The sequence below is a fragment of the Marmota marmota genome, unplaced genomic scaffold (genome assembly GCF_001458135.2).
Source record: "Marmota marmota marmota unplaced genomic scaffold, marMar, whole genome shotgun sequence".
Taxonomy (NCBI): domain Eukaryota; kingdom Metazoa; phylum Chordata; class Mammalia; order Rodentia; family Sciuridae; genus Marmota; species Marmota marmota.
The window spans coordinates 1,972,996-2,026,894 of NW_025999930.1; the positions used below are offsets into that span (position 1 = coordinate 1,972,996).

Consider the following 53,899-nt stretch of genomic DNA (forward strand, 5'->3'; position numbering starts at 1 on the left):
TTTTTTATGCTGCTCATATTACTTCTTGTTCTGTTTGACTGCTGAGTTACTGTTTACTCCTATAAATTTATTTGATGCTTGGGAGGAAAGATATTAGAAGGGAAGGGAAGAAGTCACTAAAGAGAATGAGAGTAAGCAGGTAGAATTCAAGGAAGGGGAAAAAGAAAATTGAAAAGAAAAGAAAAGACAAAAGAAAAAAAAATAGAAAATAAAAAAAGAAAAAAAAATTTTTTTTAAATAATAAAATAAAAAAAGAAAATTAAAAATTTAAAAAATAATAATAAAATAAAAAATTAAAAAATTAAAAATTTTTTTTAAAAACAACAACAACAAAAAAATGAAAATGGAAAAAAAAAACAAATTAAAAAAAAATTAATAAATGCAGTCTTAGAGTTCGATTAACTTCTCTTCCAGTAGGTGGAGCTGTGCCCACCGGGCCAAGCTTCTCCTCTCAATACGTGGGAACCAATCACTGTGCAGCAGCTCTTCCTCCCAGACTGGGCGGGTCTCCAATCCTGAGTGCCTAGGGCCTTCTCTTGCGTCTAGTCACTTCCCCACTTTTCCTCAAGCCAGGCCCCGCTCACCGGTGACGCTCACCACAATACTGGCTACACGCCAGGTCTGCGGCTCCTGGGAGCCCTGTTTTCATGAACACCTGGGCACACTCTCCCTGTTTGCCTCCCTCAGACACTAAGTTTGTAGAGCTTGGGGCTGAGAACCCCCAGCGAATTTGCTTGCCCTCCGGTAGCCACGCCCCCGGTAGCTGGTGCAAGAGACCTCAGTTGTCAGCACTGGTGGGAGCGGTAGCTGGGAGTTCCACGCTGCGAGTCCCGCGCCACTCCTGATTCCCTCGGTCTGGCTATCGCGCTCACGGGAGAGCTGGGAGGGGCCCTTAAGGTTTTCACCGCTGTGTGGAGAGGGAAGGCTAGGGGATTACACACCTGTCGCGCTGGTTTCAGTGAAGTTATCTCCTCTGCCGCGTTCTGGTGACGTCAGTTCTCTGCCATGGTGGTATCCCATGCAAATGGTGACAGTTCATTCCCTTTGCTGGGTGACCAATGCAACGGGTGGGTCCTGACTGTCTCTCCCAAGCCCCGTTTCAATCCTGTGGCCACTGCCTATGAAGGCTCGGTTGGCTTTTACCTCTGTAAGTTCAGAAAGGCCGACCAGTTGTTTCAGCGGGGTTGTTAGTGCTGAGTCACAGCAGTTTGGCTCAGTTTCCCCACTTATAAAAGGCAGAGGGTGCTGAAGAATTGAGGGACCTGAGTCCCAAACCCGAGATGTCTCAGCGGCTCTTATAGCCTTAAAGACAAATATAGCCATTCACCTAAAAATCTAATCAAAGAACTTTCTATGAAGCAGTGGGAAAGGCATTACTGTCAACTGAGGGGAAAAAAAAAGAGGTCAAAATCTATGTAGTATCATCCCTAAGGTGATCAGATGAGAATAAGTGCTTATAACCAAGTACTAGAGACTGGGTAGCTTATAAACAACAGAAGTTTGTTTCTCACAGTTCTGGAGGCTAGGAGTCTGAGATGAGGGTGCCAGCCTAGTTTGGTTTTGGTGAGAGCCCTCTTATGGTTGCAGACTACCTGCTTCCTGCTGTATCTTCGTGCAGTGGGAAGAGAGCATGAGAGGTCGCTGGGTTCCTTTGATCAGGGCACTGATCCCATTCAAGAGGGTTCTACATTCACAACCTACTTACCTCCAACATCTTCCAATGACATCACCCTGGGAGTTAGGATTCCAACATAGGAATTTTAAGAGACACGAATGTTCCACTGCAGGTATTCTGTGAAAGAGACTTGAATAAGTGATATGGAATCCACTGAAGAAAAGAAATATGTATTAATTTTTCATTGCATTAAACAGTATGTATTGTAACAGAGGCGATGATCATATGTCATATAGGCACTGGAAAAATCTTACCGCATTGTTAAACATTTTCTCATGTTTTTTTTTTATTGGTGCATTATATTTGTACACAATATAACAATACAATTTGGCCAATATCATTCCCTTTCTCTCTCCTCCTCCCTCCCCCTGGTCCCTTTCCTCTACTGTACTGACCCCAATGCTTTTCTTTTCCTGTTTCCATTCTGGCTTCCACATATGGGAGAAGGTGTATGACCCTTGACCTTCTGATTTGGCTTATTTTGCTTTTGATATAGTGCTTTCAAGTTCCATCCATTTTCCTACAAATGACATCATTTAATTATTCTTTATGACTGAATAAACTCAATTGCGTACATATACCACATTTTGTTTATCTATTGATCCATTAATGGATACCTAGGCTTCTTGATCCATTTATCCATTAATGAATACCAAGCTGGTTCCATAGTTTGGCTATTGTGAATTGTGCTGCTATAAACATGGATGTGCAGATACGGGTATAGTATGATGACTTTAATTTTTAGGATAAATACCAAAAAGTGGTATAGAGGGGTCATATGGTGGTTCCATGCCTAGTCTTTTGAGGAAACTCCATGCTGATTTCCTTAGTGGTTGTACTAATTTCCAACCCACTAACAGTGTAAAAGTGTTCCTTTTTCTCAATATCCTCTCCAGCATTTGTTATTGTTTGTATTCTTGATGTCTGCCATTATGACTGGGGTGAGATGAAATCTCAGCATAGTTTTGATTGTGTTTCCCTGCCGCAGTCTGGCTGGGCACAAAATAACCGGATGGTCATGAGCCGCTTGTAGGTTCAAACAGGAACTACTTTATTGCCCGAATGCAACGGGAACTCTCCAGAACTCCCCGGAAACTCCGCGAGAACCAACGGGAACTCAACGGGAACTCCGCGAGAACTCAAAAGTAGCGGGCACCCAAGGTAGCAGGAGCTGCCCCATTGCCGGACAGCAGAGGTCCACATACACAACTGAATACACAGCTTGTTTCAATTCAGCATCATCCAGTTACAGCAATCAGTCATTATCTTAATAATTATACACAGCTTAACTTAATTATCATCATCTTAATGGCTTGCTGGTGTTACTTCTCAACCACTCCTTCTGGCAAAATGCCAGGCACCATCCTGACTTGGCTGTGGCTCTCAACATTTCCCTAATGCTAATGATGTTGAACATTTTTTTTATTTTTCCCATTCAATTTCTCCTTTTGAGAAATGCCCATTTAGTTAATTTGCCCATTTATTAAGTGGGGGTTTTGGTGTTAATTTTTTTTTAGTTCTTTATGTATTTCAGATATTCATCTTCTGTCAGATGAGTAGCTAGCAAAGATATTTTTCCATTTTGTAGGTTCTTTCTTCACATTCTTGTTTCCTTTGCTATGCAGAGTTTTTTTTTTTTAATTTGATGCCATCTGATTTATTAACACTTGGCATTATTTTCTGAGCTTTGGGGTCAAATTGAGAAAGTCATTTCCTGTACCTATATTTTAGAGTGTTGACCATACATGTTCTTCTAGGAGTTTCATAGTTTCTGGACTAATTTTGAGGTCTTTGATGCATTTTGAGTTGATTTTTGAGCAGGGTGAGAGATAAGGGTCTAGTCTCATTCTTCTACCTACAGATGACCATTTTCCAGAACCATTTGTTAAAGAGACTATCTTTTCTTCCATGTATGTTTGTGGCACCTTTATCAAGGATCACATGACTACAGATGTGTGGGTTTGCCTTCTATTCTGTACCATTGGTCTATGTGTCTGCTTTTATGCCAGTACCATGCAGTTTTTGTTACTATAACCTGCACTATAATTTAGAGCCATGTATTATGATGCCTTCAACATTTCTTTTTTGGTTTTTAGAATTGCTTTGGCTATTCTTGGTCTTTTCTTCTTCCAAATTAATTTTAGGACTGTTTTTTTCCATATCTGTGAAGAGTACCATTGGTATTTTGTCAGGGATTGGGGTGGATCTGCACATTGCTTTTGATAGTGTGACATTTTGACAATGTTAATTCTGCCTGTCCATAAATGTGGTAGTTCTTTCCATCTTCTGAGGTGTTCTTCAATTTCTTTCTTCAATGTTCTGAAGTTTTCATCATAGGGGTCTTTCACCTCTTTGTTAGACTTATTCCTAGGTATTTTTTGAGGTTATTATGAATGGTATTATTTTCATGCTTTCTTTCTCAGCAGATCAGTACTTGGTACATAGAAAAGTTATTCATTTTTGTGTGTTGTTTTTTGTAACTTCCTATTTAGCTGAATTTGTTCACTAGCTCTAACAATCTTTTGGAAGAGTTTTTTGGATCTTCTAGTATAGGATCATTTGCAAACGGTAATAATTAGAGTTCTTCTTTTCCTACTTTTTACACTTTTGTTTCCTTATTTTGCCTAATTCTGCTCTGACTAGAATTTCTAGTATTATACTGAATATGAGTTATGAGAGTGGACAACCTTGTCTTGTTCCACATTTTAAAGAAAATGCTTTCAATTTTTCCCCGTTCACTATGACGTTGGCTTTTTTCTTTTTTTAATGTAAGGCCTCCTTTATGATGTTATGTTGGTTCACTCTATTCCTAGTTTTGCCAAATAAACATTTTTAATGGTGCACATATATGATGAATGAAGAGTGGCAGTAGACTTTCATAGTTAAGGCTATTCCATTGTTTCTGCTACTTGTATTTTTAGGAAGAATTTCAAATGTTTTGAGTACAGTTGTAAAGATCAGTGTGAAAAGATCTCAGAAAACTCCCTCAAAAGTTCATCTTCAAGTTAAATCATCAGATAGAAGCAGGTTTTCAAGCAGAAACCCTCTTCATTAACACTGACTTGAAGACCAAAGAGGAACCAGCAATTTACTGGGCCCTTATGCTTTAACAAAGATAATCTACAATGTTAGTCTTTCGGACATAGACTCATAGTTTACTGTTGAGTTAATAACTTTTATGATTTATTCATCTATTATTCATGACATATTTTTTTTTTAAAATCATAGAAATCTAAATACAAACACTTTAGAACTTGGATTACACCTTGGAAAGGTGTTCACATACAAATTAGAAAGGATCAAAGACAGAAGCAGCACACAACTCATTTCACAGGGTGCCAAGGGGAACCTTCCCCTAGAGAGTGAGAAAGAACCATCAAATGAGTGAAATAACGTTGTTAAATTAGTAATGCCTGTGACTCAATTGTGACAAATGTCTTACACACTCAATATTGTACAGATTATGAACTCAGAATTGATGGGATAACACTTTGCAAATATTACATAAGTTTTTTTAATCCCTCTCCTTAGTAAATCATGTTCCCTAGCAATAACTTTACATCTATTGTCTTAAAGAAGCAGGGCATCACCAGGTTTGGAGGCACATGCCTGTAATCCCAGCAATTTAGGAGGCTGGGGCAGGAGGATCATGATTTCAAAGTCCCAGAAACTTAGCAAGGCCCTAAGCAATTTAGCAAGACCCTTATAAAACATAAAAATGGATGTGGCTCAGTGGCTAAGCATCCTTTGGTTAAAATAAAATTAGAAGAATAAAAGAAGAAGGAAAGAAGAAGCAAGGCATTGCTAACACTGACTTCAAATTAAAAAGAACAAGAGGCCTGGTAATTCCCCATCAGACTGGAAGAGGAAGCTCTTCTTGGTCATGGCAGATTATAAGAAAGAGCATATGGAAGCAGAAAGGGTAGCTTCTCCATGAGAGCTGGAGTCCCCAAAGTCAAGGCACGTTAGATACACTACACAGAGGACAGGCCAAGAAGAGATGAGGACATCCATTTAGCCCCTACTTCAGTTTGTGCGGGAGATCCACACAATCGTTGTGTTTCTCCCTTCTCAGGTATGTGGTATGAATGTGATTCTTGTCCACTGGGGACAGAGTTATGTGATTTATTTTGCCTAATGTGTTGGGAGTAGAAGTGAGATTTAGTTACCAGTAGGAGCCCACCTAGAACTCTCTTTTCTGTCTGGCACAGAATTTTCCATATGCCTTACAAGAGAATTAGGGAAAGAATCAGTGAAAATATGTCAATATCATCTTCAAAACATTAAATACGAAGAAATAAAATAATTTTTAAAGAGGGAACAGGACACTCAAGAACTGTGGGGCAATTACAAACAATATAACATTAACATAATGGGAATACAAAAAAGAGAAGGAAAAAATTATATGAATTTTTCAAAATTAACAACAGGCACAAGCCTTCAGATCCAGAAGACTAAAAAACACCTATCAGGATATATGACAGAGAATTTACACCTAAGCCTGTGTGTGTGTGTGTGTGTGTGTGTGTGTGTGTGTGAGAGAGAGAGAGAGAGAGAGAGAGAGAGAGAGAGAGAGAGAGATAGAATATGAATTTTGGAAAAAGCCAGTGGCACAGGGGTTACATTCAGGAAACAGAATAAGAATTAGATCAAAATTGTTATTCAGAAATTGTGGAAAGAAGAAAAGAGTGGACTGTATACTGAAAGAATAAAACACTATCCTAGAATTCTGCATCCAATGAACAAGTCTCTGCCCACAAATTTGATAACCTAGATGAAATAGCCCAATATATTGGAAGTCACAATTTCTCAAAACTCACACTTATAAGAAATAGACTACCAGAGCAGTTAAAGAAATTGATTCAATAACTAATAACTTCCCTTTGAAAAGCTCTAAGTCCATAAAGTTTTGGTGGGAATTCTATCAAACATTCAAAATAGAAATAATAGCACTTCACTATGATCTGTCCTATTAAACAGAGTGGAGAGGACAATTGATTTCTAAGTCATTCACAAGCCAGAAATTCACCAAGTCTAAAACTAGACACAGATATTACAGGGCAGAGAAACCATAGACCAATTCTTTACATGACTGTGTGTTCAGAAACCTTCAACACAGTGTTAGCAAGTAGAACCCAACAATATATGCATGGACTGAATTATACACTATCACCCAGTGGGGTTTGCAAATTGAGCATCCAAGATTATTTAAACATTGAAAATCAATCAACATAATGTATCACATCTACTGGCCAAAGGAGAAAAATCAATGATCATATCAATAGATGCAGAAAATGAATTTGAAAAAATCCAAAATTCATTTAAGAACTTCTCAGCAAAAGGAATAAAGGGGGCTTCTTCAACTTGAGAAAGAGCATCTATAGAAAACTAAAACCTAACACCATACCCGAATGCCGAAAAACCATATTTTTGTTCTAAGATAGAAAAACATCAAAGAGTATCCCCTCCCAACACTACTATTCAACATCATACTGAAAACCATAGCTAATGGAATAAATTAAGAAAATAAAATTAAAAAGTACAGATTAGGAAGGAAGAAATAAAACTACTTTTGTTTGCAGATGACATGGTTGTGTATGTAGAAAACTCCAAAGAATCTGTAACAGAGATGGGGCCTTCCTGGAAACTGAGGCAACCTGAAGACCCCCTCTTCAAACCCTAATTCTTGCAATCAAATCAGAAAAATTTGTCACAAGTAACAGGAATGAGTTTATTGAAAAGATAGGAAAAGGGAAGGGGAGACACTCAAGGGAGAGAGAGTCCTCTCAGAGTGGATAGGGACAATGTGACTCTCCTGCACTCCAGTTTCATTGGGGATCACAGAGAAATATCCAGATAGTCCCACCCAGATCCACTTCCTGATTTTTGACAGACAACAAGATGACATAATACTTTTTAAGTACCCATCGCCATAGCAACTCTAGGTCTGCTTTGCCCATAGTGACCAGTTCTAATTAACTTCTTTTTTTAAAATATTTTTTTAGATGTTGATGGACCTTTATTTTATTCATTTATTTATATGTGGTGCTGAGAATCGAACCCAGGGCCTCACATATGCTAGGCAAGTGCTCCACCACTGAGCCACAACTCCAGCCCTCTAATTAACTTCTTCACCACAAGTTCTTATAGATTTTATGGTTAGGAAAATTATTCTTATTTCTCTGAGTTTTGGAATCAGGTCACAAAAGTCTCCTTGGTTCCCCAGGAGAACATTATCTTGGGCTTGTATTTCTCCTGCAGTTAACAGATCGTTTATTGAGGGATGTGACATATCCTGTCCACCTAGGCCAGGCAGGGCTGCAAGTAAATTTCTTCTTGGAAAGAAAGCATGTGAGGATCAGCAAAGTGGACCCACTTCATAGAATTATTCTGATAACCTCATGTTACCACCATTTCCATCTGTCTGTTCCCTAACAAACTGACAAAAACAAATTAAAAACACCTATAACTAATAAGTGACTGTAAGCCAAGTTGCAGGATGCAAAGTTATCATGAAAAAGTCAGTCACATTTCTACAAATCATCAATAAGTAATTGGAGGCTGAAATGAAACACACACACCATTTTACAGTAGCACCCAAACCATGAAATACATAGGTATGGATCTAACAAAATACATACAAGATGTACATGAGGAAAATTGGAAAACTCAGAAGGAATAATATTATCTAAACAAATGGAGACATATTTCATGTTAATGGATGGAAAGATTCAATATTGTGAAGATGCTAATTCCTACCAACTCCATTAATAGATTCAAAATAATTGCAAACAAAATCTCATGAAGTTATTTTGCACATACTGGCAACCTAATTCTAAAGTTTATGTGGAAATGCGTGTGTCCCAGAATAGCCATCTCAATATCAATGAAGAACAAGTCAGAAGATTGACACTATCTGGTTTTAAGAACTGCTGTAAAGCTACAGCGATGAAGACAACTAGTGTTAGTGAATGACCAATGCGGGAGAGCAGAGAGCCCCCAATAGCCCATGGACCCATATAAATATCACTGACTGATTTTTGGCAAAGGAACAATGTGAACATAAAGCTATAAAACATCTAGGTGATAAATGGGAGGAAAACCTAGATGCCCCTAAGTCTAGTAATTAGTTTTTAGATAATACTACAAGCATGATCCAGAAAAATAACAAGTTTATCAGTTGACTCCACTGCTGTGACAGCTGAACCTGAGGTACCAGTGAAGAGTCATGGGGGATTAAGAAAAACATACACACAGATATGAAGATTAAAGGCTGGGATCAGGTGGGACACTGCTCTCTGATGAATAAATAGTGAAGAGTTGGCCCAGCAAGTTTATTTATATAGGGTCTCAGAATCAAGAAGTAAAGGACTACAGAGGCATTCTTCTTAGTGCACTAGAAAGTTACAGAGCTAGAAACATTTTTCTAGCTATTTTACTGTTGCAATGCTTGGAGCTTCCTGCAGCACTCAGGAAGCCCACTGTCTAAAGTTACTGTTAAGTGGGCAGGCTCAGAAGTAGCTGCACTAGTGAAACATTGTAGTTGTCTTGTTATGCTCAGAATTTCTCTCTCTCAGGGAGCTATGTGCCTAAGATCAAGATGGAGATTAATAAGATTCTTGCCACAGAACCTCTTCTGGCAGGGTGCACCAGAGCAACTGGTCATTCTGTGCCCTTGCACAGAAACATTCCATGGCAGCAGGTGCGCCACAGCCATGAAGCAATCAGGGAACTGCAGTCTCAGTCATTGCATTCCAAACTCCATGAAAATTTTAAAAATCTCTCTATGAAAGACTGTCAAGAGAATGAAAAGACAAGCTTCAGATCAAAAATACTTGCAAACCATTCATATGACAAAATAATTTTATTTCTTTTTTTTTCAAAATTAAAATGGCTTTAATATTCCAACATGTATAGATCAATCATTCACTGTTTCATTGCAGTTTCCCAAATCATTTTAGATTATAATTTTCAGAAAGGATTTCAACAACTAGTGGGCTAATCCCATCACATTGGTATATGAATTGCCTTTCGTCTAATTATTTTTAATCTTTGCTACATTTTGGCAGCACTGAAGAATTGAACCCAGGTCTTTAGGCATGCTAGGCAATCACTGTAACACTGAGCTATATCCCCAGTCCCCCCAGTTATTTAAAAATTTTCTAGATATTTAAAAATACAGTATAATTTCACAACGAATTATATTTCCCCCATCACAAAGAATTAACCCTCTCCTCTAGTAATTTCCTTTATGTGAGAAGGTAGAACATATAATAATAAGTCTAAAAAGGACCTAAAGAAGCAAGAGTTCATAAACCCCTTTTATCCCTAACCACATGAAGCCTATATTTATTTAGAATTACTGCTGTAGTTAATGTACTTATTTCTGTCACTTTCCTTTTCACATTGGTGGGGATCAAACCCAGGGCTTCCCTCTGTGACTTTCTTAATGTGTAGAAACCAAAGTGGGAAAAAATATTTAATAAAAACGCCCAGGGGGCTGGGGATGTGGCTCAAGCGGTAGCGCGCTTGTCTGGCATGTGTGCGGCCTGGGTTCGATCCTCAGCACCACATACCAACAAAGATGTTGTGTCTGCCGATAACTAAAAAAATAAATAAATATTTTTTAAAAACCCAGGTAATTTTTTTAAATCTACAAGTTAAAATAAACAAAAGGTAAATTTTACGTGCATATGAAAAATATCTGTATTACCATGCATCCCTTGATTTTTTGTCTGTTGATCTTAAAAATGGTTTGAGATTCTCAATGACTATTTAATAAAACCATGAATTCATAAAGAATACCAGAAAAATAATATAAATTTACTGATGCATATGAATTGGGATTTATATTTACTATCTTGCACAAATAGGAAAACTTCTAATTAACTTTCTACAAAGTCATTATGAAATCTTTACACAAATCAGTTGATTTTATGTATAAAAGGTTAGAAACATGATGGTAGCTATGTAGAAAGTATGTACCTGTACACTCCACAGAACATTTTAAGTAAAGGTATCTTTGAAATGTTTCTGCTATCTCACAGTATTAGTACCACACTCTAATGAGTACAGAACAGAACTTATATCCAGAGCTTTTGCTCAGGATATTATAAAATCATGTTCAAAATGCTATATACACTTTGCCTTGGATTATTTTTTTTTTTAAAAATCCACTTAGTGGCTTCTTAAGTCACTGGACTGATTTTTAAAAATACTTTAAAAAAGATATTTAAAGATATGGCTCATTTAGTAAACAATCCAATTGACAAATGGGCAAAAGATACGAACAGAAATTTCACAGAACAGGATACAAAGATGGCAAAAAATCACATAAAAAGATATTCAACCGCATTTCAAATTAGGGAACTGCAAATTAAAACCTTAATGAAATATCACTATATACCTATGAGGATAGCTGAATTTTAAAAAGTGACAATTACAAATGCTAGTAAGAATGTGGAGACACTGGATCACTCACATGTTATGGGTGAGAATATAAAATGGTACAGTCATACTGGAAAAGTTTGGTGTCTCTCATAAAGATTCTGCAGTGCTGGGAATTGAGCCCAGGACCTTGTACATGCTAGGAAAGCATTCTACCACTGAGCTATACCCTCAGCCCAAGAATTAGTTAGGGTGGGGTCCCTCTAACATTTTTCCTCTATACAGTATAAATATCTATCTAGACGTAGCCATTTTAATAACAAATTTATAGTAAAGGAGGTACAACAGTAGAAAAAGAACAGAATTTCAGAAACATTTGATTCTGCAGGCTCATGTCTCTGTCCTTTCTATACCCAAGATCATTCTTGAATTCTTCTTGGGCCAAGGATTCTATGGGAATATAGTGACAGTATAGCCTGTGATTTAGATGCTGGCACCAAAATATTTATGGTTACGAGGCTCCAAAACTTAAAAAACCCACAATTCTGGGTTACCTACTTTATTTTTGGGGGTAACCCATTTTGAGGGGGTATTGGGGATTGAATTTAGGAGCACTAAACTCCTGAGCCACATCCCCAGCCCTACTTTGTACTCTATTTATTTAGAGATAGGGTCTTATGACTTGCTTAGCATCTCATCCTTGCTGAGGCTGGCTTTGAACTCATGATTCTCCTGCCTCAGCCTCTCTAGCCACTGGGATTACAGGTATGCACCACCCTGCCCACCAGTTTAGAGTTACCCATTTTTGACTACTGTGAACCAGATGGCCTGGTTTTGAGAATTTGAGATGATGATTCTGGAATCGGGTAGGTCTTAAAGATCCAAGGTATGTTTGGGGTTTTTAACTCTTCTTTGAAAAAACATGATTTAAATTTCCCAAAGGGATTCAGACTCCTTCCGGGTATATTCAAGCATTCTTTAGGCTATCTCTAGGATGAATCTAGAATCACTAGAATCACTTAAATCTGAAGGACCCTGGAGCACAGCTTTCTCTCACCTTAAAGAATTATAAAATTCCTGACAGCCTCCTGGGCTGTACTATTTTAAAGACTAGTTCCCAGTGTGTCTTGCAGAAAGGGCTATGTCTGAAGTTCCTTTCCTATAGCGCTTAAGTGTTTGGCAATGTTATGATTTAATCTCTGTTAGTCATCTGCAGTCAAACATATAAACCCTGTGACTAGAAAGGCTTCAATTATACCTTTAAAAGTTAATAGAGCTGAGAGAGCAGCTGAGTGGTAGGGTATTGCTTAGCACCCATGAGGCCCTGGGGTCAATAACCAACACACCCCCCCCAAAAAAAAGAGTAAATATAATTGTATTTATGGGTGTACATCTATATAAAAATACATTTGCAAATACACGGACATATGAAGTATTTTTAAATAAACAATACAAGGATTCTAGCTCTTATAACAAAGTTATCAATTCAACAGAGACATATTTTACTTTTAACAAATATAAACGGTTCCATATCAACAAAAGTATGTAACATCAAAGATAAAATATGTATACAATCAAAGTTGCACTTTAAAACAAAGCAAAAATTCATCCCACAAACAAGAAGGCACAGTGTTAAGCTCTGGAGAAAGAAACAGATTTGGCTCCTGCTTTCAGGGAGCTTCCAGTCTGGAGGTTTCCACAGAAGGCAGAAAAAGAGAGTGGTCATCTCTTGCTCGGAGATGAAAGGGAGGCAAAAAAGCAGATCAAGTAGCAGATGGTCTGTAGAATACATTAATTCTAAACTGAAGTCCTAGACCTACTGATTAAGACGACAAAGGCTGCAAAGGTTGCGGTAGCGATGAGCGGGTAAAAATATTAGACAATTACCAGCTGGAGATGAAGCTCCGGGTAGAGTCCTTGCCTAGCAGGATGGAGGCCCTGGGTTTGATCCCCCAGTACCACCAAAAAATTTTTTTAAAGGACAATCATTATATTGTGAGGGTCCCCTAAGCGTCAGAACAGGAGTATGATACTCTATTCCTGAGACTTCAGTTTTCTTCTCCTAGCCCACATTGGTGGTTCTCAACGGGGGTGATTTTGCCTCCCACGGTGGCAGTGTTTGGAGACATTTTTTGGCCATAACAACTATGAGGAGGATGATGGAAGCGACAGGGTGGAGGTTGGGGATACTCTTCTGATGCACAGCACTGTACCCCAGAACAAAGACTATCCAGTCCAAAGTGTTAATGCTGAGAGTGCAAGCCCAGGTCATGGGTGGATAAAAAGGATTTAAAACTCAGTAATTCTATAGTATAAAAGCAATTAGAACCACTTTAACATGGACTGTACAGGAACATTCTCCTCCTTAAGAACTTGGAACACTCTCCTCCTTAAGAACTTAAGAGACTGCTTAAGAACTAAAACTATCTGATAGATCCATAATGGGAAAATAAAACATGCTGAGGAACATTAGCACATTTAATTCTTTTCAAATATTAGCATAAAAATGGAAAGTAAACTTGACAGATGGAAAAAGTGATTTTTTCCCACTCAACTGACTTTCATTATCAATTGTTTTTATAACCACAAAAGCAAATATCACCTTATTACTGAATTTGGTTAAATATGACAAAAGATTTACTAAATCATGTCACTAAAAACAGCCAGAAACACTACAAATAAAAGATTAGTTTCTAGATTCTCAGAAGAAAAAAAAAATTAGCAACTGCTCTTCAAGGAGTAGTTCAATTCTAATAAGAGATATTCAAAATTATTTTCCTATATTATCTAAAAGGTATTTCTCCTTTGTTTTGTAATTGAATGTTGAGAAAGAAGAATGTGCAGAAGAAATGAAACAAATTTTTAGGAATAATATTACAATTCAGTATATTCTAATCCAAAAGACAGAATCATTTCCATGAAATCACACCCACTAAGAAGCAGAAGCCAAAAGAAATATTAACACAACAAGAGCAGTTTTCATGTAATTTTGGTAGAGAAGCCTTTAATTGGCCACTAAACTTTGTAAAAAGGATATAAAAAGAGAACAAAAATAAGATATTATCTACATAAAGAGCTATGACTTGTTACAGTAAACCAAACCATCCTTTTTAAAAAATATTGTTTTTGTTCTTTTAGTTGTAGTTGGACACAATATCTTTGTTTTATTTTTATGTGGGGCTGAGGATTGAACATGGCACCCCGCACGTGCTAGGCGAGCGCTCTACCACTGAGCCACAACCCCAGCCCCACACCATCTTTGTTTAACAAAAAAATATCCAAATCTTCATGGAGCTAATGATACCTTGTATTTACTACAATGCCTCCATCAGGTAACATTTAGTCATTGAAAGAGATACTTGAAGGTCATGGAAATGGAATCTGCAGAAATGCACTTTAACTGTTGGTCTATCAACTGGATTCTCAAATGGAGAAAAATGGCATCAATAAGAAGATTCCCCGAACAGTTCCTCCCCCACTTTCATTATTACACAATAGCCAATTCTACCATGCAGGACTTGTATGTGATAAATCTTGATAAAAAGGGAAATTCATTCATTCATTCTTGCAAATTCAAATCCCCAAATGCAGGCAGGGACAAATAACATAAAAACGGTTTGGGGGCTGGTCAGCTGCCTTACGACAATTTCATACTCAGCCTGGGGTTTCTCCTTTACATTGATTCTAGCAATGAAATCTGACAGTGGGAGTAATGAATGAAGTCGGCTCCTCTCTGTGGATCTCCAGCTCTGTGGCCAGAAGGGCAACTGTGACTGTGAATGCACTCCTGTCAATTCTACGTGCCACTGCATGTAGCTCAGAGAGATGAGTAGGCTGGACAAACATTAGAATGAGACACCAACAAGTGAAATACCGCCATGAAGGCAAGTCTTAAATTGCCAATAAACTAGGGCACCTTTTTAAAACTAAAATCTATCAATTAGGCACTTAATAAAACCAAAAGACACTTATGTAAGCATCTCAATAACTAAGAGAGATAAAGAACAGGAGAAGAAAGGCAAGATGTATTTTAACTGCCTGCATTTTGTAAAAAAATAGAATGTTATACTTCACCCAGAATTTTTGAAAGAAATGTTATTTGAGAAAGAAACTAAAAGATATTTTTCTGTTCCTTAAAAATCATTATATATTTCAGTCCATTAACTAAAATTAGTTTTCCAGTGCTTTTCCACATATAAAGAATGCTTAGATTTTGGCTGGACAAGGGAAAATTAAGGCAGTATCTTTACGCCCAAAAAAGGAAAAAATTGACTCAATAATAAGCTTTTCTGAGAAGGGCACATTGAGCTCATATTTGGATATGACATTGAAAAATTATGGCTTTACATTTGAATTTTTATTATTTTAAACTTCCATATTTTCTCAGTTACTCTTTCTTTTTAGCTTTATGGATTTCAAATATCCCACTTAATTTTCTCTTTCTTTCTTTTTGTTGGTACTGGGGATTGAACCCAGGGGTGCTCTGCTATTGAGCTACATCCCAGCCCTTTTCATTTTGAGATAGGGTCTCTCTAAATTGCTGAGGCTGGCCTTGATCCTTCTGCCTCAGCCTCCCAAATAGACAGGATTACAAGTATGCTCCACTATGCCTGGTTTGGCCCACTTAGTTGTAAAGAATTAAAGAAATATTTTTCCAATAATTTGGAGCAAAATGTGAATGGTGTTTCACCTAGAATTATTAGCTCTCGGATGCTAAACAATTATGTTCCATGTACCACTGACCCAGTTTAAAAAAGAGGAGGGCTCATAACTGTCAAAATCCAGTTGGAAATGGCTGATGTCCTGTGGAATTTGCTAGAAAATTGAAGACGAAGTTTTGAGGTATTGCTGCCGCCTTATAATTTTACCAAGATTAAAAAAAAAGTTAGTGTTTTTTAGTTAGTTTTGTTTTTGTTTTTTAAGAGCAACACTTTTTCTCCCAGGTTGCGAAGCTCATTTTGAATCTTTCTGTGGTCCCTGTTGTACCAGTCCTCCCTGAGCACTGTAATCTGCAGGTGGCATCCACCAGCCGGCTACAGTCTTGACTGTTTCATTTAGTGTTATGTCTTGTTATACCAATTCATGGAGCGTTTCACTGCTTTGACCCAGTTTTCCATATTCATTTCATATTCTTGACATTTCTTCTGCGGCTTGAAAATCATTTCACTTTGCCTCAATTTCTTTAGTTCCTCCTTGTCAGTCCAAAACCCAACAGCAAGGCCAGCAAGAGAAGCAGCACCCAAACAGGACATGTCAAAGTGGGCTGGTCTGTCTATATTCTCATTAATCAGGTCTGAAGTCATCTGCATGACAAAACCGTTCTTACAAACTCCTCCATCTGCCCGGACGTTTGTAACAGGAATATGGATCTCTTTCTGCATCATCTCATATAATTGTTTGTTTCTGAAAGCTATTGACTCCAGTATTGCTCGGACAAGATGGTGTTTATTGGTAGAAGGCTTCAAACCCATAAAAGAAGCACATGCACAGGGGTCATTTAATGGAGCTTGTAATCCACTAAAAGATGGAACAAAATAAACTCCTTCAGAATCTTCCAAACTTTTGGCCATTTTTTCAGTCTCAGCAGCATCTGTGAAAAGATCTAACTGCTGAGCCCATTTTATGGCACTTCCAGTGTCTCCTGCATTGCCTTCAGCTAAGCATACAACTTCTTGTCCAATTTTCCACCCGATCAATGGATAAAAGCCTCCAACAGTATGTTGAGGGTCGTTTCCAGTATTAATATCCAAAAAAGTCCCAGTTCCCATGGTTAATTTTACATCTCCTGTCTGGAAGCAGCACTCTCCGAACATGGCTGATTGATGGTCGCCGACCAAGGCAACTATTGGTATAGGCACACCAAATATCTCTTCATCCACTGATCCAAAATTGTGGCTGGTGTCCTTCACGGGAGGCAGGAGAGAGAGTGGTACGGAAATCATGGAGGTAATGAGCCTGCTCCAACACATCTCATATGGATCAAAAAGTCCAGTTGTACTGGCATTTGAAAAATCCGTGGCATACTGAGAAACTTTTGTGAGCTTGTATAGCAACCAGGTATCAATAGTCCCAAAGCAACAATTTTCTTCTTCAACTGCCTTCTGTACCTCTGTCAGGTTCTGTAAAATCCAGGCCAATCGCAAAGAAGCCTGCTGGGTGGCGAAGGTGAACCGACTGGCTGCTAGGAGTCGCTTACTTCTAGTGAAGAAGTGCAGCACTCAGCAGGAACTGTGCAGGAACTTCATTACAAGAGAATTATTCCAGGATTTTACAAGTTCAATTGCTCTTAGGTCTTGCCAACTAATAAAGTTGTGAAAATGATTTCCTGTTTTCCTGTTCCACGTAATGAAAGTTGCTCTCTGTGTGGATATACCAAGACCAACAATCTGGTTCATCTGTGCTCCTGCAGCTTTGATAGCATCTTTTATTACAGCAACAAATTGAGTCCAGAGAATGTCAGGATCAATTTCAACCCAGCCAACTCGAGGATAAAGATTTTCTACCTTCTGCGCGCTGGAGCCGCAGACCCGCGCCGTCCGGTCATAGACGTGGCAGCGGATCATAGAGCTGCCCACGTCCAGCACCAGCACGAAGCCCCAGCACGAAGCGAGTGCGCGACGCCTCCAGCGCGCTCTGCTCTGGGCGCAGCTGCTCCAGGCTAGTGGGCAGCCCCGACATCGCGACGCTGCTCGCCGCTCGGCCGCAGCCGCTTCCACAGCGGGCGGGCTGAATAATTTTATTTCTAATACAAAAATAACTCTTAAAATTCAATCATAGGACAATAAAAAGTGAGTGAAAAAGTTGAACAGACACCTTGCCCAAGAAGACATGCTTATAGCAAATAAGCATATTAAAAGAAGCCTGGAATCATGTTATGAGAGAATTGCAAATTATGAGTCTTACAGGAACACATCACTACATACCTATTAAAATGTCCAAAATCTGAAACACTGACAACATTAAATGCTAGTAAGCATGTGGAGCAATTGCTGGTGAGAATATAAAATGAAAGATACTTCTGAAGACAGCCTGGCAGATTTTTAAACAATAAACCTAAATGTAGTTTCACTACACAGTCTAGTAATTGTGTTCCTTAATAATTACCTAGCAGGTTTGAAAAACTAGGTCCACACAAAAGCCTGCGTACAAAAGTTTATAGCAGTTTTATTCATAACTGCAAACACTTGGAAGCATCAAAGATGTCTTTATATATGTAAGTGGATAAACTGTGGTATATCCATACTCTGGAATGTATTATCCAGAGATTTTTTTAAATGAGATATCAAGCTGTGGAAAGATATGGAAAATGATTATTCACATGTCTGTTTTAAGGAAGCTAGTATGAAAAGGCAACATACTGTGTGATTCCAACTGTCCAACTAAATAACATTCAGCCAAAGGAAAATATATGGGAGGGTGAATTGGTAGAGCATAGAGGATTTTTAGGGATGTGAAATAATTTTGGATGATTACTATAATGACCCGAAGGCCCCATTGATTCTGAGACCCTATATAAATAACTTTAATGAATGTTACGTTATTGTATCGGTGGAAGTCATGCTGCACCCCATTTTGCATTTGAAAAAACCCAAAGAACTATAGGAAACGAAGAGTGAATTTCACTAATCGTACAAAACATCCTATTCTATACAAGATGTTAATAGTAGGGGAACCTGAGTGTAGGCTGACGAGAGTGAGTATGTGGGGACTTTGGCTTTCTGCTTGATTTTTCTGTATATGGAAAGCTGCTCTAAAAAAAGCTTATTAATTAAAAAAAACTATTATTGTATCACATGTCCCTAAGGGTTTTTTTGTTTTTGTTTTTGTTTTTAATGTCATAATGCACACGTTAAGTTTCAAGGAAGATTTCCTCATGGAAATGCAAGGTTGAGGAAATGATCATTTTCTTATTTTGGGTTGCATGTGTTTTCACGCATGACTGGGTAAGTTTGATCAGCTAGCTTCCCTCCGCCCACCTTCCAGATAAACACTGCTAGTAGGTGTACTATTTCATAGTTCTCTTTACAAGATATATTTGAATGTACCTTTATTTCTCTTGGCAGTTTTGAGTTTAAAGGCATACTTCCATACGGATAGGATGGTCTTCTCACTTTCCTACCCCCAATTTCCCCCTCTCCAGGTCTTTTCCTATGTACGTCATAAACAGTCAAATACCGAGAACAGTTGAAAATGGTAAAAGAGCATTGCACATACAGATTTAACAATTCTGAATCTTTAACAATTAACATGCAGCATTTAACAATTCTGCCGTAATTGCTTTCTGTTTCGTTGCATCATTTTAAAGTAATACTTTAATCTTCAAACACACAACTGTACAATTTCTCAATATCATCACACCAAGTAACGGTAATTTTTCTTAGTACTTTTAATGTCCAGCCATATTCATGCCCCCGGCTGTTAACATCTGTTTGCAGCTGTTTTTTCCTCCCAAAGAGCATCCAATTGGGAACCCCGCATTGCAGCTTGTTAGGCCCATATTCTGGAAACACCTAGGCTGCAAACCTCAGGCCAAACTCTCCCTCAGGTCTAAGGAAGCCGAGCGAAATCGCGCCCGGGGCGCAGAGGCTCATGGGAAGTGTAGTTTCTGACGTCACGGGCTTCCCGCGCTGCACTCTGGGAACGGCGGTCGGAGCTCCGTCTGCACTCGCGCAGGCCCCGCCCGGCACGGGATGCTGCCTCAGACGCTCGGCTTCTGTGCGAGAGCAGACGCTGTGTCCCCGGGTGAGAGCGCCGGCGACGGCTCCGCGCGGCGTGGGGCCCTCGGGACAGGTGGGCGTGTGCGGGGGACCGAGCGCGCAGGTCCCCGCGCGGCCGGGGTCTGCGGTGCGGAGAGGGGGATGCGCGGTGGTAGCCTTGGTGACCGGCGGGAGGCTGTGACCGCCAGCTCCACTCCCCTTAGCTGCCTGTAGGACGTTTTGTCAAATTCGAGTCACAAGCACCGAGCAAGTGTAGTCCTGAGCAGGAGACGCTTGTTTTCTTGGTTTGGCATTTATTGCACCTTCGGGACGTGTTTATTAAACAAGCCATTTTAAAACATGGAAGGTATTCATGGGGGTGGGTGCCCCAGGACACCTTAAGTAGGTGAGAGAGGACCCACCCCTCCAACACAGTTTTACCCCCTGTCACTGGCTCTTCTTTACATCCTACCTGCCTGAAACCTTCAGAGGACTTAGGTGGAGCGGCTGTTCCCAAGTCTCCAAGGATGATGACTGTGATAGACTGTGGAGAGAATCTCACCATGTGCGAAACAGATCCTGGGATTTGTGGGATCTCCACAGAGCGCTTGGGTCAGAAGGGTCTCAGCTCCTGAACCTCTTTGCACGTTTCAGGCTATCTGTGCCCTCAAAGGCAGATGGATGTTGCCGTGCAGTGCTGTCCAGTAGAAAGATAATGCAAAACATGCACGAAATTTGGAAGTTTTCAGTGACTACAGGAAAAAAAAAATCATCAGACAAAGCCAATTTCACTGATGTATTTCATTTAACTCAGTACATCCAATATATTATTTTGGCTTGGGACATGAGCCAAATTTAAGGTGTTCAGTAATTGCATGTGGATAAGGCTACAATAAAGGATAGCATACTTCTAGTGAATTCCAGAAGAATCAGGTTTAGGGTGTTAGGTGAGGGTTCAAATTTGCTCCTCAGGTCTGGTCCTGGAACCATGGAGCAAAGCAGCTTTTATAAGCAGGGAAGAGGGAGTCCTAGTGACTACTGCCACTAACAAGAAGAGCTAGTTTGATCGAGATTCCTCCCAGAGCTTCAGAGCAAACACAGAAGATTCTAGAAAGGAGAAGGTACTGCTTTGCTCTGTTAGAGGCAGTTCTTGATTCCCTACACAGCATGAGTCAGACTTGGTGAAGCCACCACTTCCAGTGGCATCACAGGCTTTGTGATCATGGATGCTGTGAACTAGTTTTCAACTTGGTGTTGAAAGGAATGGATGGCCACCAGGCTGCAAAGCAAAAGGCACTTCCTGGAGGGCTGGTGAGGGCTTGATATCTGGGGGAGACAACCAACTGTCAAAATCTTCAACATCCCATTTCCTTCATTCTCCCCTCAGCCTTTCCAGATCCTGAGCTGTCTCATACCATGCCTGTCATCTCATGTGGCATGTAGAGTTATGTGATGCTCCCTCTTTCCTGAACATAGAGAATAACAAAATGATAGTAGAGGAAGTTTTCTATATTGGAAGCTCAAAAATCCTGAGTCTTAAAGTTACCCAGGGCAGAACCAGGAGCCAAGCAGAGTGCTGTTCACTTACACAGATGAGTGCCATAGCAACTTATCAAAAGGTCTTTCTTTAAAAAGTCAACAACCAATTTAGAATTGAAAGTTTAAAAATATATTGCATAAAACATCCCATCTTTATTTCGGAATTTTCTGTGTGTATTCTAACTTTGGAAAGACAGTAAGAATTTAATAAGCCAGCCCATATAGTTTTTGTGACACTAGTTTTAATGAAGATAGAGTTTCATTTCTTATGTGGTTGAGCTTTGTTAGCCAATCCTGTTCTTTTATTTTAACTTTTTTGATATATCAACAAAAAACGATTTTCACCTTGGTGACATATAATCATATCGAGATGCACGTGTTTAGTTCTTGCTGCCTCTATGTAGTCTTTCTTGTCCCTTTTAAGAGTCAAAGGGCTATTCCTCATCAGGAACCTTTTTATACAGCTGATATGATGAGATTTTTACAGTTTTAAGGCAAACTACGTCTCTGATGACCCCTGTTTCTCTTATCCCCAGCTGAATCTTCAGTTTCCTCCACTCTTCCAGGAGCTGCAGAAAATGAACACATATCCGGTGAGTTTGGTTTGTAATAACCAGTTTGTTTTACAATTGATTTTATAAAGGTTTCTGTGTCTGTACATTAACGTGGAAAAAGTAGAAAGACTTTCATAGAAGGTACGGAAATATTGATCAACAGTAGAGTCAAAAGTAGCACATGGATAGACACAGGTCCTTAAATATTGTAAATTTACCAAGCCAAGTTACAGTTTATTTCTGAGGTTTTTTTTTTTTTTTTGGTGGGGGGCCTTCCGGCAATAGCCAGAAAACCTGCTAGACAAATTCTAAAAGAGCTGCAATACTTCTCTGAGGTTTCTGATAGTCATGGCAGAGTGTCAGACAGATAATACTTAAAGATTTACATTGATGAGAAATCTAAAGCAGACTGCTTCCTTGTGGAAGGTTCAAGTTGGTGATTTAGTTAATAACTTGCTAAAAACATAGAAGATTGCCTGTGATCTCAGGGCCCTGTGGGTTGTAATACATCCAGTGGCCCTCCTCCGTTCCTTACTTAACTTTTGTGCAACACTTGCCTCTACTTCTCACTCTGTCCTGGAAAGTTTCTCTGCACTGTCCTGTCCTTTCCCTGCCAGTGTCTTCAGGGAGTCATCGTCTCTTGTCCTTTCACGTGGCTCATCTCTGTACTCCATCCCTGACCCTTTGGTCTTCTTTGTTGTCTCTGATGACTTCATCCTCTCTTATTTTTCAGCTTTGTTGAGATTTAGTTCATGTATTATACTGCTCACCCAATTAAATGCAGAATTTAGGAATTTTTCACTGTGTTCTCAGGTTCATGAAGGAATCACCACAATTAGTTTTAGAACATTTTCATTGCCTTCAAACCCCTAACTCTCACTGTGTTCTTTCCAAGTCCCAAGCAACTTTAATCTACTTTCTGTCTGGACCACACCCTTTTTATTTCTCATAGGGCAGTTTTGCCTTTGATGAATTTTCTTAGTTTTTGTTTCTCTGGGGAGGTTTTGGTTGCCTGTTGATGATTCTTGGTTGACAGTTTTTTTCTTTGAGTACTTTGAATATGTCATTCCATTAACTTCTGTCTTCATGGTTTCTCATTAGAAATCACCTTTAATATGACTAGTCATTTCTCTCTTGCTGATTTTAAAATTATCTCTTTGTTACTGCCCATAGTGACCTAGGCAGGTAATCCCAGCTACTCAGGAGGCTGAGGCAGGTTCAGTGCCAACCTGGGCAACTTAGTGAGAATTTGTTTCAAAATAAAAATAAACAGGGTTGGGGATGGGGCTCAGTGGTAGAATGTCCCTGGTTCAGTCCCCAGTACCAAAAAAAAAAAAAAAAAAATGATTGTCTGTCTTTGGCTTTTTAACACTTTGATTATCAAGGGTCCAGCTGTGGCCTCTTGTGGTGAGCCGTTCTATTTAGACCGTGGCCGCCATTAGAAGATGGCGCCGGCTTCCACTGTGGCCTGTGACAAACAACTCCTAATATGGAGAATTGGCACGCAATCCCTTCCCATCCTATGAGAAAGGTCCACGTGGCAGCTTAAGATTGGTATGCGGGAGGCTTTATTAGGCTGTGCTTGGGCGCTCGGCGGGGGGTCACTAGAAGATGATACATGAATCAAGGCCTGAATAAACTGCTGAAAGAAGAATCCTGTGTCGTGTTTTCCCTTGCTGGCGAGGGGTCGTGACAGCCTCTTACTCCAAGTTTATCCTATTTGAAGTTTTTTGAGCTGCTTCAGGGTGTAGACTAATCATGAATTTTGGGACTTCATTGCTATTATTTTTTTCAATTTCTTTTCAGGCCCACTCTTCTTTCTGTCTGGCACTCTCATCCTGCCTGAGAACAAGCTTGATGCTGTCCCACAGCTCATTTTCTGTCATTATTTCTTTGTTTCCCTCATTGCATACATGTCTCTTAAGAGTATGTGCTCCCCCCCACACTTGCTCACATCTACTGTTGAACAAATTTTTATATGAATTTTTTTTCAGTTATTGTACTTTTCAACTGTAGAGTTTCTATTTGATTCCTTTTTATAACATTTATCACTTTGTTCGTATACTTTATTGGGTGAAATGTGATTTTCATGTTTTATTTTGGTCCTTAGACATCATCTTTCACTGGGTCTTTGACCAGATTTAAAATAGCTGATTTGAAGTCATTGTCTGGTTAATCCAGTATCTGTTTCCTCAGGAGTTATTCCTATTTATTGCACTTTTCCCCTTCCACATGGATATTACTTTCTTTTTAATTTTTATCTTTTGTAATTTTTTTGTTGAAAACTGGATATTTTAAATAAAACACTGTGGCAACTGTAGAAATCAAGAATTCCTCCCCTCCACAGGAGTGAGGGTTGAAATTTATTTATTCAGTGACTTTAACAACTAGTTCTGAAGAGCCTGTGTTTTTGTTGTGAGTGGCAGGCAGCTGAAGTCTCTGCAGAAATTTCTTTAATTCCTGAAATCAGTATGTCTTCCGGGTTTTGCCAAAGGGTTCTGCTCCTTTAGGAGCATCAGGCCATTTCCACCTCTGCACCAGCCTTCATGCTCTGCTTACTGTAGACTTCCAGGTCATGCAGAGACGGTAGCCTTGGGCCTTCTCCTGTCTGTCCTAAGCATGCTCACAATCCCGACCGGCTGCTCAGCTCTATGTTGGCAGCCTTCTAGAGTCTCAGGAATCTAAGGGAACTTTTCAAGACTTTTGTGCACATGTCATTCTTCTTTTTTTCTTTTTTAGTTTTTTGAAAACTGAAACTGACGTTCCCACTGTTTCTCACCATTCCAGGGCACTGCTAAGTTAAACAATTGCTTTAAATGCCTTTGACTAAGGCCTTTGAGGATAAGGCTTTTTTTTTTTTTTTTTTTTTTTTTAACTAGCTGAGCTTTGCAAGTGTGTTCTGCAGGGAACTATCAGACAGGTCAAATGATGAGTGAGTGTCTGGGAGTGAGGCTTTGAATGTGAACCCAGATCTGCCTCCTCCTAGTTGCCAGACTGCTATTTTTCACTGTATTTCAGACCATTGGTTCTCAGTTGAAGCTACTGCAGAATTGAGGGGAAAGACATGGAGATGGACAAGTTAAAATGTCCCAAGATCACAGTTCTTAGTATGATGCTGCTGTTTTTCTTTTATAACAGCTCTTCAGATTGCTGTGAATTTTGGATTAGCTTACAGAGGTCTGAAAAAGTTGATTCTTCACTTTTTACTAGATTTTTATTGCTTTTGTGAAGAGAGAATATTCTTGGATCTTTACTATTTCACTCTTAACACTTGTTAGCTTGAATTTGAAGTTTTTTGTTGTGGGAAATTTCCCTTTTCTTGGCTTCTAAGATACCCTCTCCTAATTCTGTTATTAGTTTGCAGGAAACTCTTCTGGCTTTGTGACCTGTATATTTTCTACCAGCCTTTTTAATAACCCTGGTTCTTTAGCTGTTATTTTTGTATTTTTTCTTCCTTAATCCCTATGTGCTCTGGGAGCTGTCTGATGATAGCACTTAAATTGTTAGTAACTCTAAAAATACCACCTTCAAGTTAGCTATCTGTTCTCTGCCCTAAAATCAAGTGCATACTTATTTAAGAGACCTTTCTGTCTTTATGTTCTATGGACCCTTAGTAGCTGCATGGACAGATCCGTTTCACTACAACTTCTAATGCATTTTTTACTTTTGTTTCTCCAATACCAAGTTTTTTGCACCACCATATCAATTTTTGGCACTATTTTTTTTAATAAAATAAAAAAATTTAAAAGCTGGTTAAGCATCTGGACCGGGTAGCTACATGAGAACGTTGTTAACCACATGGTGATTTTTTTCCTCCTGTGTGATCTATTCCTATTATCACATTACTATTATTTTAGTATAGGTAGTGTTCCAACTCTGGTTCCAACTCCTTTGTAAACTGTTCTTTGCTCTTCGGGTGCTCTAGATTTATATATCTTTCTACTTGAGTTCTGTCAGGTGCAAGGTCTACAGAGCATATATGGATCTCTTTGTTGGCTTCCATTAGTTATATGATGCTGTCCAAGGAAAATGTGAACATCCTAGAGAATACCTAGGGTGACCCATTGGGATGTGAATGAATAATTGTAGAATGTCTATCTACATTGGCTTTTTTTTTGGTCTTTGAAAATCTGTAATTCATTTACGTATATAAATGAATTACAGTACACTAAAAGCTTATCTAACTAATTGAGTAATACCAAAGTTTACAACAAAATTAGGTCCAGGGTAGGCCTTTTGTAAAACCATTCAGTTTTGAGCTCCAGAACAGATAGAAAAAGTAGTTCTCAAAGGCATTTTTTTTTTTCTGTTATCTAATTCTGAGCCCTTGAACAAAATGTTTGACACAGGGATCAGTGTCATTCGAGGATGTGACTGTGGAACTCTCCCCGGAGGAGTGGCGGCACATGGGCCCTGCTCAGAGGACTCTGTACAGAGAGGTGATGCTGGAGAACTACAGCCACCTGGTCTCCGTGGGTGAGCAGACCTGACCATGTGACTCCCTCTAGAATATATTTCCTTTTTGTTTTCTAATTATCAAAACACGTGGACTCTATCGAGATGAACATTGGTAATCAAGCTTTGGATTAAGAGGTCTAAAGTAATTGAAACCTGTAGCAAAACAGAAATAGTACACTTCAGTTGAGCACATTTACTTGAGCACCTTTACTTGCCTGTTTTTTTTTTAACCCATTTTTTGCAAACCCAAAAGACTGAGGATCTGGTACATAAGCACCCTCAATTATTCTATTTATAGGGTATTGCATTACCAAGCCCAAGGTGATATTCAAATTGGAGCAAGGAGAAGAACCGTGGTCTTCAGAGGACAGATTCCTAAGCCACAAGTACCCAGGTGAGTGAGCACTATCAGAGAATTGGGGTCCTTAAACCCGGAGTGCGATACTAATCCAGCTGTCTGTCACTGTAACAAATGTCTCAGAAAAATAACTTATAAAGAGAAGACTGTAAAGAAATAACATAAAGGTTGGCCTAATTTAGATGGAGCATAAAAGAATGGTAAAGTTGTTAAGTCAATAAGAATAAAATAATGTAGGTTTCATCTCCCCTTGTTATTCAGATTTGGCGTTAGCAAGTTAAAGTACATTGAATTAAAAGAAGCCCCTTGGGGTTGGGTATTTAGCTCAGTGGCAGACCTTTGCCTAGCACTCCCAAGGCTGTGCGTTTGGTCTTTGGACTTGAAAAAGAAAGGAAACCTCTCTTGCTCAAAAACATGGGTTAAAAAAAGTTTTAAGAATCTGAATGATTATACCAAATAAAATAATATCAGTATTCAAAAAATCACCAAATAGTGGAGTCCTAAGAAACTAAAACTCATTAGAATTAGGACATCATAATATATGTCATCTGATTAAACAGTAGTACTACTGTAGGAGATATAAATAGCATTGTACTCAAGTGAACCATAAATTATGGATGCCGAATGCAAAGATTATTCCCATGAAATAATCATAAGAAAATGAAAATGTAATATTATTCTAACTCATTAGAATCGCCACAAATATTCTCTGAACATAGTATGATAAATCTAGAAATTAATAAAATGAATAAACAAAAGTGCTACACGAAAACTAAAAAAATTATCTTTATTAATCAATGTATATAAAAGGAAATCCAAAATTGCATACTTTTGAATATATGTGGTTGTATATTAGGAACCTTCAACTATAGCTAAATTAGTTAACAGGAGTAAGTTTGCTTAATAAATTAAGCAAAAAGAGTAACAAAAATACACTAATGAAAGCAGAAGAATTTAAAAGTAAAATCAGAAATTAATAAACTATAAAACCAAGGAATGGACAATTTCTTAGAATAAAAAACAACAGAATGGGTCAAACTTTAGGTAACCCTAATAAAGATAAAGAGAAGAAATACCTACGTGATAAACTCAAGTGGGGATATATATGTATAGATTTAATGCCATAGTAGACAAGATCCCATTCATAAATAAGAATGATACAGGAGGGCTTGGTCTACCAGATATGGAGACTTAGGCAAAGCTCTGAGCAGTGGAGTACTTGGGTCAGGAGTTAGATCATCTAATAAATTAGAGAAACAGGGTGGAAAGCTCAAGCAAACACGTGCTTTAAGACAGTTGGTCTCAAGTGGCACTCTAGGACATTGGGGATAGGATCTTGAAATAACTTAAAAGTAACACAGAAAAATGGATCCAAATGACTTAAATAGCTGGTTATCAAATTAAATTAGAAATGTCCTACAAGACTATATACAATAGGTTCATGACTCTTCTTAGGAAAGGATTGAGGAAAAGTAGAGTAAGCATTTTCCTTCCTACTGTACCCCGAGTTCAGACGTATGTATTTATGTGAAAACACACACACACACACACACACACACACACACAGAAATCCTGCAAAGTGGAGAGAAGGATGATGAACTAGGGGCCTTGGCACCTGATGAAATGGAAGACAGTTAGTGTCAGCAGATGCCTGAGGGATGCCTGATCTCCCACCTCTGCTTGGTGTTAATGTGGAGGCTGTCTCCCTAACCCAGGGTGCCAGTGGAGATCGGCCAGGAGTCTGGACGTCTGTTCCCACTTGGCAGGTAATGATGTTGCCACCTGTTTCTCCTATTGGTATGGTTTCAAAAGTGGCTGGCTAAAACTGAGCATTAATCTTGATAAGGTCCAATTATTAATTTTATCTTATGGATCATGGTTTGTTTTTTCTGTCTATAACCTTCAGAACTTAAAAGTAACACAGATTTATTCTTGCTCTCTTTTAGAAATTTTAAAGTTTAACTTTCTACACTTAGATTATGATCCATTGATTATTAACTTACATAGAAAATATGAGTTGTATGTCACGTTTTAAACTTTTAAAATAGGGAGTCCAGTTATTCTAGTTCTATTTGTTGAAAAGGCTGTTTTTCCATCAAATTGTGTCTTTGCATTACTTAGAAATAAAAATGGGCTGGGGATGTAGCTCAGTTGGTAGAGTGCTTGCCTTGCATGCACAAGGCCCTGGTTCAATCCCCAGCACCACAAGAAAACAAACAGAAATATCAGTGAATGTATACTTGTGAGTGTGTTTCTGGAGTTTCTGTTCTATTTTATTCATCTACATATCTGTCCTATGCCAGCATTGTATTATCTTGATTACTGTATAGAAGACCAGAGAAGCATTCAGTGGTAGAGTGTTTGCCTACCCTGGCTTAGATCCCAAGCACCACACACACATGAAAGAAGTTTTTGAAATCAGGTAGTTTTCTAATTTTCATCTTCTCTATGAATTTAAAATGATCTCCTTTCCTTATTAAAAGAAAAAGAGAAAGGAAGACAAGCATGCTGGCATTTCAACTGGAATTGTGTTGAATCTCTATATTTACTTGAAGAGAATTACCAGTGTCTCTCCTCATTTATTTAGGATTTCCTTCTTCAGTGTTTTGCAGCTTTCACGTTATCAATATCAAGATTTTAAAAAATAGTTTTGATGACATGCTAAATAATATTGTTGCTGTAATTTCAAATTCCAACCCATTAATTATTGTTTGTTTATAGGCATAGGATTGTATACAGGCCTTGTATTTTGATTTTGCTAAAATTCTTATTAGTTCAGAGAACTTGTTTGTAGATTATTTTGTTTGTGTGGATTTTTTTTTAATAGAACTACTCCACATCTTTTTGTTTTTATTCTTGTCATATTGCACTAGCTGATAATTCTAGTACAGTCTTGAGTAAAGGTGGTGAGTATGGATGCCACTCTTATTTTTCCCAATTTTAGAAATCATTCAGTCTCTTACTCTGAAGCCTGATGTTATAGACTTTTTGTTTATTTCCTTTATTTATGTATCATGCTACATGTATGTATTATGTAGTTTATTACATATGTGTATATATAGTATAATATGTAAACTGCATATTTTATATATATATTCTGCATTTGTGTGTATAATTATTTAGGTTAGGTTATCTTTCTTCTTAAGTGAATTTAGAAGTTTGTTTTTTTCTAAGGAATTTGCTTATTATTTGTGTGAATTGTTTGTGGGCATAGAGTTTGCAGTGGACTGAATATTTGTTCCCTTTCCTCCAGTCATATGTTGAAACTCTGATCCTGATGTCTCCATTTAGAGGTGCAACTTTTGGAAGGTAGTTAAGTCATGCAGGTGGAGCTTCCATGAAGAGTTTAGAGTGCTCTTACAAGAAGAGTCCAGGCAACTAGTACCTCTTTGCACTGTGTGAATAAATAACAGGAAGTCAGTGGTCTAGTGCATGAGAGTGCTGACAGAACATGACCAGGCTAGCACTCTTTTTGGACTTCCAGCTTCCAGAACTGTGATAAATATTTGTTGTTTAAGTCACCCAGTTTATGGCGATTTGTAATAGTAACCTGAACTAATATAAGAGTTTTTGCTAACCTTCCTTTATGATCTCTTCAATGTCTGTTGTGTCAGTAAGCACACCTCCCTCTTGTTTTTCTGATGTTGATAATTTGTGTCTTTTGATTTTCCTATTAATTTTAATCAAAATTAAAAATTGAAAAGATTTAAAATCTTTTCAAAGAACTAAGTTTGGTTTGATTAACCTTCTGTGTTGTTTTCTTTTTTCAATTGCAATATCTTCTCTAATCTTTGCTATTTTCTTCCTTCTTTGTTCTTTGGATTTAATTTCCTCTTTTTATTTAGTTTCTTAGAGGAGATGCTTAGGTAACTGACTGTCGATCTTTCTTTTCTAATGTGAAACATTTTAAGCCATGAGTTTACTTCTGAGCACTGCTTTAGCTGCAGCCCACAAATTCCTGTGTTTTGTTTGTGTTTCTATTCACTTCAGAAATGTTTTCTGTAAGCTTACACTTTCACTCCTGAGTTATTCAAAAGTGCCTAGTTTACAAATATTTTTATTTCTCCGTATACCTTTGTTTACTGATTCCTAGTATAATTTCTCTGGAGGTTGAAATCATCCTTGTATAATTTCCATTCTTTTATATTTGTGAAGGTTTTTCTTTTATCCTAGGATGTTTCATGTCATTTGAGAAGAATGTGAATCCAGCTGTTATTGAACGTATTGTGTCATCAGGTCTTGAAGGTGTGGTTATCTAAGTGCAACCTCATCTTCCTATCTGTGGGGTCACGCTTACCATGTACTTCTTCCTCTTGTTTCTGTGCTTTAAGTTTTCTTTGTTCTTTCTTTCCTCTATCTTTTGTGAATTGCCACTGGTGCCCTAAAACAAAATATTTGTTGTTCTTGAGATTCTTTGTTTTATAAATTAGTAAGAATATGGCTGCAGGTGGGGTTTGTCAGTGGCTGCTATCACCATCTCCCAGCATATTCCCCAAATGGAACTTTCTTTGTATCCTTCATCATCTTTCCTATAAACTCGTCATTTGGCTCACGAAGGGAAATACAAAACCGCCTGTCTTCTGTGTCTCTGGCCCTGGAAGATTCGCTTCCTGCTCAGCCTCTGTGGAACTGTAGTTTTGTTTGGCTTGAGTAGGTGGAGTTTGTCCAAAAAAGTTTCTATTTCATTAGACCTTTGAGACCATTGACTAGAATGAATAGACTTTTCTTAGAGCATATTTTTGTCTGTATCTTTGTTATCTTCATATCATTGGCTTCTTCAGTGTACAGTGTAGTACATCTAAGAAGTAGGAAAAAAAGCCTTGGAATTCTCCATTGTGTCATTTTCTTAAGTTCTGAGGTCCACTTTCTTTACATTTTTTGAAGCATTTTCACATGTAGTTACTTTTCTTTTGTTGGATTTTCAGTTGTCAGAAGGAAGAACCTTGGAGGAATGAGGCTATTCTGTTTGGGCTCTCACTGAAAGTAATACGTACTTTTAAAAAAAACCAACATCCATGGATGAGGGAGGAGAATGGCTGTCTCTCTGTGTGTGAATTGATCTTGGATGCATGACTAGAAACATCAGAATAAAATATGTAACACAAAATAGTTAAAGTTCCTTTACATAAGAAATGTAAGATTTATGTTTCCAATTTTTTCTCATTTTAGGTTATTACAAAGTAGACGTCCACATCAAGGGAAATCAAGACAAACAAGGGAAGCCTCTATGGCAAGTAATATTCATTGGTGATAAAACACTGAGTAAAGAAGGACAGAAAGTTCTAGAAAAACCATTTAATTTGGGCATAGCTTCAGGTTTTTCAGGAAAAATAACCTATAAACATGATTCATGTCAAGTGAATTTTCCAGTTATTTCTGAGTTAATTATTAGTGAAGGAGACTATTCAAGAGAGAAGGCTGATTACATGACTGTATGTGAAAATTTGCAGCTTTCTAGTAAACACAGGGACACTCATACTGGAGAGAAATCTCATGAATATAATAAAAATGTGAAAACTGTTAGTGTTAAGAAAGGTAAGGATCAGAGATTTCAAACATTGGAGCAATTGTTTGAATGCAGTGAGTTTGGGAAAATTTTGTATGAAAAAACTGTCTGCCTTACAGTTGAGAGTTCTCCAACAGAAGAGCAGTGCTGTCAGGATGATGAGCTTGGGAAAAACTGTGATAGGACAACTCTGTTTAGCCACACGAGAGCTGACCCAAGGGAGAAGTGCTCTGATGTTAGTGACTGTGGGGAATTCTGCTGCGAATCCACCATCGAGGAGTATAGTAAAGTTCACCTGGCTGTAACACACCAGGAATGTGATAAAAATGGTATTAATTCATGTAGGAAGTTACCCCTAATTCAAGCTCAGAGACCTGTTACAGGACAGAGTGTTCTTGAAAGCAATCCATGTGAAGAAAACTTGAGCCAAAGTCCGGCCCACATAGTACATCAGGAGAAGCCAATTGGAGATAACTTCTGTGAATGTCCTGAATGTACTAATACCTTCTTCTGGAAATTAGGCCTTATCACACATCAGCAAACTCAAGAGAAACCCTGCCAGTCAGGTCTGTACGGGAAACGCAGGGAATCCTTTTTCCAGAAAGCACACCCCATTCAGGATCAGAAGACTCACTCAGGGGAGAACCCTTACAAATGTGAGGAATGTGGGAAATTCTTTTGTTCACATTCACACCCTAGTCAGCATCCTGGAACTCATATGGCGTCCAAACTCTGTGAATGCAATAAATGTGGGAACACTTTCTGTGAGAAGTCAAACCTCAGTGAACATCTGAGGCTTCACACAAAGGAGAAACCTTATGGTAACAACGACTGCAGGAAATGTCACACACCACCCCCCATGGGACAGCAGAGAACAGACACAGAGATGAAGATCTGCCACAGCCGTGAGTATGTGAAAACCTCCGTGATGGGACATCTCAAGGAATATCAGAAAGTTCACCCGGGTGGGAAACCCTATGAATGTGCTGACTGTGGGAAAACGTTCTCCAAAACGTCACATCTGACAGCACATCAGAGAACTCACAGGGGTGAAAGACCCTATGAATGCATTGAATGTGGGAAGACTTTCTCTCACAAGACACATCTCAGTGCACATCAGAGAACTCACACTGGGGAAAAACCCTATGAATGTAGCCAGTGTGGGAAAGCTTTTGCTGACACTTCAACCCTCAGGGCACATCAGAGAATTCACACAGGCGAGAAGCCCTATGCGTGTCATGTGTGTGGGAGATCTTTTGCCCATGTTTCTGTTCTCAGAGCCCATGAGAGAATTCACACAGGGGAGAAGCCCTACGGGTGTAATGAATGTGGCAGATCCTTTACCTATAACTCAGCCTTCAGAGCCCATCAGAGAATTCACACGGGGGAGAAGCCCTATGGGTGTAATGACTGTGAGAAAACCTTTGCCCATAATTCAGCCCTCAGAGTGCATCAGAGGACTCACACAGGGGAGAAACCCTACGAATGCAGTGACTGTGAGAAAACTTTTGCCCACAATTCAGCCCTCAGAGCACATCAGAAAATCCACACAGGGGAGAAACTCTATGAATGTAATGAGTGTGGGAAAACCTTTTCTCAGAAAACACACCTCAGCACACATCAAAGAATTCACACAGGGGAGAAACCCTATGAGTGTAGTGAATGTGGAAAAACTTTCTCCCAGAAATCGTACCTCAGTGGACATGAGAGGACCCACACAGGGGAAAAGCCCTATGGGTGTAACGTATGCGGGAAACGTTTTGTCTACAAGGCAGCCCTCATCGTGCACCAGAGAATTCACAGAGGGGAGAAGCCCTATGAGTGCAGCGAATGTGGGAAAACCTTCTCTCAAAGGACACACCTCTGCGCCCACCAGAGAACGCACACGGGGGAGAAGCCCTACGGGTGCAGTCAGTGTGGGAAAACGTTTGCTGATAGTTCAGCCCTCCGAGCGCATCACAGGACTCACACAGGGGAGAAACCCTACGAGTGTACTGAGTGTGGGAAGGCTTTCTCCAAGACGTCACACCTCAGAGCACACCTGAGGACGCGCATGGGGGAGAAGCCGTACGAGTGTCACCAGTGTGGGAAAAGCTTTTCCGAGAAGTCATATGTTAGTGCCCACCAGAGGGTGCACACGGGGGAGAAGCCCTACGAGTGCAGCGACTGTGGGAAGGCTTTTGCCCAGAACTCAACTCTCAGGGTGCACCAGAGGGTTCACACAGGTGTGAGACCCTACGAGTGTGGTGAGTGTGGGAAAGCGTTCTCCCAGAAATCTCACCTTGGTGCACACCAGAGAATTCACACAGGGGAGAAGCCCTACGAGTGCAATGAATGTGGGAAGGCTTTTGCCCAGAATTCAACTCTCAGGGTGCACCAGAGGATTCACACAGGGGACAAACCCTATGAATGTGATGAGTGTGGAAAAACTTTTGTCCGTAAGGCAGCTCTTAGGGTCCATCGCACCAGGATGCACACCAGAGCAAAAGCCCCAGTGTGGAATGAGTTTGGAAAGCCCTCAGGGAACTCCTGCCTTACTGCATGACGCACAGTAAGGTATAGCTTGATGAGATTTCCCTATAGTGTTGGTCCAGGTGGGGCTGGCCAGGGAATGTGACACCAGATATCACATTTAAGCCCAGTCCTTTAAAAATCACCTTGCATTCTCCCTGGTCCATGGTTAGTGGGGTGGAGACGACTGCCACAGCAAACCTGAGTGCCGCGTTGGGACGTGGCAGACAGGGAAAGGAAACAAGAGTGCCTGGGACAACTCTCCACTTCCAGGTCTTCAGTACTTGACTTTCCTGTTTTTTTTTTTTTTTTTAAACAAAGATTAGTGTGTTATGTTAGGCTCTTACAGGTTTGGTCTGTTGTTAAATGCACATCGTTGGGCCTACTCTCTTGTTAGCGTGGAGTGAAACCCTATGAACATATTAAATGTCAGAAGACCTATACAAATTCAACTTATTGCATATCAGAGCTGTCTCAGGACAATACTGTCATCAACATCTTAATAACCAGAAGCCTTTATTAAGAGCCAGAGAAATCTCAGGGGGAAAAAAAGCCTTTACCACAAAGAGAACTGCATTAAACATCAAATAACTTGGTTAAAATTTTATATTTTGAGTAAGTAGCATTTTTCAACAAATATTGAAAGTTTGTTTTCAGATAATTTATTCTGAGTTTCAGAACTGAGGTTAACATCCTTACCTAGAACTGAGACATCAAAACCTGCGTTTTTTGTGTAATATTAAAAATTTTATAGAAAATATATAAGATAGTATTTACCTATAGACTAAGCCACTGTAGACTGTTGAGTTTTGAAAGTGTAAGAATAACTTGAATTCTGTGGACAGTACTAATAAATGTTTGAATTGTCTCTGAGCTATGTGGAACACCCGTGAGTCGACATGCAAACAGATGATTCATCAGTGCTGGTGAGTTCTGGTAGGAGCCAGCCACACTTGCTCTGCACATGGCTACTTCCATTGTCAGAATGAGTGACTGTTCTTCTCTTGGTTTCCTTAAACTTGGTGCTTTTGATTTTTGGCCTTCCTGCTAATCTGGCCCTGCATTGCTAAGGCCCATGACATTCTTGGACATTTTTCTATGTTTTTGTCTATCTAACATTGTGTATGTGTAGGTGGTAGCAGTACTTGTGTTGTTGTTACACTTTTGAGTGATTTTAAGACAAATATCCTTAGCCCTCTTGTGCACATATAACCTGAGTATCCTCTTAATTTAATTTTTAAACATAATGGCTTCTCACACTGTACACTTCTGTAAATCAGAGCTGTTTTGGACCAGCTAGGACAGCACGTTTTAGAATTGCAATGGAAAGGGCTACTTCATGCCAGAAGCACAGCACGGGTACTGAGCAGCAGACTCATTTGGGGGAAAATATGTAATGTAATATAGTCTTGGCCAATAAAACATTTGGTTAATCTGTGATATTTCAGGCTTATGGTTTGTTTAGCATGAAGAAGAAAGTGGAATCATTTTGAAAACCTGGAAAAATAAAAAAATTCTCTTAACCCTGGTCAAGTTTCTTTTTGTAAGTTTGATCAGGTAGATTGAACATGAGGACAGTAAGTCAGTTTCTCTTGGAAAAATTTCTCTAGTCCTTATTGCTTGTTTATATTGGGTAAAAGGATAGTGTGAGGGAAAATGATGGTATATCTTTAACCTTGATTGGAAATAGGTATTTCTTTGATACTGGCTTGTTTTCAGTTAATTTAGTGGCATCACTGCCAAAGACAAGAGGCAAGAATAAAAACCCACCATTGGATAAGAGTTGTGTCATGGTACCATCACTGATGGCATACATCATTAACCCTGGCAGGAGGTGTCAGCAGCTGAGGGAATAGTTTTGTTCTTCCTTAGTCTCTGACACCTGGATGCAACTTGTGCTTACTGAACAGTGCCAAGAAGGAAATGAGAGCCAAAAAGCATCTCTTCCTACATGTTTGATTTTTCAGAAAAGCACAGACGAAAAGAAAATTGTCCCAGAGCCCTTTTTAAAATACATTTTGGAATAGCTTAGATGTACAGAATATCTAGTTATAGCCCAGATATGCTCCTCATCCAGTTTCCCCTGTTAACATCATATATTACTATAGTATGTTTGTATAACAAAGTCACACTGATACATTTATATAAGTAAATTTTTTTTCAGCTTTTCACTATTTTTTCCCTAATACCTTTTCTATCCCCTGATCCCTTCCACGATGCCATCCTGTATTTAACTGTTGCGTCTCTAATCTCTACTGCTCTGGGACATTTCTCTGACCTCTCATATATTTTTGATTACCTTGGCAATTTTTAAGGAGTACTTGCCAGGTATTTTGTAGAATAATCCCTCAATTTGGGTCTGAGATTTTCTTGTCATGGTTATACTGGTGTCAGCAGGCTTTTGGTAAGAAGCCTACAGAGGTAAATGTCATTCTCAGCAAGACCATATGCTGTCAACATGAAGGGTCACGGTGCTAACCAACCTTGACCACCTGTTTGGGGTAGCGTGTGCCAGGTTTTTCTGTGTAAAGTTAACTTTTCCTTGCACTTAAAAGGTTTTGTCACACAACAAGCTACTGTGTCTGCAAATGGGAGGTTGTATATATAAGCAGTTGTATCCACTTTACAAATGGATTGTGGTGATATGACCCTCATTCACTATTTAGAATTCTCTGATGGCCATAGAAGTGGTGTTGCACAAAGAGCCTAACCTCATAGAAGCCTATTTTGCCCATTTTGTTCCTTATTATCAGTACATAGCACTGATAAGCTGGCATCTAACCCTTCTCTTCATGGAGAAATGCAGCATTGGGTTAGGACTTCTGGAATCTGAGCATGTAACACTGGAATGTGAAGGATCCCTAGCAGGTCCGTCCTCACAGGATAGTGGGCTCTTGGGCTTAGGACTCCACTAGTTGAAAACCACTGGCGAAGCCTGTTTAGTACAGTAAGGGACAGCTAGAAACCATATTAAGAGCTAGATATGATGTGGGTGCCTAAAGAAGGTAAGGATCACCAGGGCTACTTCTCAGTCCCAGACAGTACCCTCATCACTTCCTTAATGCCCGCCACAGGAGCTCCCCAAAGAAGCACATCAACTTCTCTTTCTGCTGCTGCTCTTGGCTCTATCTTTTGACTTGAGTTTACCAACCAGAAAAGTTCCCCTGTGTTAGCTCTCAGAAAGGATTTGTTGGCAAGCACCGTACTTGCTGCTTGGTATAAATACTTATAAATTGTTAGTCTAATAAATTTTCTGTAAAATAAGACGATATCCCTCTTACAAGTATCTGATTTTAATTTTGGCAACAATATTAATGCTGATAGCTTAAAAATTGTAGCACCCAAAATTTAGATAATTGCCTCAAGCTGACCCATTTTATTATCTATAGTTTTGCTTTTTGGTGTTTATTGGAATATGAACGAATCCTTGCCTTTGTCTTTGCTCCCTGGGATTTATTTTATCTAGATAATTTTACTTAGTATTTTTGCTTTGTGAGAGGAAGACCCTCTTCTTCTATACCTCTTAATCCTTGTGCTCTTTGAGCAATGAAAGAAAGTTTGCATTTGCTGAGCCAATCAACTGAGAGGATTACATAACTCAAATAACAGGAGATGTATGTAATATGATCAACTATGATAATTAACAAATCTGTGACCATGGTAGAAGTAAGTCAGACATGAAAGAAAGATGGGATATCAGAAGCCAAATGCCTATATATGGATTTTCAAAACCAATGAGTTTTATGTACTAATAAAAGCATTTAAAAGAAATATGATAGCACTAGACAGAATGTTAAATTTAGACTATATAGGCATAGGCAAATGATAGTCATGAAATATGAAGGATATAAGAGAAAATGGCCACCCTCCCACAAAAAAAAAGTTTGATGACTATGGAAGAATTTAGAGATGTGAAAGAGGTACTAGTAAAGCAAGAACACATGGGCACACATTACTGCACACACAGAATGCACATCATTGTTAGACAAAAATGTAGACCAAAGTTTAATATAAACCCTTAGAAAAGCAACATCTCCATGGGAGAGAACTATTCTGATGGGAGTACATGTGAGAAACTGTTGATTTAGCATATGCTCTCAAAACAGGAGGCACATAGATATCATAGAAGATAATAAATCATCGGTTTGGGAAGAATATAATTACACCTTTATTAAAATTAACTGGAAAAGACTTTACTGCTAGGCTACTCTGAAAACCAGAGGTCACTGGAGACTAAAGTGCAGGTGGACCCAAGAGAAATAGAAACCAAGAAGCACACAGAAGGCTATTAACTGAGAAAATAAGGGAAGGAAAAAAGACAACTGAATATGAAAAGTAACAAAATAATATGTGCCTTATGGACGGATAACTCAAGAGAGAGGAATAGGCTGCACATGAGAAACGGCCACAAGGCCCAAAGCTACAGAATGCCATGTTACAAAAGGAGGTGGTGTACACTGTCTCAGCCCAGTTAATCCAAGGTCAGTTGCTAAGGAAGGCTCACAGGACCCAAAATGACATGCTTACATGCATAATTCCTGTCCATTTATCTTTCCTAATTCTTCCACCGGTTCAGATCTATTGTTGACTCTCAAATGAATTTTTCATTCTGTATTGTTTCAACTCCAGAATTCCCAGTTGTTTCACTTTTATGATTTCTCTGTGTTGATATTCTCATATGAGATACTGTCATTTTCCCCTCTATCTCTGTAAGCATGATTACCTCAAGTTTCCTAAGCATGTTTACAATAGCTGCTTTGTAATCTTTGTCTGCTAAGCCCCCATCCTGTGTTTGGGTAGCACTTCATTTTTTTTTGTATGTCTTACTTTTTGTCGTTATTGTTGGAAACTGGATGTTTTTGTCAGTTTAATTTTTTATTTGTTCTTTTTAGGTATACATGACAGTAGAGTGTATTTTGACATATTATACATACATGGAATATAACTTATTCTAATTAGTATCCCATTCTTGTGGTTATATATGGTGTGGAGTTACACTGGTTGTATATTCTACATGAACACAGGAAAGTTAGGTCCCATTCAGTCTACTGTCTTTCCTATTTCTCTCCCCGCTCCCTTCCCTTCATTGGAAACTGGATATTTTAATGATATAATTTAGCAACTCTGCATACTGATTCCTCCACCCACGGGGCTAGTTTCGTTGTTCCCTTGATAGTAGAGATTATTTTGGTTAACTACTATTAGCCCCACATTTGTCTCTGATGTCACTCCTTGGAGAGCATAGCTTTTGGCATATGCAGAGTCACCCTGGGAAGGCAGTAATTGTAGCCTTAGGCTGTGTCTCCTCCTGATCTTTCTGTTACTCTTTCTGCCTCTGTGGGTTATACGCAGCTACTAGCTTCCCCTGATTTCCTGCTGATTGCTCGACTGTGTTTGACAGTGGCTCTGAGTATTAATTGCTCCGTACTTCAATCCAATTAAGTTGTCTGTTTTTCTTGAGGCCAGTCTATCAAGTTTGTTCTGACTCTAGGAGAGCTCTGCCTGGTTGGCTCTTTTCTTGGTCCACTTTGGTAGACCTGATGGCCTATATTTTAGTTTTTTGCTTTCATGAATCTACAAGGCTTTTCATAACTGCCTACCAACAAAATCTCCTTTTTTTTTTTTTTTTTGGTACTGGAAATAGAACCCAGGAATGCTTACCCACTAAGCCACATCCCCAGACCTTTTTTATATTTTATCTAGAGACAGGGTCTTGCTAAGTTGCTTAGGGCCTTACTAAGTGCTGAGGTTGGCTTTGAACTCACGATCCTCCTGCCTCTGCCTCCAAGCTCCTGGGGTATAGGTGTGTGCCACCCAGCTGCATTGTTTTTAAGAGTCTCCTGGGCTTGAATTTTCCTGAACTCTATTCCAAATAATGTCAAAACTCTTGGAGAAATCACAGAACTCTCAGTTTCTATGGTCTGTGCCCTAGAGCTGGGGGTGGAGGCAGTGGCCCACTTCTCTCAAACTGACCCTTCTGCTTTATGTGGAAGGTACTGGGTAAAGGTCATAGCCTTTGGTCTTCTCAGCTTAGTTCTGCCCATGAGCAAACTGGAGCAAGGTCCTAGGATCCTCAGCCTACCAGGTTTGGGAAGAGGCTTTGTCCTTTGAGTTGTAGATAGAGGAAGCCCCTGACCTCTTGGCTACACCTACCTGGACCTTCACTACTTCTATACCAAGGACATGGGATCGTGTGCTCTGCTGGTAACCTGGCCCTTCAAAGGAAATACCATAACTCTTAAGTGAAAGATGAAGGTGGAGGGACTCCAAGTGTCAGAAACTTACCCTGATCTTATTAATATTAGTAGATCTTGAAGAAATCCAAGAAGTCTGTTTTCTTTATACACTTAAGACAATTTCTGGAGACTTTATAAAAAAGGTTTTATAAATTGGGTATGGCAATGCACACCTATACTCCCAGCTACTCAGGAGACAGAGGCAGGAGGATCTCAAGTTCAAGCTAACCTGGGCAATTTGGTGAGATTCTGTCTGAAAATAAAAAGGGCTGGGGATGTGGCTCAGTGATAGAGTACCCCTGAGTTCAATCCCTAGTTACAAAAATAAATTAATAAAAAGAGTTTTATAAAGCTATTTTAAACCAATTATGACTGTTTCATTGAAGAATACTTAAAAATATCTAGATTCCAAAATTCAAAATGTCTGATATCCAGTGAAAAATCACCAGGAATCCCAAGAAAGATAAAAATGTGATTCAGGAAGATAAGAGTCAATCACTATCGAAGGCTCATAAATAACACAGATGATAGTATACCAGGACATTAAAAAATATTGTAGGACTTTTTGTTTTAGCTCCAATACGTAAAGACTTTAGGAGTTGTCACTTCTTTATTTCAATAAGAAAAGCTAGAATAATGAAAATTGAAGTTTTAAAAATTTTTGCCAAAGAACTGAGGTCACAGGTACACTGTCACTTCAAAACCTAGAGGATCAGGCACTTACAAAGATACACTGCTGAGATCTGCTTGCCTGGAGCAGGGGCTACAAGAGCCAGGAGCTGGTAGAGACACTGACTGGTAATCCTGGTGAATCACTGGAGGCTTCTTAGAGCAGGAAAAACTTCTGACTTTCAAGGGCCCCAGTTTGGGGTGACCTTCCTACTTTTATATGTTTTACTTCCAGGAACTCCAACAGGTTCCTATGGTGGATATTGAGAAGGATCCCTTATGAATCTAGTAGGATAGGGGAAGAGGAACCATTATAGAAAAATCATGTCAGAACTTTAATGAAATAGATTGGGAATTCAATAGCCTGGAGGGGTGGAGACAAGGAAAACTGTGTCCTTGGAGAAGGGTCAGAAATACTTGTAATACTCATGGTGTTGGGAAATAGGCTCATTACAAGACTGAATTTCACTGGAAGATGGTAGAGCACCCTCCTGTCCTAGATAATACTAGTACCCCAACAGGTTCCCATCTAATAATGAAATGAGCTCAAAGAGTTATAAGGAACAAACTCTGAGGAGGAGTAATTAAGAGAGCCAAAGTCAAGGGGAGACATAAATATGGACACCAGAGGAATTTTCAGGCTTTGGTACTTATAAAGCAAATATTAAACACAGCTTCACTCCTAGCTGCAAATTCCCACATTACAAGCCTTTCAGTTTCTACTACCCAAGACCTGTCTGTCTTTCAACAAAATTATAAGGCATACCATATGTGTTAGTCCCTTACCGATTGGGATAAATACTTAGAAAGATCAACTTAAAAGGAGGAAAGGTTTATCTTGACTCATGGATGTAGAGACTTCAGTCCATGGATAGTTGGCTCCCCCCGTGGACCTGCAGTGAGGCAGAACGTCATGGCAAGGAGTGCAAGGTGCTGTACAGCTGCTCACCTGGTGGCCAGGAAGCAGAGGAGGGGGCCGGAGTCCCATGTCCCCTTCAAGACATGCCCCCACTAACCCAGCTCCCTTCCATGAGGCCCCACTCCCAAAGATTCCTCTTCCCTACAGTGCTGTAGGATGGGAACCAAGCCTTTAACACACGGGCCTTTGGGGCATTCCAGATCCCAACTACAGCTGCAAAAGAAAAGAAGAAGAAAAAAAGTCCCAAGAGACTAAGGGATCATCAAAAGCTGACTCAGGTAAGACCAAGATATTGGAATGTCCAGACAGAAAATAACTGATAAGCATTCATACCAAGATACATAAAAGCTCATACAATTCGACAACAAAACAACACAATTTTAAAAATAGGCAAAGGATTTAAATAGACATACCAAAAATCCATAAGAACATTTAGAAAGATGTTCCACATCACCAATCATCAGTGAAATGCAAATCAAACTCACTGTGAGATACCACTTCAAACCCTCTAAGACAGCTATGATGAACAGGAAAGAATGTTAAAATCAGCAGAGCAGCTGCTGTGGATGATAGCATGTGGTTTCTCAAAAATTATACATAGAATACCATAATCCAGCAATTCTACCTTTAGGTAAATACCCCAAGAATTACAACCGGAGACTCTCTGATGGGTGTACATCAATACTCAAAGCAGCATTATTCACAGTATCCAATAATAGGAACAAGTACATGTCCATTAGTGGATGAATGAGTAAACAAAATGTGATGCGCGCGTGCGCGCACACACACACACACACACACACACACACACTGGAATATCATTCAACTATAAAAAATTATTTTCATGCTAGGGCTGTCATATTGACATACCAAAGACCAATTGGCTACAATAGAAATTTGTAAATAGACTGAGGCTGGAAGTTCAAACTTGTAAGTATTATCAGGGTTTATCAATGTCTGTCTTCTCCCTCTATCTTACATTGTCTTTCCTCTGTGACTATGTCCTCATTTACTCTGATAAATACAATGCCTGTCTTTGGTATACAGCCCACTTTATAACTTTATTTTATCTTTTTACCTCTTTAAATCTCTTTCTCCAATATATAGTCACATTCTGAGGTGCAGAAGTCAAGATGTAAACATAAGAATTTGAGGAAACATTCGTGTCCGTAACAAGCTAACAAATGTCCCTCCCCAACTCTGACTCCTTAGTTCCTAGATGATTGGTGGCTGTCTTTTCCCTGTCCTCACTTGGTCCTTTCCTGTGTAAGTCTATGTCCTGATATCCTCTTCTTATAAGAACACCTGCCCTGTTGGCTTCAGGCCAGCCCATATGACCTTATTTTACTTTGATCATCTCTTTAATAGCTTTATCTCAAAATAAAGTCACATTCTGAGGTAAGGGGGGCAGGACTATAACACATGAATTTAAAGAGTGTCCAATTCAGCCCACATGATGAATTAACATTAAGTATGTTAAGTGTTGCCTTATGAAATAGGTCAGACATAAGAGGACAGATGGTGTAGGATTCCACTTACATGAGCCACACCAAGACAGGAAGTTGGAAAGTGCAAAACACCGAAATCAAGATTTTTCGTATCAGAGACTGGACTTTTATCTCTTATAAGCTTGATTTAGTGAGATTCTGTCTCAAAATAGAAAATAAAAAGGGCTCGGGATGTAGCTCAGTGGTAGAGCACCCTGGGTTCAACTCTCAGTAGTGAAAAAACAAATTAATACTAATTCTTCAAAACACTTTCAGAAAAATAGAAGAAAACACTTCCCAATTCATTCCATAGGCTAGGATCATTGTCATATGAAAACTATACAAAAGCATCAAAAGGAAACCAGAACAAAATCCCCCTGGAATGTAGACAAAGAAATCTTCAACATCAAACCAGCAAATGGAATACAACAACATGTGAGTAGGGTCACACACTATGACAGATTGGGATTGTGCCACAAAACATGGCGAGACATCTCAAAACCCATTAAGTCCATACTTCCACATTTCCTCCCGTCCCTGTGTGTTTCTGTGTGTTTTATGGTAAGAACACTTAATGGGGATATGCTTATTACCTTGTTGTGGTGTGGTACCATGGGTCCGTGCCCAAATTTATTAAACCAAAGATATTAAACATACAGTTTTCTGCCTGTCAATCATATCTCAAAAAGCAGTAAATTAGTATATCATGCCATATGGAAAAGTCAAGATGTGATAATTACATCAATACAGACAATAGCATTTGATGAAATCCATACTATGATAAAAACTCTAAGTGAACTAAGAATTGAGGAGAATTCCCACAACTTGAGAGAGGACATCTACAGAAACCCTACTATAAACACCATGGTGGGGCAAGAATGTTTTCCCCTAAAGTTTAGGATCCACACAAAATATTCACTTTTACCACTTCAATTCCACATTGTACCAAAGTATTTTGCTAACAAAACCATGCAGAGAAAAATGAAGAAAAGACTTCAGATTGCAGAGGAAGGGAACAGCAAAATTGTCTTGTAATGCCCAACACGTAATCCTGTGTAATAAAGAAAATCTTGAGGAATCCACTAAATACCTACTCAAAGTAATAAAAGACCTCAGTTAAATCACAGGATATAAGATTAAGATAAAAATATGAATCTTATTTCTGTATGTTAGCATTCTAAAAACATACTTAAGAAAACAATACCATTCTAAAAAGCATCAAAGAGAAAAAATAAAAAAGAAATTTAGAAAATAAGCTATTCTAAACTTATAATGAAAATTACAAAATATAATAATAAAAAAGACAACACAGCTTAAAATGTGGTAATGATTTTAACTGACATTTTGTCATTGCCAAAACATGTACAAATTGCCAATTTGTAAAAATGTGTTTAATCTTAGTCCCAAGAAAAATGCGAGTCAAAACATTGAGATACCACTTCACAATGAGGAGAGTGACTCTACTTCAACATATAAGAACAAATAATTGCTGGTGGGACAAATGTGGAAATGTGATACACAGCTAGTACATGGGAGGATAAAATAGTGTGGCCACTCTGAAGGGCAATTTGGCTGTTTCTCAAAATGCTTTAAATAGAATTACCATGTGAGCCCAGCAATTCCACTCCCAGTGATGTTCTCAAAAGTTATCAAAACCCGTGTCCACAGGTGGGGTCACTGCTGCACTAGTCATGACCAACAAATGTGAAAACAACCCATGTTAATAAGAAAAAGGAGGAACAACATGTAGCATTTCATTTCTTACTGGAATATTATTCAGCAATCAAAATGAGTTAGGTGATTGGACATCATGCAACATCAGGAATGAAACTCAAAAACGCTGAGAGAAAGTGACCAGAAGAAAAGACCACATACATGATTCCAAAAGCAAATGTCCAGGGATGGTATAGATCAATGGTAGACAAGGGCTGGAAGGACTGCAAATACCATGAAGTATTTTGTGATTAAGAGAAATGTCCTTAAATTAGCCTATGATGATGATCACATAACACTGCAAATATACTATGAAGTATGGAATGTGCACATAAAATGTGCTTGAGGAGGCTCAGCAGGTTGGGTCCCGAGCTGGAAATGTCAGAGAGGAGCCTAAAGTCCAACAAATCCAACCCTGGCATCCAGGGCACACCAGCAGTGCACCACTACCACCCCAGGGCACAGCCCTCCCAGCTGCCCAGCTCCACGCTCCCTGCTCCCCCTGCTGGTCCCACAGGGCTGGGTCTGCTGCCTGCTCTGTCCCCTTTCTTCTCCTTTGGCTTGGTCAGAGGGCAGGCATGGCCTGGATCTCTGGAGCTGTGGAATCACTGGGCAGCAGTGGGTAAGGGCCTGGATAGCTTCTGCCAGCTTCTATCTAGGGCAGGATCTGGCACAGTGTCTGGGCCTTGGGGTTCAGCAGGACACACTGTGTGGCTTGATGCCCTGGGGGCTGCCAGGTGCACTCTCTCCACCGGAAAACCTACATGCCCCAAATTGGAATTAAACCCTTATTTGACACCGTACATAAACAAACAAACAAACAAAAAACTCAAAATGGGTTAAAAACGTGTTCATAAGAATTGTAACCACAAAACTCCTAAAAAATACATAAGGGAGAATCCCATGGCACGGGTTTCAACAATGATTGTTTTGGATGTGGCCCCCAAAGCACAGGAAACAAAAACAAACTCATACCACAATAAACTAACACGTTTCTGTACAGCAAAGGGGAAAAAATTCAATGAAATGAAAAGGCAAAGCTGGGAATGAGAAACTGTTAGCTGATAAGGGAGTAATATCCGAAATATTTAAGGAGCACATACTGTTCAATAGAAAAAAAGCAAATTACCTGATTTAAAAATAGGCAAAAGGGCTGGAGACATAGTTTAGTGGTGGAGCAATTACCTAGCAGCTCAAGGCTCTGGGTTCCATCCCTAGAACATTAAAAAAAAAAAAAAAAGGCAAGGACCCATGCAGATATTATTGCCAGTGGCCAAGCTGTAGAGGAAAAGATGCTGAATATTTTTAATTATTAAGGAAATGCAAATCAAGGCCATGGTGATCTGTCACCTCATACATGTTGGGATGTCTGTTATCAGGTTCCTAGTGAAGTCTGGTGGGAAATGTGGTTTGGAGCCTGGGAATGCATGCACAGGTTGAAGTGCACCTAAAGCCTATTGAAATTCCTAAGCCCGGCTCATCCCTGCAAGCAGCCAATAAAACTAGATCCTTTCTTTGTTCCAGTGAGCCAGACTGACACTTTCTTGTGGGAACTGTGTTTCCCTTCCCAAGTGGAGAGTCCAGTAAAGGCTTTGACTGTATATTTGTGCTCATGTGCCTCAGTTTTGTTTCAGTCTTCATGCAGAGTTTCCAATGCCTGGCATCAACCCCACGCCCAGAAGCAGGACACCTTCCTGCTCTTTCACTCATGGGCCAACAGAAATCAAAAGGCTCCTGACCAGGTAGGCTCATGATCACCTGATTCTCTGAAAACACAAAGTGGCTCCCTATGTCCAGAGGAGATACATCTGGAACCCTTGGGACAGTTAATGGCTTGTGGAGCCATGCTTTCTCCCTGCCAGGCCTGAGACTCTTGTCTCCACCTACAGAGGCCAAAGTGGCCAGGAAGTTACTATAAGAGGAAACCTGAAAAACCAGCTCCCTTTTCCAGGAAAGCATACATCATCCTGACTCTTGTCTTCTAGCAGGGGACAGTGCAGACCTATAGTCACCGACTCATGGTGATATACTCACAGAGTTTGAGGACAAGACTCGGCAGGGATGGGATGTTGAAGGATGATGGGGAAGCAGGGAACAGGGAAAGGAAAACCAGGAAAGGAACAGGATGAGGAAAACCAGCTTCAGCCCCTCAGACACAGGCTGAGCCGCCCTTCCTGCCCTGTTACCCTGTGCTCCTTACTTCTTTGTTCTGGGATTCCGGTGGGTGCTCTGGATGCTGCTATTTGGGAGAGCAGAACCCAGTCTGCAAGAAGGAAGGAATAGGGCCTGGGAAGACAAAACGGCAGGCGTGGCCTGAGCAGCCCATTCACAGGCTCTATTCAAATTAGGTCTTCTGGAAAGCTTGTTCTGACTGGATGAGAAGGAAACCTGTAGGCTGGCCCTGATTGTAAAGTTTCCTAGTCACCAACCAACCAGAAACAAAAGGCAAAGCACCCTTCTACCAAAAGTACCTTTAATAGATTTCTACTGGAAGCACATACATCCTTATAAGTAAATTCTGGTGGATTTTCAATTTTTTTTTCCTAAACCATGATTCAGCACAATGCATATAAATGCAAGAAGGCTGAAAAATACCCAACACTGAAGCCAAGTCAGGCTTAGGAGATGCTATGAACTCAAAAGATTACTCTAAGTCATTTTGTTTTATGGTGGCCTATTTTCTCCTATCCATCAGTATCTTTTTTCCCCCCTCTTTCCATTCTCCCTGTCTCCCCACTCCCTGTCCTCTCTCTCTTCTTTCTTTGGTACACTAAGACTGAGCCACAGATTGAACAGAACATGGGGTGCTGGTGGGATCAATAAGCACCTCCCCCTGTCCATGGGCTCTGTGGGTAGAGAAAACACCCCTCCCCCAGGACAGCATTGGTCACAGCAACAAACACACTGCAAATATTTAAACCTGGTTTTATTCAGGTTCTGTAACCAAAGATATAGTCACCTATTGACATTCTGGGGCTCCAGGTTAAATATTAGACTTAAAATATGGGGGTATTTCAAGAAAAGTCTTTGAAAGTTGTTGGATCCTAAAGTTTTTGCACATAGAAAAATCTGGAAGCGGGCTAGGATTGTGGCTCAGTGGTAGAGTGCTCGCCTTGCATGTGTGAGGCCCTGGGATGGATTATCAGCACCACATAAAAATAAATAAATAAATAAATAAAATAAAGGTATTGTGTCCATCTACAACTAAAATCTGGAAATTTTTTCTACAATGTGCAAGATTTATGTGTACTTTATTATTTTATTTATTTTAAACATGGTATTTTTATTATTTTTCTCTTCCTCAGTTAGAGGCATTACAACTCCTATAAACTTAATGGTGTGCTATCTTATATTTACTTTGAAGTTCCACCAGAATAATCGGAGTTCACATTTGAGAATGAGCTGCAAAATAATGGGAATTGCAGGTGGCTTGTGGTGATAGCATGTGATGGAATTTATCTAATTATTCCTGCATCATTAATATTTTATATTTTCATAACATTTAAATTAAGAATTTAAAGAGTTTTATGGAAACCTTTATGTCTGATATTAGTCACGTTGTGCAATGAACAAAAGGCAAACCTCACACGTGATAGTAGTGAATTCACAGGTTCAGGATCATGGGGTGTGGCGCCTGCTTGGGAATGAGTGAGGACAGGGCAGCTGTGGAGTTGGTGACAGACCAGCACCTGTGAGAATTTAAACTGGTGATAGAGAAGCAACTGCCAGCACAGACATCAATGCCCTCAGCAACAGAGGCAATTCTGTTTCATCCTGAGTGGTGTCTGTCAGGGACATCGTAACCCCAGGAGGGCACCACTGCAAGCTCCCTGCAGCCTGTGGGTCAGAGTTTCATATGGTCACTTGGTCACTTACTTTACTCTGTGGCCTGGGGACCAGACAGGAGATTCCTGTCCACAAATGCCCTGCACAAACTTCTGTTTTGTTTTGCAAATGGGACCAGACTTTCAAGATGCATCTGTGTCCTGGCCTCTTTCCCCGACTTTATCATTCACTGAAAGGGACAAGTGATAGGTTTTGTTTTGCAGAGTCTGTGACTTGGGTTTCTGAAAGCCAGAAATAATGCTACTCCTCATTTGCCACGTTTATTTTTGGTCTTTATTTTTTATAATTCACAAAACATAATTATACCATGTTGTAATTCCAAGATTTTTTTCGAGTATTTGCAGAGCTATGTAATCATGATCACAATCTATCTTTAAGAGATTTCCATCCCTCAACCCATTGGAATTCTCCCCCTAAACCAGCTCTAGACGTTCATTAATCATAATTTTCTGCCTCTACAGACAGTTTCTAAAAATTTCTTAGAGCAGAATCATAAGTTCCATGTTCTCAGGGCTCTGGTTTCTTTAGTGTTTAGCTCATACATTGTATGTTAAGTTGACCTTATATTCTCAATGGGTCACTGTTTTTCAAATAATAGCTTTTCCAGTTTATATGGGGAAAGGGCAAGGGTGATGAGGGGTGACACAGTGTGATGAGGGGGGTGAAGGAGGGTGTCTGGAGTGACCTGATGGGGGGAGGTGACCTTGTGGGGTCAGGCTGGCCATCACCAGGAGGCCATGCAGGGAGGTGGGCCCATGGGAGTCAGGCCAGCTGGGGACTGTGGCAGCAGGGGCCTCTGTGTGCCCACAGAGAGACCCCTCTGCCCTGCTCAGACCAGCTCCCCGGAGTTCTTGGCAGGACCAGCTTGGAACATACAAAACTAATGCCACAAACACCCTCACAAGACTGTCAGAAGGAAACAGAGTGTCTCTTGAGAACACTCCTCCCAGTGAATCCAGGGAGCACTGGATCCCAGCTCACCTGTGGTCCCATGTCACCACCTGTGCCCAGCAGTCCTGGCAAGAGGCCTGTTGGGGACTGGCTTTTCTGATGGACAGACCTGAGACCCCTCCAGGACCCCACTCCATTAAATAGACCAAGCCACCCCCACTTAGACCTCCTGCCCTCCTCTCCTGGGGCTGAGTCCCCACCTCCAGCAACCACACCCCCAACTGTCCCTTTTCACCTCTGCTTGTGCAAGGGGCCTGTCCTCATGGATGACAACGGATGTTCCCATGGGGCTGAGCTTGTTCCCCTAGGAATGTTCCTCCCATGACCTGTTCCCAGGGGCAGCTCAGCCCATCTCCAGGCCCTTGGGGAGCCAGAGAGGATGACTCACTCCTGGGCCTCCTGTGGCTGATGTCAGCCAGCCAGGGTGACAGCAAGGACCTGATGCCAGCCCCCGCGGTGGCTCCCATACTGAGCTCACTTGTTCTCAGGGGTACTCAGAGCTGGGTCTTCAGAGGGAGGAGGGAAGCTCTGGCCTCCAGAAGGTTGCAGGGAGCAGTGACAAGGACCCCTTGACTCTCTTGTTACCTTCTCACTGCTCCTGTGTGTATTCAAGTTCTCAAGCAGTTCACTTACTTGTCTGTGCAGCTGAGCGCCTGACATTTTTTGCTGGAAAATGAGAAACGATGGAGTTAGCAAGCTGCCCACTCGATAACGGTTCTTCCAGGTCATGATGTGACTAACAGGAAGAAGCCTGAGACCCTCTGAGTGAGTGCTGGTGGACTGTTTTTTGATCACAAGAGACACTGTCCTCAGGCCACAGAACCAATCTGGCTTCAGCATTAAGGTAGGGTCCTGGCATGAAGAGCCCAGTGACCCCCCAGACAGGTGAGCAGTTGTAGGAATGGTAAGTTGGTAAAACAACTCTTGGGACAAAGTTCTGGGTTAGGTTCCACAGAAACCATAGCTCCTCCTGGTGACCACATGTGGCTCCCAATGACCACTATCTGATCCCATAGCTGGGTCCTGTCTGCCTCACAAACCACACACCCAGCTGCCCCTCCACACGCTGGCCTCCCGGATAGCGGAGTCAGGCTATTTCCTTCCCTCCAGAGCCCTGATGTGGGGCACTCCTCCCCAGGAAGGCAGTGAGGACAGAGATTGTGCAAGGCTGGGAGCTCTGGCCCTCTCCAAGCAGCCTGGCCAATCCTCATCTGCTTTCATCAGTTTTTGCATCACTGTGACCAAAACACCTGACAAGAGCCACTTAGAGAAGTTTACTTGGGACTCAGGGTTTCAGAGGTCTCAGTCTGCAGCCAGCTGGCTCCATGGCTCTGGGCCTAAGGTGTGGCAGAGCATCATGGTGGAGGGGCCGGTAGACCCAGGTTGCTCAGCCTGAGAGACCACAAGGGCTCATATCAGAAACGCTGAGCAGGCAAACATCTGCCTTGTCCACTGTTACACTGGGCAGCGGATCCCTGCTGGAGAGATGCCATCAGGCAGTGAGTGGTGACAACAGCTCCTCCTGTCCTCAGGACACACCTGTGGCTATAGTTCTAGCATGTGGAGATGAACACTTCCCACTACAGTGGCCATAACACGTGACATTTGGCTCTCCACCTCAGTGTCCAGCCTCTGACTCGGCGTCTCTCATCTGCTCTCTGCCCACAGTGTTGATCCCAGGAGGGATTAGAATCTCTGCAGGACTCTGAAAGGGTCAGGAGGACTGGCCGAGGACCCTCACATGTTCCAAGTGAATTATTGCTTCAGGCCCCACCCCACCTGGGTCTTCATTCCCTGGTCTATTTCATCCATATGCACCTCAGGGTCACCTGCAGTGCCCCCTCTCCCAGTCTGCCCCCCTCCCCCATCCTGTGACACCTGTGGGGGCAGACTCCAGATGGGATTCTCCTTGCCTGGCCCCAAATCCGCCCCCAGCAACAAGTGAGTGTCCAGCCCACCTTCAGCTTCAAACTCTGCTGCTCCAGGGCATATCCTTGAGGTTCCCAGACTGGGTCCCTACCAGTCTTTTCACCCTGTCACCACAGCCCTCCCTGACCCTTCCAACATGTCCCCTCCTGTCCTGTTTTTATTCAATAAACTGAGTAGAATTAGTGCTATTTCTTTAGATTTTTCAGTAGAAGTTGCCATTGAAAACATCTGGGACCAGAGATTCCTTTTTTGGTTGGATGTAACCACAGATCCCATTTCTGTAATGGTTATAGATTCCCATTCCAATTTTCGGTTTTATCTTGAGTTTTTCAAGTTTGCAGGTCTAGGGTCCCTCTGTCCCCTTTCCTTTTCCTTTGTCTTGATTGGAAAACACCCAGTGTCTAGACCACACTGTGACCCAGCCAGCTGCGAGTTTTCTGTGCAAGCCAGGACCCAAGCAGGAGCCTTGAACAGTCAGATACTGATGAAGTTGGTTAGAGTTTGCCCCAAACACTGCCAGGTCAACAGAGGGGACTAGCCCCAGCTAGGGGCAACCCTCACAGGGCTCCAGAGCACTCCTCCTCATTCAGGTTGTACCCTGCAGAAGGGCTCCCTTCTTGATGTCTTCCCCCCACATGCTACAATTCTCTGTGCATAAGATCCCCTAATAATCCAAGAAACACCCCGTTGACCCTTTGGGGAGACTTTCCCTGAAGGTACAGTTGGACAGAACAGTGGTGTTTTAAGGAATCAGTCCATTTCACCTAAGCTGTCAAATTTATGTGTGTGGGTTTATTTGTAATGTTCTCTCCCAATCCTTTTAGGATCCTCACTGCTTCTTTCCTGATATTCATGAATCATATCTCTTTTTATTATTCTTGTGTTGCTAGAGATTTTTCAATTCATTGATACTTTCAAAGGATTGAATATTTCATTGATTTTTCTGATGAATACTTATTGATTCCTTTTTTTCTGTTTCCCAGAATTAGACTGTTGTGTCTAATTCAGAGGTTAATCCTTTTATCCTCGTGGCATGTTTCTCTTTTTTTTTTTTAATTTTTTATTGTTGGCTGTTCAAAATATTACATAGTTCTTGATATATCATATTTCAAACTTTGATTCAAGTGGGTTATGAGCTCCCATTTTTACCCCACATACAGATTGCAGAATTACATCAGTTACACATCCATTGATTTACATATTGCCATACTAGTGTCTGTTGTGTTCTGCTGCCTTTCTTATCCTCTACTATCCCCCCTCCCCTCCCCTACCCTCCCCTCTTCTCTCTCTGCCCCCTCTACTGACATTCATTTGTCCCCCTTGTATTATTTTTCCCTTTCCCCTCACTTCCTCTTGTATGTACTTTTGTATAACTCTGAGGGTCTCCTTCCATTTCCATGCAATTTCCCTTCTCTCTCCCTTTCCCTCCCACCTCTCATCCCTGTTTAATGTTAATCTTCTTCTC

At 40.2% G+C, this 53,899-nt stretch overlaps 2 protein-coding genes and 1 non-coding gene across 5 annotated transcripts; 1 reads left to right on the forward strand and 2 right to left on the reverse strand.

Moving 5' to 3' along the window:
• Positions 1-14,994: 14,994 nt before the first annotated feature.
• LOC107159661 (putative glycerol kinase 5) lies at positions 14,995-17,790 on the reverse strand. Its single transcript, XM_048800522.1, is given in 2 exon segments — positions 14,995-17,643; positions 17,645-17,790. Coding segments are annotated over 2 exon segments (1,617 nt in total). The 5' UTR covers positions 17,741-17,790; the 3' UTR covers positions 14,995-16,122.
• Positions 17,791-19,716: 1,926 nt separating this feature from the next.
• Znf658 (zinc finger protein 658) lies at positions 19,717-36,207 on the forward strand. Of its 3 annotated transcripts, none has more exons than XM_048800524.1 (5): positions 19,717-19,804; positions 21,834-21,890; positions 26,201-26,327; positions 26,608-26,703; positions 31,837-36,207. In XM_048800524.1, exons 2-5 carry the CDS (start codon positions 21,876-21,878, stop codon positions 34,716-34,718), a joined length of 3,120 nt encoding a protein of 1,039 aa, XP_048656481.1. In that variant the 5' UTR covers positions 19,717-19,804; positions 21,834-21,875; the 3' UTR covers positions 34,719-36,207. The 3 variants fall into 3 exon arrangements, with proteins under 3 accessions (XP_048656481.1, XP_048656480.1, XP_048656482.1); XM_048800523.1 differs by having other exon boundaries at positions 19,745-19,852; XM_048800525.1 differs by lacking the exons at positions 19,717-19,804; positions 21,834-21,890; positions 26,201-26,327; positions 26,608-26,703 and adding exons at positions 28,179-28,186; positions 28,365-28,433.
• Positions 22,118-22,179, reverse strand: LOC125615962. Its single transcript, XR_007346565.1, has one exon. It is a non-coding gene; the product is annotated as a U7 small nuclear RNA (small nuclear RNA).
• Positions 36,208-53,899: the final 17,692 nt, after the last annotated feature.

Excerpts from the sequence above, each read along its gene's own strand:
- Znf658 (XM_048800524.1), top strand. Across the intron at positions 26,328-26,607 it reads CAGCCACCTGGTCTCCGTGG|GGTATTGCATTACCAAGCCC; the intron begins GTGAGCAGACCT and ends TTCTATTTATAG. Across the intron at positions 26,704-31,836 it reads CCTAAGCCACAAGTACCCAG|GTTATTACAAAGTAGACGTC; the intron begins GTGAGTGAGCAC and ends TTCTCATTTTAG.